The sequence below is a fragment of the Schistocerca nitens genome, chromosome 6 (assembly GCF_023898315.1).
Source record: "Schistocerca nitens isolate TAMUIC-IGC-003100 chromosome 6, iqSchNite1.1, whole genome shotgun sequence".
Taxonomy (NCBI): domain Eukaryota; kingdom Metazoa; phylum Arthropoda; class Insecta; order Orthoptera; family Acrididae; genus Schistocerca; species Schistocerca nitens.
In genome coordinates, this window is record NC_064619.1 from 151,140,296 (window position 1) to 151,212,384 (window position 72,089).

A 72,089-nucleotide genomic window follows, 5' to 3' on the forward strand; every position below is an offset into this window, starting at 1 on the left:
CCATTAAGATAAAATTCGTATCTCCTTTCGCACTATGGATATGTGGAGCATTTTCCTATAGTTGAATTGTGTTACGGTGTACTACTTTTAGTGCCAACAGATCATTTAATGTCACATTTTCCGGTAACCCCACAGTGTTGCTGAACGAGCTAGAATTGATATTCCTCTGAGTTAACCGAAAACTGCCACTAGAGATTTCCTTTTCACCAGCGTCCAAAGAGAGAGAGGGAGGGGGAAAGAGAGCTAAAGCAACAGTAAGCCGATCTTTGGCGGACTGGGTGGGAAATGGAGAAGGTGGCAGTCCGGAGAGATTGCGGGAAGAATTCGGCGAGTTGGGAAGTTGGTGGCACTGTGGAGAGGGGAGGGGGCGGAGGCGATGCGAGCGCGCCGCAAAGGCTCGCGCCGTGCCGCAGAAACTTGCCGGAGCAAATGAGCTCCAGCCGCGAGCAAGAAGTTGCGCCTCGCACTTTGTTGTGGTCCGCTTGACATTCCACGTGTGTAAACAGCGCCGGGGGCCGCATTCCGATCAGGGGGCCTTTGTGCCGGCCCTGCCCTGCCCCTGGCGCCGCCGCTACCCGGCGCGCTGCTAGCCGCGGGCAGCCCCACACTAATTCCGCTGTCGCAGACTGCCTCCTATCAAAGTGTTCCCACCCAACTTATTTTGTAGCACGTTCGCCGCCTCTGAGGTCTTTGCTCTTTGTCGATACAAGAGCTGGACGAGATAATCTCAACAATGTACTGTTAATCCTTGTTTCCTTTCTTACTCGTAACGAACAGAAATTCATTTTTGCTTTTTGTGGTAGTTGTGTCGTGGTGGAAATGTTCTGACATCGTATAATATTCATGGGAAAACTTGGTCTACTCAAGTTCTAGCGAGTTGGCGCAGTGGTAAGAAACTGGACTCGAATTCAACGATACGGCTGTTGAAAACCCCGACACGCCACTCATATTTAATTTTTTCGTATTTTCCTAAATCACTCACACTGAATTGACAAAAGGCGCCGGGCAGTGTGGCCGAGCGTTTCTAGGCGCTTCAGTCTGGAACCGCGCGACCTCTACGGTCGCAGGTTCGAATCCTGCCTCGGGCATGGATGTGTGTGATGTCCTTAGGTTAGTTAGGTTTAAGTAGTTCTAAGTTCTAGGGGACTGATGACCTCAGATGTTAAGTCCCATAGTGCTCAGAGCCATTAGAACCATTTTTTTGACAAAAGTCATGGGACAGCGAGATGCACATATACAGATGGCGGTAGTGCTGCGTACACAAGGTATAAGAGGTCAACGCATTGGCGGAGCTGTCATTTGTTCTCAGGTGATTCGTGTGAAAAATTTTCCGACGTGTGATGGCCGCTTGACGGGAATTAACAGACTGTGAATGCGGAATGGTAGTCGGAGCTAGACGCACGGAACATTTCATTTCGTAAATAGATAGGGAATTCAATATTCCGAGATCCACAGTGTCGAGAGTGTGCCGAGAACTTCTGGCATTATCTCTCACTACAGACAAAGCAGTGACCGACGACCTCCACTTAACGATCGAGAGCATTAGCGTTTCCGTAGAGTCTTCACTGTTAACAGACAAGCAACAGTGCATGAAATAACCGCAGAAATCAATGTGGGACGTACAACGAACGTATCCGTTGGGACAGTGCGGCGAAATCCGGCGTTAACGGGCTATGGCAGCAGACGACGGACGCTAGTGCCCTTGCTAACAGCACGACAGCGCCTGCAGCGCATCCCCTGAGCTCGTGACCATATAGGTTCGACCCTAGACGACTGAAAAACCGTGGCCTGGTCAGATGAGTCAGGATTTCAGTTGATAAGAGCTGATGGTAGAGTTCGAGTGTGGCGCAGACCCGACGAAACCACGAACCCAAGTTGTAAACGAGACACTGTGGAAGCAGGTGGTGACCCCATAATGGTGTGGGCCGTGTTTACATCCTCTGGTCCAACTAAACCGATCATTCACTGGAAATGGTTATGTTCGGCTACTTGGAATTTTTGTGGATGACAATGCAACATATCACCGGACCACAGTTTTCGCGATTGGTTTGAAGAACATTCTGGACAATTCGAGCGAATGTTTTGGCCGCCCAGATGGCTCAACATGAATCCCGTGCAACATTTATGGGATATAATCGAAAGGACAGTTCGTGCACAAAATCCTGCACCGGCAACACTTTTGCAATTCTCTAATGACAACATGGCTCAATATTTCTGGAGGGGGCTTCCAACGACTTGTTGTGTTCATTTCACGTCGAACTGTTGTATTACGCCGGGCAAAAGGAAGTTCGATACGATGTTAGGAAGTATCAGAAATGGTTCAAATAGCTCTTAGCACTATGGGACTTAACATCTGAGGTCATCAGTCCCCTAGAACTTAGAACTACTTAAACCTAACTAACCTAAGGACATCACACACATCCATGCCCGAGGCAGGATTCGAACCTACGACCGTAGCGGTCGCGCGGTTCCAGACTGAAGCGCCTAGAACCGCTTGGTCAACCCGGCCGGGTAGGAAGTATCGCTTGACTTTTGTCACCTCTGTGTAAGGCGGCCGAGTTCATCGCCATCATCCCTCAATCCGACTTTCTTCTCTCTCTCTCTCTCTCTCTCTCTCTCTCTCTCTCTCTCTCTCTCTCCCTCCCCATCCCCCTCTCTCTCTCTCCCTATCTCTCTAATGGCCTCATTGGCGAAACTATGTTAAACACTAATTTTTTTTCCTTCCATTCATCTGCTAAGTACAATTGTGGAAAGGAACTAAGATTACTTGTAGTGACAGAGAGCATTAAAGAATACAGCTGCTAACAATTCCTTCCATCCTTCAATATATGGATTGTAACTATCTTCTCATATACGCAACGTTATTCGCAGTACCATACATTCATAAAGATTTTAATGGAGACATAAAGGTGGAGTCTGTTTCAGTCCACTTATTAAAAAATCTCACCATGCTTTAGCTATACTTTATTCTCGCTATGCTACTCCTTTTTCCTTAGTCTTACTCCGTGTGTTCACGGGCTCGTCACGTTATTTCGGATTTGGCAGTGTTAGTGGTAGAGACTGATCGGAAGTCCTTATCGCCATCGTTTCTTCCCGGGACACAATTTGTGTGCCACATCTCTTTGTATCTAGTGTTATTCTGTGTGTAGATGTGAGAAAGTTTCCGAAATGTTTGCGAATCTTTTCCCTGAGGTGGGGCAAAGGAACTAGCCCGGTATTCGCCTAGTCTGACGTGGAAAACCGCCTAGAAACCACACCCAGGCATGCCGGCACACCAGCATGCGGGCGGGCATTCTCACTATCTTATTACAGAAAAAATTTAACACACATTATCGTATAATATTCTGAAATAGTTCAATACCGTCTGCCGTTAAATAAATATTTAAAAATGCTCATTCTCTTTGTGTACGTGCCCTAATCCGTCTTTTGTTTACTGTAAATCTGTTACACTGTTATTTATTTATTTATTTATTTATTTACACGTCAGGTTCCGTAGGACCAAATTGAGGAGCAAATCTCCGAGGTCATGAAACGTGTCAGTACATGAAATTACAACACAAAAGTAATAACAGACAAAAAATAAATGTTTGTGAACCTGAAAAAAGTTACTCCATAAGTTTAAGTAAACGCAATCAACAATACAATAAGAATCAGCTTAATTTTTCAAGGAACTCCTCGACAGAACAGAAGGAGTGACCCATGAGGAAACTCTTCTGTTTCCATTTGAAAGCGCGTGGATTACTGCTGAGATTTTTGAATTCGAGTGGTAGCTTGAAAATGGATGCAGCAATATACTGCAAACCCTTTTGCAGAAGAGTTAAGGTCCGATCCAAATGCAGGTTTGATTTCTGCCGAGTATCAACCGAATGAAAGTTGCTTATTCTTGGGAATAAGCTAATATTGTTAACAAGAAATGACAGTAAGAAATATATATATATATATATATATATATATATAGAGAGAGAGAGAGAGAGAGAGAGAGAGAGAGAGAGAGAGAGAGAGAGAGAGAGAGGCCAGTGTCGAAATATCCAGACTCGTGAACAGCGGTCGACGAGAAGTTCGTGAACTTACACCACCTATTGCCCGAACCGCCCATTTCTGAGCCAAAAATATCCTTTTAGAATGGGAAGAGTTACCCCAAAATATAGTACCATACGACGTAAGTGAATGAAAATAAACAAAGTAGACTAATTTTCGTGTCGAACGATCACTCATTTCTGATACCGTTCGAATAGTAAATGTGGCAGTAGTAAGTCTTTGAACAAGATCCTGAACGTGAGCTTTCCACAGCAGCTTACTATGTATCTGAACACCTTGGAATTTGAACTGTTCAGTTCCACTAATCATATGCCCGCTCTGTGGAATTAAAACGTCAGGTTTTGTTGAATTGTGTGTTAGAAATTGTAGAAACTGAGTCTTACTGTGATTTAGCGTTAATTTATTTTCTATAAGCCATGAACGTAGGTCATGAACTGCACTATTTGAAACCGAGCCACTGTTGCACACAACATCCTTTACTAGCAAGCTAGTGTCATCAGCAAACAGAAATATTTGAGTTACCCATTATACTAGAGGGCATATCATTTATATAAATAAGGAACAGGAGTGGCCCCAACACTGATCTCTGGGACACCCCCCCCCCCACTTGACAGTATCCCACTCAGGCCCCACATCACAGTATGCTAAAGTAAGAGGTGAACCAATTGTGAGCTACTTCCCGTATTCCATAGTGGTCCAGCTTCTGGAGCAATATTTTGTGTTCAATACAATCAAATGCCTTAGTTAAATCAAAAAATATGCCAAGCGTTCGAAACGTTTTGTGTAACCCATCCAGTACCTCACAGAGAAAAGAGAATATAGCATATTCAGTTGTTAAACGACTTCTAAAGCCGAACTCTACATTTGAAATCAAATCGTGTAATATGAAGTGATCAGTTATTCTTATATACACAGCTTTTTCAATAACTTTTGCAAACAATGATGGCATAGAAATAGGACTGAAATTAACTACATTATCCCTTTCCCCATTTTTATAAAGCGGCTTTACTACTGAGTACTTTAATCGCTCAGGAAACTGACCATTCCTGAAGAAAAAATTACAAATATGTCTCAATACTGGGCTAACATGTAGAGCACAGTACTGTAATATTCTGCTAGACACTCCATCATAACCAGGAGAGTCCTTAGTCTTCAGTGATTTAATTACTGACTCAATCTCTCTCTTGTCTGTATCACAGAGGAGAATTTCAGACATCAATCTCGGAAAGGCATTTGCCAAGGAAGTTATATCATTTCCTGTAGAAAATAAATTTTTATTTAATTCACCAGCAATCCTCAGAAAATGATTGTTAAATGCTGTACATATATCTGATTTATCAGTAACAGAAATATTTTTACTACGAACTGACTTTATATCGTCGACGTTGTGCTGCTGACGAGACGCTTCCTTCACAACTGACCATATGGTTTTAATTTTATCGTGTGAATTAGCTATTATATTTGCATACCACATACTCTTTGCCTTCCTAATAACATTTTTAAGCACCTTACAATACTGTTTGTAATGGGCTACTGTAGCTTGATTGTGACTACTTCTAACATTTTGATATAACTCCTGCTTAGTTCAACATGATATCCTTATGCCACTAGTCAGCCACCTGGGCTGTCTATTACTGCTAGTACCCTGTTTAACTCTCAAACAGCATGAGAAATGTGTTAAGGAAAGCATTGCATTTATCATCTATGTTATCGGCACTATAAACATCGTGCCAGACTTGTTCCTTGACAAGGTTTAAAAAAACTCTCTATTGCTGTTGGATTAACTTTCCTACATAGTTTGTAATTAAATATGACATAGCCATCACCCTTTTACTTAGAGACTACCCAACTAGAAATGAAGAATGAATAAAAATAGTCTATGGCTGTGCTACTGCACACTAGTTGGAAAAAACACCATCTGCATCAGATCATATGAATTTGGAAGATCTACCAACATCTTTTTTCTTTCACCATCATATACAAAATTAATATTGAAGTCACCGCATAGAACTACTTTGTGGTACATCCTACAAAGTGAATCAAGAGCCCTCTCTAGCTTGAGCAGAAATGCTCTGAAGTCGGAGTTAGGGGACCTATAAACAACAACAGTTAGAAGTTTAGTTTCACTAAATTCAACTGCCCCTGCAAAACATTCAAATATCTGTTCAGTGCAGTGTCGTGATACATCTATAGACTCAAATGGAATACTGTTTTTATGTACATAGCCACTCCCCCACCACGCAAGGAACTCCTTGAGAAACAGCCAGCTAACATGTAACCTGGTAAAGGAAGCCTCTGAATTGTCAAATTATTTAAGTGGTGCTCTGATGTACCACTAATTTCAGAGTCAACATTTATAAGCAGTTCACTAACTTTACCTCTAATACCTCTTATATTTTGATGAAATATGCTAATTCCTTCTCTACTTGGAAACATTACATCCTCAGTAGGCGAGCCCTTAGTTAGAGGGACTTCCTTTAAGCAGTTATGCCTATCAGCTGACTTCAGTCTAAAAAAGGTGCAGCTCTAACACTAACTACTACAGGACTTTTTTCCAGGAGTGATCCCACCACCACCCACTACACCGTCACCTATAAGCTTAGCCAGCCTCCCCTTCCCATACCTATTGAGGTGCAGGTCATGCCTAGGGAAACCCTATCCACTGATAGACCCAACTGGCACCACTGAGATGTGAGCCATGTCCTCTGCCATCAGCGGCCTCCCCAGCCCCATGTTAACGTGCCTAACAGCCGCATTAAGATGACGCCGATCTTGACGCTGAAACAGTTGCACGAAATGCACGTTAGTGACACCATTTTGAGTAGCTAACTTTACCAGGTCACCACGTACGTCATATTCCCCATCTCTATCGATACTATTCCCTGCTCCACCCACTATCATTACCTGATCCTCTTTCGTAAAATTCTTGCATAACTCCCCTATGCTGTTAGTCACTTGAGCCAGCCCTGCACTAGGCTTCACAATGCTGGTGACCTGGTACTCACTCCCCAACACTTTCTGCAACTGCTGGCCCACACCTCTACCGTGAGAACTACCTAGCAGCAGAACCTTCTTCTTTCTGCTAGAATTTGCAACTAACCTAGGCCTCGTAATTGCTGAGGACTGCTGCATGTTCCTTACATCTACATCTACACGATGCTCCTCTCCACTCAACTCTGACAGTTGGTCAAATCTATTGCATATACGCAAAGTAAAACTGTCTGAATACCCCCTCTTCCTAGCTGCCATCTTGCCAACTGCCAGTTCCCATTCCCCACCGCCCTTCACCCTCCTCAACCTATCTAGTTCCTCCTTGGCGCGTTGTTACAGCACCTGAAGGGCACAGATCGTACGCTCCTGCTCCTCTATCAGCTTATTTATAGTACAGATTCTGCATTCCGAGGAGAGGATCTCACTAAAATGACCACCGGCTTCGTCAGGGCATTCCCCCCAATGAAAATACTTTGAACAAATCCCACACCGTAACTCACTACTCGCAAACCTACGACAGAGCCCACACTTCTCACTCATGGTAAAATTTTACAGTTTTGAGAAAAACTATACGTCTACGTTACCTAAGTAAAGTTACACCATAGAACTATTTATAGAACTAACAATAATGGTCTCGAAATTCTCTACCTACTAATAAAGCAACTACTTGTATTAATACTACTACGCCACAGCTAATACCAATAGCAACAAAACTTCACAAAAACGGCCACTGGAATACTCAACGAAGGTAAAACACTGAATGAAAAATTTTGCTGAAATATTTCACTAGAAACAAGAAATGTCACACCATTGAGGCGTTATTTCGTTTTAAAATCTTTAACGAAAGATTTAAGTTCTGTGCAACAACTAGAGACACGATATCGAATAAAAAGTATCCATACTTTACTCTTGAGTAATGCTGCAAAAATATATAACATCTTAAGGCGTCGTTACTTATCTTTGATAAAACGATTAGAGAAATTACTCTTTATCGGCTCCAATTTCTCCATCTATGTTTTGAACAACTATCTATAACAGAGGGAGTTCATTTTCACACTTTTCAAACCATAATACATGCGTTAGCAATGTTTTATTGTAATTACCGACTGTAATTTTAAAAAAATTGGAACTTTAAATACGAAATTACAGAAGATGTTATTAGAAAAACAGCTAAATATTCCTCGATATAGTCGTTTCGTTGATACTCTGTTATGTGGCTAGGTTGGCAACATCTGCCTATCTTTCAAAATGAAGTCTTCGGGGAACAGTGATGTCGCTGGAGCCGCCAGGCACTCGTTGACTAGCTTATACTTTTTTTTAAGTCATCAATCTTGTGACTGGTTGCAGACAGTGATTTTTGACGTGCCGTGGTCTCGAGATAACGAGCGTCATCTTTATGACTGGTTTGATGCGACCCACCACAAATTTCTATCCTGTGGCAACCCTTGCATCTCGGAGTGGCACTTGCAACCTACGTCCTATATTATTTGCTGGGTGAATTCCATTCTCTCTCTTCCTCTACAGTTCTTAAACTCTACAGCTCCCTCAGGTAACATTGAAGTCATTTCCTGGTGTCTTTATAGATGTCCTACCATCCTGTTCCAGCTTATTGACAGTGTTTTCCGTATATTCCTTTCCTCTCCGATTCTGCTCAGAACCTCCTCATTCCTTACCTTACCAGTCCACTCAATTTTTAACATTCGTCTGCAACACCATACCGCAAGGCGTCGATTCTCTTCTATTCCTGTTTTCCCACAGTCCATGTTTCACTACCACACAGTGCGGGCTCCAAATGAACATTCTCAGAAATTTCTTCCTCATATTAAGGCCTGTGTTTGGTACTAGCAAACTCGTCATGGCCGGGAGTGCCTTTTTTCCAGTGCTAGTCTGCTTTTGATGTCCTCCTTGCTTGTCCGTCATGGGTTATTTTGCTATCTGAGTAGCAGAATTCCTTAAGTTCATCTGCTTCATGACCATCAAACCTGATGTTAAGTTTCTCGTTGTTCTCATTTCTGCTACTTCCCTGCTTGCGTCTTTCTTCGATTTAGTCTCAGTCCATATTCTCTACTCAGTAGACTGATCCATTCTGTTCAGCAAATCCTGTAATTCTTCTTCACTTTCACTCAGGATGTCATTAGCGAATATCAACATTAATATCCATGCACCTTCAATTTTATTCCCATTCTTGAACCTTTCGTTTATTTTCATCGTTCCTTCTTCAGTAATAGATTGGACAGTAGGAGCGAAAGACTACATCCCTGTCTTACACTTTTTTTAGTCCGAACAAATCGTTTATGGTTGTCCACTCTTATTAATCCCTCTTGGCTCTTGTACTTGTTGTACATTATCCGTCTCTCCCTGTAGCTAACCACTATTTTCTTCAGCATTTCGAACATCTTGCACCATTTTACATTGTCGAACGCGTTTTCCACGTCGACAAATCCTTTGGACATGTCTTGATATTTCTTTAATTTTGTTTCCATTATCAACCGCAACGTCAGGAGTGCCTCTCTCATGCCTTTACCTTTCCGAAAGCCAAACTGCTCGTCATCAAACACATCCTCAATTTTCTTTTCCATTTTTCTGTACATTACTCCTGTCAGCAACTTGGAAGTATGAGCTGTTGAGCTGACTGTGCGGTAATTCTCGCACTTGTCATCTCTTGCCGTCTTTGGAATTATGTGGATAACATTTTTCCGAAAATCAGATGGTATATGGCCAGACTCATACTTCCCACACACCAACGTGAATAGTCGTTTTGTTGCCATTTCCCTCAAAGATTTGATAAATTCTAATGGAATATTATTTATCTGTTCTGCATTATTTGATTTTAAGTCTTCCAAAACTCTTTTAAATTCTGATTCTAGTACTAGGTCCTCTATGTCTCCCCTATCGACTCCTGTTTCTTCTTCTATCACATCAGACAAGTCTTCCTCCTCACAAATGCCTTCGATGTACTCTTTCCGCCTATCCGCTCTCTCCTCTGCATTTAACTGTGGGGTTCCCATTCCACTCTTAATGTTGCCACCCTTGCTTTTAATTTCACCAAAGATTGTTTTGATTTTTCTATATGCTGAGTAAGTCCTTACGACAACCATTTCTTTTTCGATATCATCATATTTTTCAGGCAACCATTTCGTCTTGGCTTCTCTGCACTCCCTTTTCATTTCATTCCTAAGCGACGTATGTGTCTGTACTCCTGAATATCCCTGAACATTCTAGTACTTCCTTCTTCAACGATCAACCGAAGTAGTTCTTCTGTCACCCACTGTTTCGTCGCGGTTACCTTTTTTGTACCTATGTTCTTCTTTCCAACTTCTGTGACTCACCTTTTTAGAGATGACTTTCCACTTCAGCTGAACTCGATACTGAGCTATTCCTTATCGCAGTATCTATAGTATTAGAGGACTTTAAGTGTATCTCTTCATTCCTTAGTATTTCCATGACCAGTTTCTTTGCGGATTGCTTCTTCCTGACTCTTAAACTTCAGCCTGCTCTTCATCACTACAAAATTGTGGTTAAAATCTATATCTGATACTGGGTGTAATCCAGTATCTGATTTTGGAATTTCTGTCTGACCATGATGTAATCTAACTGAAATCTTGCTGTGCCTCGCGGCCTTATCCAAATATACCTCCTCCTCTTGTGATCCTTGAACAGAATATCCGCTATTACTAGCTGAAATTTATTGCAGAACTCAGTCTTCCCCATGACTATCGGATTTTCATCTCCCTTTACTTAGTGAATTGCCCATTCAGTATCCTCATACACTTTCTCTATTTCTTCCTTTTCAGCTTGCGACGTCGACTTGTGTACTTGCACTATCGTTGTCGGTGTTCGTTTGCTGCCGATTCTGATGAGAACAACCCTATTACTGAGCTTGTCACCGTAAACGCTCTCTGCCCTACCTTCCTATTCATAACGAATGCTACTCGCGTTATATCATTTTCTGCTGCTGTTGATATTACCTTATACTCACCTAAGCAGAAATCCTTGTCTTCTTTCCATTTCTGAGCCTTTGCATTTCCCTTTTCAGATTTTCTAGCCTTCCAACCGCTTTCAAACTTCTGATATAACACACGCCGACTCGTAGAACGTTATCCTTTCGTTTTTTATTCAGTTTTTTTCTTATGGTCACTTCCCCCTTAGCAGTCCCCTCCCGGAGATCCGAATGGGGGATTATTCCGGAATCTTTTGCCAGTAGTGAGATCATCATGATGCTTTTTCAATTACAGCCCACATGTCCTGTAGATACACATTACGTGTCTTTAACGCATTGGTTTCCTTTAACTTCTGCATCCTCATGCCGTTGATCATTGCTGATTCTTCTGCCTTTTAGGGGCAATTTCCCACCCGAAGGGCAAAAGTGTGTCCTGAACCTCTGTCCGTTCATCCGCCCTATTTGACAATGTCGTTGGAAGATTGATGGTAACTTCTTATGCCGAAAGTCTTCGGCAACCAAAGATGATGATTTTTATGTAAAAATTTAAACGGTGGCTGGGATAAAGGGCTTATTGTATATATTAGGCTAGCACAAGCTCTGAGATCCTGATCAAGTATTTTTATGAATCTTCGGTCACACATTACCTCCAGTTTGTCCAAATCTGCGTTCTTTTTGCTTGTGTAGCTCATGGTTCAAATGGTTCAAATGGCTCTAAGCACTATAGAACTTAACAGCTGAGGTCATCAGTCCCCTAAACTTAGAACTACTTAAACCTAACTAACCTAAGGACATCACACACATCCATGCCCGAGGCAGGATTCGAACCTGCGACCGTAGCGGTCGCTCGGTTCCAGACTGAAGCGCCGAGAACCGCTCGGCCACACCGGCTGCCGTATAGCTCATGTTTTACTGCTTCTATTACATTGCTGTGCTTACTGTCATTAGGTTTACTTTAACCATTTATCTGCGGTTTTGAGAACTTGACCGTTGGTATAATTTGGTGATATTCACATACTGCACAAACTGATAGCTCGTTATTGACTTGCTCAATTTGTGGAGCTCTTTCTTTTGAATAAATAATCCTATTTTTCTGTATTTGTAATCATTTGTTGGTCTGTGCACGTACATCACATCTACCGACTTCCGTCCCAAGTCGGGACGTAGTTTTTTTTTTCTGAGTGTACATGAATTCCATTGTCCTATCGCCGGCACAGACAAAGATGCTGCAGTCATTGACTTTCTTCTAGCTCCATTCAAATTATGTGTCTCTTACGGGCGTCTTTTATATTTATCCTCTTTCATAAAGTCATTCCCCACAGAATTCCGTCTCTGGTTCACGATTGCTCGGGTGACCGCCTAACCGTCTCTCTGCTGCCTCAGATAAACGTCAAGTCTGCTCCTGCAATCAATATGCTCTCTGTCTTGAGAAGGGAGAAGTGGTGGTTAGGTGTTTGGATGAGATAATCGAACTCTAAAAGCCGACAGTTGGTTTTGCGCCCCTAACGCAGTTTTTGTGGAGCCATCCTGTGGCGTCCCACGGAGGCCTAAGCTCCCTTTGCCGCCAAGTTAACGTCTTCGCTCTGGATATCTCAGACAGCTCGAATTTCGGCAAAGAACGATCCATCACCGCCACTGTCTACTCCTTCTTTCGTTTTTCGTACCGTAAAGACAGCCATTGTTTATTTTTTATTCACATCGATCTGCATGTTGCACGTTCGTTTTTTCTCCTAGAAGGTAGATATAAACTGTGGGCACTATTTTGTACCCAGTGTCGGTGTATACGATAACCAATGGCTTAAGATAATATCGGCCTCTTTAACTCTGACTCCGATTGATTTAGAATAGCTTTGTATTAGAGACATCGCTGAGCAGTACGTGTAAATTTATTAGTCGTAGTAACACCACCGTTTCTAATAAATTTTGAATTTATTGTTGACATCCGTCCATGTCACGTAGTTGCAAGTCTTCATATATTTTTTCTTCCTCAAGGAGCTCCTAGACAGGTGAACTCCTGGGACTAAGATTCTCAAGATTTATGTAAACAACCAATCAGACAAAAACATTAGAAAAATACCTGTTTCTGGAGCTATCGAGAGCCGTAACAAGGCATGCACTTCAAGAAACAAAGAGTTACGTTTGTCGTTTTTCTGGGCTGTTTCTTGATGACTGGTTTCTTCTAATCTAGTCTGTGGAGAAAGGCTACCAATTTTTCTGAGGCAAGCTAGACCTATATTTACATTTACACTCCACGAGCCACTTGTTGGTGTACGACGGATGGTAGTCTGTGTACCACAAGCCCTCCCCCCCCCCCCCCCTCCTACTCTCCGTCCCCCTCTCCTGTTACAGTCGCAAATGATATGCAGCAATAACGATTGTTGGCGAGCCCACGGTACGAGATTAAATATCTTCAATCCTACTTACATGGCCTTCGCACGAAATATACGTTGGAGGAAGCAATAAATTAGTTGACTCTTCTGGGAAGGTAGATCTTGGAATTTTCATTGTTAACCTCACAATGCTTCTCTTGTTAGTTTCGCCACTGTAGATAGGTGAGTGCTTGGTAAACGAACCTGTTTCTGTTTGGATCTTTTGCATTTCCGTTACCAATCCTTTCTGGGTTGGGTTGATTTGGGGAGGAGACCAAACTGCGATGTTATTGGTCTCATGGGATTAGGGAAGGAAGTCAGCCGTGTCCTTTGAAAGGAACCATCCCGGCATTTGTCTGAAGCGATTTAGGGAAATCAAGGAAAACCTAAATCAGGATGGCCGTACGCGGGATTGAACCGTTGTCCTCCCGAGTGCGAGTCCAGTGTGGTAACCACTGCGCCATCTCGCTCGGTCAATCCTTTCTGAAACAGGTCCCACCCAAAAAGCGATGTTGAAGTATCGATCGAACAAGGGTTTTGTAAACTACCGCATCCGCGAGTGGAACACACTGCATGCGGACCCTTCCAATGAATCTTTGTCTGGCATCTATGTTTCCTGCGATTCTTTTTATGTGGGTGTTTTGCTCTAAATCGCATACTGTCACGTATTTGTGGGACTCGAGAGCTTCCAGTGATTGGCCGTCAATCGTGTAACCATTCAGTAGTGGGTCTTTCCTCATATTTATGCGTTATCCGTTACATTTGTTCACGTTGGCCGTCAACTGCCAATCCCGGCACCAAGCTTCAATCCTTTGCAGGCTTTCCTGCCTTTCGCTACAGTTTTTTAACGTTTCGATTTCTCCGCATACAACAGCATCATCCTCAAACACCCGCATGAAGTTTTCGAGGTTATCTACTAGCTCATTTATATACGCTGTGAACAGTAATGGTCCTAGAACACTTTCTTGGTGTACTCCCGAAGCTATTTTTAAACATGAATATTTCTCTCCGTTAAGAATGGTTTACTGGGTTCTATTTGCAAATAACTCTTCAGTCCAATCACAAACATGGTCTAATATTCCATACGCATGTATTTTTTCCATTAGATGATAGTGAAGAATTGCACTGAACGTCTTCCGGAACACAAGTAACGCAACAGCCTGGGCGCCAGTACGTACTGCCTTTTTGCTCTCGTGGGCAGACGGAGCGAGCTGTGTCTCACATGTTCGTAGCTTCGTAATGTTCGATGATGCAACAGGTGTCTAGTGTCACCATGACGTACGTGTACAGTCGATGACGTGTCAGCTAACTGCATAGGACACGGAATTGCTGTGAAGAACATTGGAACGTTCTGGGCATCACACGCGGTAGTAGTTTTTAAACTAGTTGTGCATTGTACTAGGGGCTACCATACCTTTCTTGAGTAATCAGTTGTCTGACTTAGCGGCCTTTCCTGGCACCCATTGTAGGCTAATTGCAACATTCTAGTGATCCTTATTTGTATTTCAAGTATGTGAATGTGAGTATGCTCTCAGTGTAATAGGAAGCTGTAAAAAGTAGAAAGAACAAATATTGTTGTATTTTGTTGTGGTCTTCAGTCAGTAGACTGCCTTGATACAGCTCTCCGCCTGAGTCTACTATGTGCGAGCCTCTTCATGTCTGCATAACTGCTGAAGCCTACATCCATATGAACCTGATTACTGTGTTCAAATCTTGGCCCACTACACAATTTTCATTTGCACACTTCCCTCCAATACCAGACAGACGATATCTTGATGCCTTAGGATGTGTCGAGTCAACCAGTCCCTTCATTCAGCCAAAACTTTTATTTTGAATGTCAGTCGTTATCAGTGCATGAAATTGTAATTTACATAGAATCTACATCATCTCCTAGCAAACCAACATTAAAAGATGCTCGTATAACTAAAATTACAATGTTATTGTTGAGTCAGCTAAATACCTAGGGATTCCAATCACAGACAACTTTAATTGGAACTATCACATAGAAAATGTTGTGGGGAAGGCCAACTACAGATTGAGTTTTATTCGCAGAACACTTAGAAGAGGCAACAAATCTTTTAAAGAGACTGCCTACACTATACTTGTCCGTCCACTTCGACGCAGTAATGGATCCTTATCTGATAGGACTGGTTTGATACAATCCCCCACGAATTCCTTCGTCTTCTTCATCTCAGAGTAGCCTACCACTACTTGCCCGTTTCTTAGTCGACCCTGTTCCTAAAAAAGTTCCCATCCATCTTCTGATTAACTTGACGTCAGTTACTTTCTTTCCATAGTGAGACATGTGGAGAAAGTGTTGAATGAGACACAACTGTACAGAAAGTTCACGGGTTTCCTAGTAGACCTGTAACAAAGAACAGACGTTACCATCATAAATATAATTTATGTTTAATCTTGAAATCAGGGTAGACATTTTTGAACACCCTGTATGTTATTTAGGAGATAAAAACGAAGTGTCTTGCAGTTAAGTTCTCGAATGCGACGCACAGTGGGCAAAGCTGGCGAGTTGCGGATGGGCAAAGCTGGCGAGTTGCGGATACAGGTAGATTCATTCGAAACCTAATTAGCTCCGCGCAGCGCGGGGTATCCGCAGTGTGGTTTGTGCGGTGCCGCGGAGACGCCGCATCGGCAGGTGTGGGGGCGCGGGCCCGGGGCCAGGCGGCTGCCCCTGTAATTTCCCACAGGCGTTATCTGCGAGCGCGGCAGCCGCCGGACCATTGTCCCAGGCGCCGCTCACAAAAGCCGCCCAGCCTCCATTACCGACGCCGCTAATTGAGCCGTGGCTGCTTGCTGACGCCCAGACGTTGCAGACGACGCGTCCTACCTGTCGCCGCCAGACAGCGCGCGCCGCCGCCGCCCAGGGCGTATCTCCACTGGTGCTGCTCAGCTCAGGCTGTCTAATTAACGTGTGCGTCTGCTGTTGCTTCAAGGGAAAATGAACTGTGCAGGATACGCCCAAAACACCGTCTAGCTCGTTATTGTCCCGGTCGCTACAACCTCACGGATTGTGCTATCCTAGCAGGCAAATGCCGGTATATACGCTCTTTGGTCTTACCCGTGTCGCTCTCCACAATGTTAAACACGGTTGTACTATCTGTAGATCCATCCCTCATTGAACGTATACGTCCGGTACAATGTGCACTACCGACAACGTGTGAAAGTAACGTGAAACGCCTTCGGGGATCACGTGTATTACTTCTCAAGTCAACATCCCTTTTTCTCAACACTTGCTAATCGTACAGGGATGAACGAGGTATTTTTCTGCCGGCTTCTGACATTTGGCGCCAAAACTTATTATTTGTGGAAGATTTTAACAAAAGAGACTTTCAGCTACCATAGGCCAAAGGGTATCCTGGATGAACAGCTTCATATCTATTTTTTACAAAGCTAGCTTATTAATCGCAAATAAGATACTCTTATTTTCATATTATCTTATTACAAATAACGTTTTATTTGTTTTAGGGCACTAATTAACTGGACAATTTGTATACGGCATTGTCATAGATAATAACCGTGACCACTGCGGTAGTCCATCATCCCTGCCCGTCGCACAAACTGACTTTTCTGAACGAAACGACAACGTATTTATCATTGTCGCCTTGGATTGTGATTTACCTATTGCTGCTACGGCCAAACGCGCTTACACGAAGTACGAAGTGCAATTAAAATCTCAAAATACATTTAGAGGTTATTCTGACCTTAGTGACATGCCAAGCAAGAAGCGAAAACTACATTGTAGCTTATACAGATCGCATTTACTCACTTCTTTGTATGTCATATTCGTTCTTTTGACTAAATTTCTCTTCAAAAACAGACAAATGTAAATATTACGGTCGAAAGTTAGAAATTACAAGTAATAATACATGGAAATGAATATTCAAGGATGTATCATAAACTCATGATTATTATTTCACGTTGTTCGCTTCATTTTTAAAGATGTTTTCTCTTCCGTCCTACATCTGCTCTTATCGCGACAACTACACTTATTCCAAATATTGTCGTTATTTAAAACTATAAAAGTACGAAAGTTCCGCATGGGGTCCCCTGGTTCCTGTTTAATGTGTAATGAATAGAATTTCATGTTAGACCATTGTAGAGCACGTATTATTTTCTAGCCGTGTAATTTGCTGGCCGGCATGTTGTTTTGAGACTCAACTTAGGAGTAACTCTGGGATTTCCTACAATGCGGAGAGCACGCTGCTTATATCATGGACCAGCCACACATTATTTACGTTCGCTCCTGCCGATTGCTGAGGGCTGGGAAAAAGCAACTTACAAAACATATTTTCCGTGAGGTAACTTGCTCCCTGAGTCGTGATGCCTATCTAAAGTACCAGATTTCGGAATAGCGTCAAAATACTGCTCGTTACATGAATACATAGAAATTGAACAATATCCTCTGTTTTAGGCCATTAATGATTGTCTGCTGCAAGAAAACACACAAAAAATTAGGACAAACTATTGTTTGTAGTTTTTAAGTACATTACAAAAAACGATATCTTTGCCAAAAACAAAAAAAAGTTTTCTGAGAAAACATTCACGATGATCATGTCTGCCAAGTGACACAGAATGTTTCCACGAAGCTTTCATGCCGTTGTGTGTTTTATTGGCTGCATCGCACATAAGAATAGTATCGTTTTACCGGACGTAAATACTTAAATGAAGAATGTTTGAAATATTTACGGAAGACCGTGAAAATGTTATGAGATGCTTACAGCGAGTATAAATTAAACAAGAGATAAATTGAATTTAAAATTTATTGTGTTATGTTCAGGGTAGTCCTTGTATCTGTCACCGAATGAATATAAAGGAGATGTAATGTCGTCTTTTCGGTTTTGCCATCTTAACTAATTGGACAGATATGTTAAATATCAAACAACAAAATCCAAAATAATTACTTTATATATCTATGTTAACGTTTAAAATGTTTCTGAATATGCACAAGTGGCAACTGTTCGAAGAATGGAAAGAACTTAAGTACTCCAATGCAGATAGCAGATCGTTTTTCTGTATTTACGGTTAACGTAGCGTGTAAAGTTAACAAATTTGCATGGTATGTAAGATCTGTGTAATATGACCTCCTCCTGATTAGATTAACTTATTATTGAATTGCTTGTGAATTCCGTGAAACGTATGATTATGAACACTGTCTCCACTTCGGTGAGTAATGACTTATTTCGTACCCATATACGCCACCTACCTTTTAGAAACAGACCCAACACCACGATACAAAATATTCTTCCCGCGTCTTACTTTCAGCTCTTGGTATGTTATGATATGGGAAGAAGGTATTACCTGCAGATCTCCGCATGTTATGCGTACGTAAACGTTCGAAATCGCACTATTTGTTTTGCTGCAGCGCTTGTTACTCTGTTTCTACTAAAATCTACAGTGGGGGTTCCCAAACTTTTCCTCTGGTGGTAGAATTTTAGAATCCTGGTACTTTGATGGAACTCCTTGCTTATTTTGAAGGTTAAATCATAACTAATAATACGTAAACCATATTAGAATTTTTAAGAGAATTAGTATAGTCAAAATGTCGGGGAAAAAACCGGTACGTTATTGAGTTTTTCGCGGAGGACTTGCTTCCCGCGGAACACCAGTGTTCCGCGTAACACAGTTTGGGCAACCCGTGATCCACAGTGATTCAGTGTTCCTAACAGGGCTGACTTTTAGAACGGTTCTTCCAGCGCGTGTATTCACTGCATGGTAGAAACCGTCCAGTCGTTTTATATAGTTTCGAAGGGACAGCTTCAGCTTCGAGAAAGCTTCCAGCTCAAGTTTAAGTTTCTTATCGGTCACAGAAGAGAATGTTATTGCATTCAGGAAAATAGTGGAGGGATGCCGGCGTATCTTACGCATATAGACATAAAAAAGGAGCACCTGTTGTTTGTGAGTGAGTTATTTTGTAGTCTTCCGTAGTTCGCTCTACGCATTGGAGAATACCCATATAGTTATCGAATTATGAAGCGTACAACTGTCATCTTTTTGCTCTTGAGTTCGTGTTACGCCATTCGCTTCTAAGTCGTCGTCTATCGTTAACTCCCTTAAGGAATACCCGAAGACGATTGCTTCGCTGCAGCGACACTCTGCGACATCATCGCTCTATTAAAGAAAGAAGTGAATATAATGCTCATCTGCAGTACAGTGCTTAAATTCTTAGAAACGCCGAAGTCTTCCCTTTCGAATGGACCTTGCGTACTGAAAATCGCAATTGATATCCATGCAGGCACCTGTAACTTTGAGAACAACGAATATATATAATTTAAGTAACTTAAATAATTTGTAGTTACCTCAGTGGACGTAACACTACTTACTGCTTCCGAAGTATTTTTACGTTAAAGTGGTTAAGAGTCTTCCTTCACCGTCGCTGATGAATGAATCAGACTCTCGTGTTCTCAGTGTTACAAGGCTTAGCATTGCAGATCTCTCGAACTGCTCTTCCGTGTTCATGATACTAGGGAAGTGTGCCTGAATTACCCTTCGTGATGCTTGACGGTTCGTGTCCATCAGTACATCACGTATGCCTGGTCTGATTTATCTGTGGATCTTCCTTCGAATTTCCACTTCACAAACACATCATCAGCAGTCGACTTTGGCAACGAACGGCGGAACTGTCCCTGGCTGATCTGTTACTCCGGTGATACCTAGTAACTAGTCCGTGTTCGAAGTCAATGAGCTCTTTTGGCTGACCCATTCTGCTGCTACTGCTGCCCTACTGGCAACTCAACACTCTCCGGCTACTTTTACACGCCTCTCGTGACATCTGGTGATCAATCACGCATTACACTGGGGTGTCCGTGTACTTTTCATCACGTAGTGTACCTTTTCTGAATGCTTTTGCATCGACTCGTCTTCATCTCTGCCTGTGATCGACGGACATTTTGTTCAGCATATTTTCGTTCTTTGTATGCAGCATTTCTTAGTCGAAGATCAGCGAAGAGGTATGAGACACAGCTCCAAAATCGAATCTAGGGTGCCACGCGTACCAGACAAATCTGGTTGTGAGTTACCTATTTCACAGCCTCTCTCGATACTAGACTCGCTATTAAACAAACAAATGCGCTCGGCTGAGATGTTGTAGCGTCCTCTGCAGTAGCGTCGCACTTGTGCGTTTAGAAAATCAGCTTGTACCCTTGGTCCGTTGTTATTGCTGGCTCGGTTGAACGGTGTTCTCGGTGAGAGCAGATAGCCTGGGAACGCAGCCGCGGTGGCGCCCTGCGCTCTTCATTATCTCACCTAATTAAGCTACGTGCCTCCGCAGTGGCGTTAGTTTTAATATGCAGATTAGCCAGACGAACTACTTTGCGGTGCTGCCTCGTTTTCAGGAGCCGCGTACACCGCCCCCTGGGGCCACGTATCTCGCCTCCGTTATTTTGCCCATTGTTCTACGCATTTTTGTGCCGAGAGCAACGCTTTGGGTCTCCGTAATAAATCTGCTTTATGTGTTACTGGTACAAGACAGGCGCTAACTGGAGCGCTTGGCCACACGCTCTGTAATTGGCGATTGTTCTGCGGGTACGTGTTCGTCGCATTGTATTCTGGTATGGATACGGAATCGCGTTTCTACAGTTAAAAAAGGTCAGAGTTAACGACAATAACCGAGGCGTGTTCGCGCCATCCAGGCTTTTCCCCGCTGTTGAAGTTTCTCTCTCATTAATGCGAATGCTGCAGTGGAAAGAAGTGCGCATTAAAAGCAACTGGGCCCCTGTTTTCCCAGTGATAATATTTCTTTAGCGCTGCTTATTACCAACGGTTCGTCTCTCTCTCTCTCTCTCTCTCTCTCTCTCTTTCTCACACACACACACACACGCGCGCGCGCGCGCGCGCAAAGCACTTTCTTCTCATTTTATTTACTTTGTATTTCTTTACTTTGTTTCATAGATATTCGTGTTCCGAAAGGAAGTCTTCATTGTCAGAGACGGAAATGAAATAGATTTCTCAGGGATGGGAGGAGAAACAACGTAAAAAAAATGCGCAAATGAGATGCGTTGCAGACTACTTACCATCCCCTTAACGGCTAACAGTTCCCTGTATAATCCCCCTACGATTGTGCGCAGCAACTGATGATGTTAATCGGGTCACTAACATATAAGTTAATTTAATAGAAATCACTCTATACCTTTTCTTCCTAGTACAGAGCGATCAATCTTTAACGGAGGCCATATGTTGTTAGTGATAACTCTATCTTGAAACACGTTATAAATTTTCTGTATTGAAAAGCTGACTGTATGTGCAGTCGCGGAGTCCAGCTGAAAGGTCGCGATGGCACGTTCTCTCTCAGTAAACTGGCAAGAAAAAGGCTGCAGAATGTTTTCCACGTATTTCTCACTGTTAATTGTTTTTCGGATAAAGTAAAGCCTATTATTCTTCCACCGGTAGTAGTTCACCACACTCCTATTTGCTTTATCACGCAAGAGTGCCTGGTGTATTATGTCAGGCTTTTCAGAACTCGTATCTGTTTTTTGTGAATTAATGTATCCACTTAGGTATTCGGAAAGAAAGTAGGTTGAGGGTCACTTTCCCCGCCAAGCACTGTATTCAAAAGCCATTCACAAAACCGCAACCTTCTTGCAGGGTCACACGGTTTAAGTTCTTGCACTGCATGTATTTTATAGTCCTGTAAATTCAGTAAATGTTTAGCCGTTTGAACAGACCTATAGGAAATTCCCATTTGGTTAGGAACATTTCGAACTCACTTTCTGGGATTTTCCAGAGCATGCCCAACGTTTTCATGAGTTTCTTCTGTGAGTACCGCACGTCGTTGTATATGTTTCATGCCAAGAACACTCACCGTTTCTCGAAATTTATTTCTCAAGCGATGAATCGTGTTCTGATTACGAAGTTGAACGTTGGGGAATTCCTCTAGAAATAATCTCCTTACTGCTTGTGCTATGAATCATTCGTAAATGGAATAATTGTAATTCGCCATTTCACTTGACATACGAATACTTTCACTCAGTTAAGTTTATTGCGTCGTCTAACAAACACGTGCTACCTAAAAACAGTTCTATAGAAACAAAGGCCTCGCAGCGCAGGGAAATATACGAGTACTTCTTACCAGCCAGCAGGCGGGGCAAAAAATGCCCGCCAGGCTGTTGTGTTAACGATTGGTCACGCCGTATTTTCTACTGTGAGTTTTAAGAAAAAAAATATTTGTTTGCGTACTTCAGTGGTCGAGGTCGCCACCTATCAGTAAAAAGCAAATTGACGTCGTTTAGCCCGTGGCGTGGTACAAACGTTTCGATTTGACGCCAGTAGGGCGCTCACACTATCGCTGTCACTGCCAGCTTCCCAGTTTCCCTCATGACACTGAGTCGGTCCTGCACCAGACCTTCCCATCCTGGAGAAGTTTGAGAAGGTCTCTGCGAATCGAACCCCAGTTAGTGGCTTAAAAGCTCCAATCATTTGAAAAAGAATCACGTGAACTGTTCTTTATTTATAACTTTTATCACATATACTCCACCTGTTTACCTTTTCGATATTTGGTGCAGTACAGAAACGGCCATGATTCAGATTTACAGCAAAGTGCTGCAATTGAAAACAATCTACACAAATCCGGCTTGCTGAAAATTAGAATACCAGATGCCACCATCCTCCAGAGCTCCTTTTCAGCGTCGCAGTTGTCATGTAATTGTACATATTTTTGACAACGATGAATTTATATACGTATAACTGCAACAGTAACAGCGAGAATTAGTTCAGTATTGGACTGAGTAGTTAATAAATTTTTCATTTGTTGCTTCGGTAGGTCATTCATTGGAACTGCAGAAGACATATTTCTTCCGTATTGCTAACTAATCACGGGAACATTTTCAGCTTGGAAACTTAGTACACATTTACAGATATGTATAGGTGGCTCAAATCACGAAGGAGAAATTCCATCACTAAACTGACATTGGAAAGAAGAGAAAAGTCCTACATTATGTAATACTGCCGTGGAGTGAAAACGATCAATATTTTGTCTCATAAAATTGCAGCTTGGGACTGTCTTGATCGCAATGAGCTACGAAATTCATAGCCCTTTTAACGATATGAAACTCCACTCTGTACGTTTCCCGAGCTTCAGTACGGTAATCCATAGAACATTTATGTGACATAGTTTGCTACCTCAGAGAAAGTCAACAGCAAACCACCGCAGCTAGGTTGTTGCTTTACGTATAGTGTAATCTTATCGCATTCTAATCTCGCTCAGTGAACGAGCAAATAGACTTTTTGTTTCTTCCCTTGATGTTCTTTTGTTTCTGGTGGATGTGATTCGTTAGTAAAGGTTTTGACAAAGGAAAAATAAATAAACTGCACCAAAAAAGTTTTCGCCGCTACTACGACTTGCACACACACACACACACACACACACACACACACACACACACACACACACACACACACATATCAGAAACCTCAGTATCAATACTTTTGTAACTACAGAATATCACTACGAGGCTCTGAGCACTATGGGACTTAACAGCTATGGTCATCAGTCCCCTAGAACTTAGAACTACTTAAACCTAACTAACCTAAGGACATCACACAACACCCAGTCATCACGAGGCAGAGAAAATCCCTGACCCCGCCGGGAATCGAACCCGGGAACCCGGGCGTGGGAAGCGAGAACGCTACCGCACTACGAATAGCCACTTGAGCAGCGGAGGTAAAAGTAAATCCACTCGCTCTCCAATGGTGAATGGAACACTGTTTAGTATGTCATCATGCCTCGAAGGGATTTATGCCGAATAAATTAGTGAGAAGTGGCACTTATCCCCCATGGTAAACAAAACAGGTCAGAACACAGTTGCAGAAGCAGAGAAAAAACCTTTCAAATGTGGAAGAACAGAAAATTTTCAGTATTGGCAATGTTTTACTGAAGTTCGAAACTTGGGCGGCCTTCGGTGAGAGATCTTTTGAATAGCTTCGACAATAATTTCCAAAACGAAACTCTGTCTCGCGAAATGTGGTAGAAAATACAAAGATGTTGTCGTATACAGACTACACCAACGGCAAGACGCAATCAGTACCTTCATTGCGCGACAGCAGTGGTAATATTACTGATGACAGTGCCACTAAAGCAGAGTTGCTTAACTCCCTCATCAAGTAAGACGAAGTAAATTTTCCAAAATCGAATCAAGAACAATTGCCAAGATGAGTTACTCAGAAGTATATATCCTCGGTGTAGCGAAGCAGCTTAAATCGCTTAATAAAAGCAAGTCTTCTAGTCGAGATAATATACCAGTTAGGTTGCTGATACAATAGCCCCATACTTAGCAGACACATACTAGTATAACCGCTCGCTCGACGAAAGATCCGTATCAAAAGACTGCAAAGTTGCACAGGTCACACGAGTGCTCAAGTAAGGAGGGAGGAATAATCCGATGTATTACTGATCCATATAATTGACGTCGATGTACAATAAGGTTTTGGAAAATATACTATGTTAGAACATTTTGAAGTACCTTGAAGGAAACGACCTATTTACACAGTCAGCACAGTTTCAGAAACTACCGTTTTTGTGAAACAGAACTAGCTCCTTATTCACACGAAATAAGAGTGATGTTGACGAGAGATCTCAACTGATTCCATATTTGTAGGTTTACAGAAGGCTATTCATACCATTCCTTACAAGTGACTGCTAATCAAATTGTGTGCCTATGGAGTACCGCTTCAGTTACCCGACGGGATTCGTGATTTCCTGACAGTAAGGTCATACGTAGTACGTGGTAATCGATGGAAGATCATCGCGTAAACCAGAACTTATATCCGGCATTCCCCCAGGAAGCGTTAGAGGCCCTACGGTGTTCCTAATCTCTATACACGATTTAGAAGACAATCTGAGCAGCCCTCTTAGATTGTTTGCCGATGATGCTGTCATTTGGCGTATAGTTAAGTCGTCAGAAGATCAAAACCAATTGCAAAATGATTTAGACAAGGTATGTGTATAGTGCGAAAATTGGCAATTGTCTCTGGTTAAGGAAAAGTGTGAGATCATCCACGTTGAGTACGAAAAATAATCCGTTACATTTCGCTAACACGATAAAACACACAAATTTAAAGACTGTCAATTTAACTGATTACGGAGGAATTATAATTACGAACAACTCAAATAGGAACGATGATATAGTGTTACGGAGAAGACAAACCAAAGACTGTTATTGACAGAATACTCAGAAGATGCAGCAGGTCTACTAAGGAGACTTCCTACAGTATGCTTGTCCGTCCCCTGCTATAGTACTGCTGTGTGGTCCATACCAGATGAGATTGACAGACATCGAAAAAGGCCAAAGACGGTCAGATCGTTGTGTATTATCGCGAAACTGGGGAGAGCATGTCACGGACATAATAAGAGTTGGGGTGGTGATCATTTTAAAAAAAGGCGTTTTTCGTTGCGGTGAAATCTTTTCACAATGTTCCAATCCAAGTTAAATGTGAAAATACTTTATTGTTCGCCAACCTGTAAAAATCAGAGCTTGTTCGGAAAGAGTGAAGGTTTCGTTTTTTCCCGCGCTGTTAGATAGAGGAACGGTAGAGAACTAGCTCGAATGTGATTCGCAGAGCCCTCTGACAGGGGTGTAAGAGTGATTTGCAGAAAACCATGTAGATGCAGAAGGGTCATTTCAAGCATTGCTCGTACGCGTATTGTCAGCTAACGCCATACGGGGCTGTGAGCACGGAGTTGCCTGCCGAACTGACGTCCACCACAGCGACTTGATCCATTCGTTCAGCTGCTATCGTGAGGCACATTATGTTCAAGGTCTGCCACGTAGTAGTCGCTCGCGTTCAGCACCACCGCCATGTTCGAATTATTGATCGTAAATTATCCGGGGAGAATGTAGCAGAACTCCTCGCTGTGTTTTCGAAGGTAACTGGGACGGCCGTTTCGTCACAGGCAGTGGCACCGTCTCGGCGTTATCACTCAGATCCTAGGCGCTCTTTACGAACACTAGGACGAACCTCCCAGGGTCGCAGTGCGCGCAGAAGGTAAGCAAGGGAATACCTGTTATGTACCAGTGGCTTCGGAACCTCTTGACTGCTGAATGCAGGTTGACCTCCGCAGAGCAGTGTGGAACTGGCAGGTACCAATATACGTCTCAGCCATAAAGTCCCACTGGTTCTGCAGTTAGGGTGGTCAGTTCTGTATTGGTACATTAGCATGTACTCATGTCGGACATCTCTCATCACTTTGTGTGGTCTTTTGAGCGGTGCACAATATCGCGACATGATTATTCATCTTATTGTTGAGCTGTACAGTCAGTGTTTGGACGGTGGGGTCGTCTTCCAGGACGATGATGCGTCAACAATTCCCCTTGTGAGCATCAATGAAGCATGCTTAGGACCAGGTAACAATCACTTTGCGCCATCGTAGGAACCCTCCTTACACCCAGGGTAGCCTGAAAGTGGCCAGCGTTGACGTGTGGACAGCTCGCGAAGGAGGAGCCAGAAGTGTTACAGTGGATGGGGCGGAGCACCGCGGTATTTAAAGTCATCCGGCAACTGGCTTTGATTCTAAAGATGTGCACTTTCGAACAGTGTGCATTTATTTTGGTTGTACTTGATTATGCCAATTCCAAAGAGGGCAGGTGTTAACAAGTGTGAATATTACTTAATTATCAGTTTAATAAATCTTTTTTGAAAAATACTCACACAAATTATTTGCAGAAGAATGGAAAGAACTGGGAGAATCTGACTTGAAGTAAGATCAGTTTCGATTCCGGAGAAATGTCGAAATACCCTAGACAATTCTGACCTTGTGACCTATCTTGGAAGATTGGTTAAAGGTAGATAAACCTACGTTTATAGCATTTGTAGATTTAGGGAAAGTTTTTGATGATGTTGAATGGAATGCTTTCCCTGACATTCTGAAGGTAGCAGGGGTAAAATACAGGGAGCAGAAGACTATTTACAACTTGTACAGAAACCAGACGGCAGTTACGCGAGTCGCGGAGCACGGAAGAGAAGCAGTGGTTGAGAAGGGAGTGAGGCAGGGTTGTAGTCTATCGCCGATGTTATTCAGTGTGAAACTTTGAGCAAACAGCAAAGGAATCCAAAGAAGAGATCTGGAGAAGGAATGAAAGTAATGGAACAAGAAATAAAAACTGTGATGTTAGCTGATGAGATTGTAATTCTGCCACAGACACGAAATGACTTGCAAGAGCAATTGAATGGAATGGGCAGTGTGTTGAAAGGAGGATATAAGACGGACATCAACAGGAGGCAGACAAGGATAATGGAATATAGACGAATTAGGTCAGGCGATACTGAGGGAACAATATTGGGAAATGAGACACTAAAATAGTAGATGTGTTTTGCTATTTAGGTAGTAAAACACCTGATGGCGGCGGAAGTGAAGAGGATGTAAAATGTAGGCAATGACAAGAAAAGCGTTTCCGAAGAAGATAAATTTGTTAACATTGAATATAAAAGTAAGCGTTAGGAAGTCTTTTCAAAGATATTTGCCTGGAGTGTAGCCATGTATGGAAGCAAAAGGTTGACTGTAAGGAAGTTAAAACGAGAAAAGAACGCAAGCTTTTGAAATGTGGCGCTACAGAAGAATGCTGAAAACTAGATAGGTAGGTCACTTAACTAATGAGGAGATACTGAACGGAATTGGAAAAAAAGAAATGTATGGCACAACGTGACTAAAAGGACGGACCGAGGCATGAAAGATTCGTCGATTTCGTTATGGTAGCAGCGATGAGGAGGGGGATTGTAGAGGGAGACCAAGGGATGGATACAGGAAGCAGTTTCAAATGGATGTACACTGCACCAGTCACTCCGAGATGAAGAGACTCGCACAGGATAAATTAGCGTGGAATTTCTAGAGCGGTGGATACAACAACAAAGCAGTTTATGTGAAAAACATTTGGCTGGCTGAGTGAGTCACTGTACAGGCAAAAGGAAGGCGTGCGGATATCACGAGTGAGGGGGGTGGGGTCTACCTTGAATAGCATTGACGTAAGCGCTCCAAGTTAAGGCTGAAAACCAGCTTCGTTTTATTTGTCCGTTCGCGATTTAGCGTGTTGAGGAAGCACAGAGAACCCTCGTGTCGCTGGTGCTAGTTGGCCGTCGGGCAGAGGCGCGTAATATCGCGGGGAAGACGGCGCAGGGCGCGCTAAGCCCGGCTGGCCGCCTAATAACGCGGCGTGGTGTGGCGCTGGCGGGCCGGCACGCCGCTCATATCGAGCGCGAGTGGCCGGCCGTGCCCCAGCCAGGTGCTCACCTGCATCTCCTCCAGAAGGCGACTGCGTGGAAACTGCAGCACAGTGGATGCAGAATCTCTTCAAGATTTTAACTCACATTAAGGTGCTCAGTATGGGAACTATTTGTTACGCGGCGAACGTCGATGCGGGTGTACTGTCCATTGAAGTCGCTGATACTGATTGTCTGGTAAGGAGCGACGGCTGCCCGCTTGGAGCTGTGTTCGTTTGGTTGCCGTCTCCAGGCGCGAACTAATTCGATGCGACACTGCGGAGCTGGTAATTTGTGTGTATATTCTGACGCATCTGCTCTCTAGTGGAGGCACTCTGTAGTTACTCACTGATGCGTATTACGTATTGAAACTTGAAGAGATGCTGTATCCACTGATATGCGTCAATTTCCCGTATGACGTGCAGTTTTTGCATAGTGGTTTTCTGAAATACCGGAGGTACTTACGAAAAACACTGTACGATGGACCGAGCTGCTAATTTGCTGAAGTCACAAAAAATATAAACAATATGAACAGAAAGGGCTGCAGTCACGTGCAGCATAATCGTATTTAGATTGCACTCTAGAGGCCAGCACCACAAATTTTCAAAATTAAAGCAAAGTCTTTATTTTAATACTGTACGGGTTTCACTGTATAATGTGATTCGCTAAGCCAAACTACCACTTAAGCGGCCGTATTTTTATTTTCATAACAGATACGTATTTCCATTATATTTCGCAACCGTTAATTATTTAGGTAATTTACGTAAGACTAATTTTAATATAAATAAATAAAGTCCATTGTTGCACTGAGCTGTTGTTATTCAGGATTGTTAGTTGAATAAATACTGCCTCCGTCTCCGACTTCGACTCCAACAAACACTTATGGAGCCCCCGACTTTGACTCGGGTTCCGATAAAACCACTTCCACCGCAGCAGTTTAAGATGAATTACATAATTATACACAATTTTGCTATATGGTTTGTAATTTAATGAAATAGATGGGGTTGAAAAATGAAAAGAATTGAAATAATTAAGCTGTTCAACAAGTTTAGTTTCATGTCCAAAAAAAATTTCTTCAGTTTTAAAAAGAAAGTATTGTAACTACAGCAAACTCTCGATTATCCGGTTTGTGGATTATCCGTGCATAGTTCGACACTCTTATGAACAATAAAAAACGCAGCCTGCAATATTATCTAACAGTGAGACCGAATATTTCTATTTAAAACATGCTGTTAACTGACTCATGGCCGGCCGGGGTGGCCGAGCGGTTCTAGGCGCTACAGTCTGGAACCCCGCGACCGCTACGGTCGCAGGTTCGAATCCTGCCTCGGGCATGGATGTGTGTGATGTCCTTAGGTTAGTTAGGTTTAACTAGTTCTAAGTTCTAGGGGACTGATGACCTCAGACGTTAAGTCCCATAGTGCTCAGAGCCATTTCATTTCAACTGGCTCATGTTTTGCCGCCGCAAAACGGTACGAGCCCCAATGCCAGCATTGTTTATCAATCTATCCTCGCCGCAAATTCCCTAACTCTTTTCCATAGGAGCTATAGGTCGATTATTTCCAACCTATTGTTCTGGCCGCCCGGCGTAATCGCGCGGTCTGCGACTCCTTGCCACGGTTCGTGCGGCTCTCCCCGTCTGAGGTTCGAGTCCTCCCTCGGGCATGGGTGTATGTGTTGTCCTTAGCGTAAGTTAGTTTAAGTTCGATTAAGTAATGTGACCGATGACCTCAGCAGTTTGGTCCCATAGGAACTTACCACTACTATTGTCTCTGGCGAGTAACACGTAACCAGGGCGGTGGGCTATCGAATGTGAAATGTCGCATGTTTTGTGGATATAGTAAATAGACGTTTCTGGTGAAAACATGCCTATTTTCAGGTAGCCCTGTATTCGGTTGTCCGTGCAGTCTAGGGTCCACATTAACCTTTATCATTGGAAATTTAATGTAGAAGCAGACACCTTTGTTAGGAAAATGCAAGATATCAAAAGAAATTTTCTTATTTTACTTATATGTAGAATATAATAATTCCAATACCAAAGAAAGCAGGTGTTGACAGATGTGAAAATTACCGAACTATCAGTTTAATAAGTCACAGCTGCAAAATACTAACGCGAATCCTTTACAGACGAATGGAAAAACTGGTAGAAGCGGACCTCGGGGAAGATCAGTTTGGATTCCGTAGAAATGTTGGAACACGTGAGGCAATCCTAACCTTACGACTTATCTTGGAAGAAAGATTAAGAAAAGGCAAACCTACGTTTCTAGCATTTGTAGACTTAGAGAAAGCTTTTGACAACGTTAACTGGAATACTCTCTTTCAAATTCTGAAGGTGGCAGGGGTAAAATACAAGGAGCGAAAGGCTATTTACAATTTGTACAGAAACCAGATGGCAGTTATAAGAGTCGAGGGGCATGAAAGGGAAGCAGTGGTTGGGAAAGGAGTGAGACAGGGTTGTAGCCTCTCCCCGATGTTATTCAATCTGTATATTGAGCAAGCAGTAAAGGAAACAAAAGAAAAATTCGGAGTAGGTATTAAAATTCATGGAGAAGAAGTAAAAACTTTGAGGTTCGCCGATGACATTGTAATTCTGTCAGAGACAGCAAAGGACTTGGAAGAGCAGTTGAACGGAATGGACAGTGTCTTGAAAGGAGGATATAAGATGAACATCAACAAAAACAAAACGAGGATAATGGAATGTAGTCAAATGAAATCGGGTGATGCTGAGGGGATTAGATTAGGAAATGAGACACTTAAAGTAGTAAAGGAGTTTTGCTATTTAGGGAGTAAAATAACTGATGATGGTCGAAATAGAGAGGATATAAAATGTAGACTATACATCGAGTATAGATTTAAGTGTCAGGAAGTCATTTCTGAAAGTATTTGTATGGAGTGTAGCCATGTATGGAAGTGAAACATGGACGATAACAAGTTTGGACAAGAAGAGAATAGAAGCTTTCGAAATGTGGTGCTACAGAAGAATGCTGAAGATAAGATGGGTAGATCACGTAACTAATGAGGAGGTATTGAATAGGATTGGGGAGAAGAGAAGTTTGTGGCACAACTTGACTAGAAGAAGGGATCGGTTGGTAGGACATGTTTTGAGGCATCAAGGGATCACAAATTTAGCATTGGAGGGCAGCGTGGAGGGTAAAAATCGTAGAGGGAGACCAAGAGATGAATACACTAAGCAGATTCAGAAGGATGTAGGTTGCAGTAGGTACTGGGAGATGAAGAAGCTTGCACAGGATAGAGTAGCGTGGAGAGCTGCATCAAACCAGTCTAAGGACTGAAGACCACAACAACAACAACAACAACAACTTATATGTAATCCAAGTATAAAATGTTTCCTGAAAAATCTAAAATGATGTTTGAAATGTCACTGGTTTGCGCATACACTCCATACTAACGAAGCTACTTGTAATACAATTTCAAACTGCCAGACTCAAGTTAAACAGTCTTTTAAAAATTTTGGCTATTTTGCCAAGTGAAACAACAAGGGAATGGCTAGGGGCCAATAAGCATTTGACTCGAGTGAGCACGATGTATGATAGGTGAATGTTGATTTAATTCGTATCTGCTCCACTGAAAAATTCAGTGGAATGAAAGTATACAAAATAATTGCATGAATGCCATTTACCATTATACTCATCTATTTCATGTTCGAGTTTCCTCCAGTCTAACTATTCTGCCGCTGTGTAAAGATTTGAAATTTCCTTATAAAGAATTTCTTGACTAGCTTTCTCTTAAGTATTTGTGTAGTCTTTACTGAAGTAATTCCAATCACACTTTTCTTAGGCTTAGTTACGAACACTTTTCATATTCAGCGTCCTCTGTTAGAGGCTCCATTTATCGTCATTTACAGTGGACGTGCTTAAGGCTAACCGCAGTTGGCACTCAAAACCTTGAGGAACAAACGCAAATTATTAACAGACTTAACTCGCAGTGTAATAATAAGAAATACATTGTCAGCATATGCATTCTTAACCATTTTAGACGTGATTGTGAAGAATGGACTTCGGGAAAATACGAAAAGGAAAAAAAAAAATTAGTATCGGTGGGGATGTGAAAATCGATCAAATATGAAGAACTATCCTGGACTGAAACCAAACGGAATGCTCTATTACCGATAAGAAACAACGTATAGCGATCGTAACTGTACAAAATGAAAAGAAACTAAGTTAACTGAGCTTCATTTTGAAGATGGGGTAAATCTTGAGAGACCCATATATTTATATCGCGAAGAGCAATTAGTGAAATGAACTGATTCAGTTGCAAACAAACTGTACAGATGGCGGGAGACAGAGGGAGATGGCTGCACCGACAAAGCGCTCCCTTTAGCGAGTGGTGACACCAATTGATAAATGTTGTGCACCTGCAGTGTGCCTCATATACTTGATTAGATTGTCCTCCGAAAGCACCGTTTCCCGACTAGCCGCTGGTCACTTGTACAGCAGCAATAACCCGGTCATGTTCTGTCAGTTTCTTTCGGCAGAGACGACAGTCGACGCTTCCAGTAGTATCTGTCTGAGCGAAACGCTGTCTTCACCCACCGCGTTGAAAGCCTCTAGGTACCGAAAAAACAGATGCGGTTGGGAACAGTTGGCGAGCACGATAAGCACTCTTAATGTAAGCTTAGCGCAATTTCCCGCTGTGGTTCGTCATTCATGGTGTGTTACGTACACCGTTTGCACAGCATTCAGATATCATAGTCGAACAGTACAGTTTACAAGCAGTTAAGAAAAGGAATGTTTGATCCACGGCACCGCCTCACCGCCCCTCCTGTCAAAGATGAATACGTGCAAGGAGGATAAATATATACCAATAACCTCAGTAACAGTAAAATGTATGGTACAAATTACTAAAGAAAAATTCGCGTATCGAATCTGGCGACCTGTCGAGGTGAAACTTTTTTTTTACTAATAATTTGCCGAAAGTGAGGAATTTGACATTGTACACGTGATTGCAAATATTTGTCAGAGAAAATTTTATCTATTTTTGAGACCTATATTATTTTTAAGAAATTAATAGATTGGTCTATTCTTAAGCTGTCTTTTTGTTATTGAGTGGAACCTATTATTCGAAGAAAATAATAATAGACCATCATATTGCGGAACTGCAGCGATCGCAACTGCCCACTGCATATGTTCTTTGTTAGTTATCCCAAAACGTTATCACAAATGATATTATCGACTCGAAATATTTCGTAATATTGATTAATTGTCTCGAGTGAGACTTTCAACGCTACGAAAATGGTAACGTTTTTTAACCCAAGAGTTTCATAAATAGCAAGTGGAATTCCTGAGCTCAACAGAAAGCATGCAATTCAGAAAAGCTTTTGCGCTCAATAAATGCATCCAAACTGCAGTTTCCAGCCTATGAGCGTTTCACACAATAAAGGAAGATTTAGCGTCTGTGCTGTGACATCAGCTTCGCAATCATGACCGAGCTTGCAACTCAAACGAAATAAGGCAGTCCCCACCAGCTGTATCCCCTCGTCGGAAAGGTCTGCTGGTTGTGGTCGTTGAAATTAATTAACAATGAGAGCTCAGTACAGGTAGTGGAGCCGACGTTGTTGTCGCCACCCAACATCTGGTCACTCGTCTTTGAGATTTTGGATAATCCGTATATGCGAATGTCGTCTCCAGTGAAAGAAATAATGGAGAGTAGAAACGCTAGTCTAAACCAAAGAAGCCAACACTGTTGACAGGTACGGTCAGTCAGTGCCTCGCAAAGCGGAGAAGTTAGTCGTCATAAACCACGGCTATAGTATTTAGATTTACATCTGGAAGTGATGCCTGTAGTCGTACTATCCATGTTTTGACTTCATAAGCGAAATGCACAGTGTACTGGTGAAAGCGAACGCTTATTGCCTATTAAAGAAGTACGAAACTGACCCTCGTTGCGCTCTCAAGTAGAGGAGAAGCATTACGTGGAGCGGTGATCCGTGTCCTAGTACACGATAGAGGGGAGAGGTTTGAGATCAGTCTGCAATTTGCGAGCGGTGAGGAGCAAATGTAGGAAGACAAATTCCCAGTGAAGGCAGGTGGATGACTTGGATCAGCGCCAAACACTGCCGCAAGACACCTACGAGAGTCGCGGATTTTGGGAATCGACAGGATGCTTGCAGCAGGAGACTCATGGAATTCAGAGGTCTGACTAACATTATTTACTAGCGGTCACACTAACTACTTCATTGAAGGCTAATTCTGAACATTAGGAAATGGAGGCAGTCGGTTGCAAAACAGAAGTCAGTGTCTGAATCCACGGGGGTGAGAGCTAGCAGAAGTAGCGAACACTGGCAGCATGTTAAGTTCAAACTTGAAAGCAGCACCCCAAGTGAGAAAAACAGACATGTCGGTGCTTACCGAGGCTGACCACGCACGACAACGACACGCCCCAACGACCTGAGAACTCTCTCTGAATGTAAAAACACGAGTTTTTAAAGAATAGTGGTGGTACATTATTTCTCCCTTCCTATAGTCTACGCACCAATCCACCAGCACTTAACAGGCTTCGGCCAATCGCTCTGCACCTACAGGGCCCATTGGCCAACCACATTTAGATTCCTCCCCTTCTTCTACTTCGTAGATGGGAATGCTTCTGGACTTCACAGAACAAACTCGAAACTTATTATCAACAGCTTTCGGCTGCCACTTCTATTACGGCCAGGCCCGCATCTCGTGGTCGTGCGGTAGCGTTCTCGCTTCCCACGCCCGGGTTCCCGGGTTCGATTCCCGGCGGGGTCAGGGATTTTCTCTGCCTCGTGATGGCTGGGTGTTGTGTGATGTCCTTAGGTTAGTTAGGTTTAAGTAGTTCTAAGTTCTAGGGGACTGATGACCATAGATGTTAAGTCCCATAGTGCTCAGAGCCATTTGAACCATTTTTTTATTACGGCCAGGAACAACAGTGTTTTACGTCACTTGGTCCCGCCCTCAGTCCTTTTGCGAGTGAGGAGTGCTGTAGCAGCTCTCTAACCTGTGTGAACCCACTGACGTTGCAGTTCTCAGGAGGAACTATCAAAGTTGCTGTCTCTGCTAAGACGTGCCTTTTCGCGGCCATCTTCTACTGTGGCGTCTTGCAACAGAGTCTACACTGTGGATGGAGTTAGCAGTTAATTGTCTGAACTGAAACTTATCACCTGGGACAGCTGCCAAGAGCGTACGCCGAGAGCTACGCATTTAAATGGCCACCACTGTACTTCGTCTGCGCGTGCTGAAGGATATTCAGGCTTATATTACACTGATTCACACTTTACTTACTTGTTTAACACTTGTAACTGGCGTCATACGTTTTCGTACGACAAGTAACATTGTTAGAGTCCACTGCGTAACAGCAACGTGCTGGAATTACTCGGTAACTATGCCCATCCGGAACCGTGTTGACATAGCCTTTTCCTCATCTCGTTATATGAAGAATCCATTCCTGAAGTTTTGCCGCCGAGTTTTGAAGCAGCGTGTAAATAAACGGAGGAATATTCACTGCTAACCAATCCCTCTTTGTACTGTATTGGTATATAATAATCTTCATATCCAGCGGTCGTGCAGGTAGCGGCAATGCCACGAGTCCTCGGTTATACTTGCGGACCCATGTACTCGTCCGCAGCTCGTGGTCTAGTGGCTGGCGTTGCTGCCTCTCGATCACGTGGTGCCGGGTTCGATTCCCGGCCAGGTTGGGGGATTTTCTCTGCCCGGAGACTGGGTGTTTGTGTTGTCCTCATCATTCGTAACAGTGGCTAGATCGGACTGTAAAAAAAATTGGATGTCAGAAAACTGGGATTTCGTACGGGCGCTGACGACCGCGCAGTCGAGGGCCCCAAAAACCAAACATCATCATCATCACCACCCATGTGCTCGCTTTCCTCTCTACGCCTGTATAGTCCACTTGTGACCGACGACAGACTCAAATTAAGAGTTTTCGGTTAAATGAGCTGAGGCAGAAACTGGCGAGTCGAGACCGCGAGTGAACGGAGACTGCGAAGTCGGAGATGACGTTAGAGTACTCGTGGCGAGTATAAAGCGAGTATGTAGAGCTCATTTTTGATCTCTGATGTCTACAGAAGTTAACGGCCATGTCCCTGGAGCGATAACGAAAACCAGCTTTGTAAGTACAACTACCTGAAAGTACACAATATTGGTAACTTATTTTAATATAACTCTAAAACGTCCGTTTCCCGGCATGAAGCATCTATACTCGTATATCCCCAGTGATACTGGAAACTTAATCCACTTCGAGAAATATCACCAATTATTGTCGTTGTCTGATGACATGATACGAATGTTGTGATCTTATATTTTGTCCATGGTAATTGCCACACCGGCCGGCGAGACCGGACTCCTCCACTCTGTAGCGCAGTGCGGAGCGGCTGCCTCTTTGGCGTGCTTGTCCAGCAGGGCGTGCAAAAGTAGGACGATAAGATTGAGCTGCTGGCAGAAGGAAGACTCGTCTGAAGAGTGCTCGGATAGCTCAGTCGGCACGAGCGGTGCCTGCGAAAGGCATCCGTCCTGTTCCTCCACACAGACTCGCTGTCTGCCACGTATTTTATTCTAACGCCGAGTGGAAGATTCGGTCGAGATACTTGAGATCTGTCATAAGAAGTATTTGAGGAGACGAACTCTGCTCCCGCGTGACAGCGAGCAGCTTTGCGGTTATTCTCGCCTGTGCTTCGTAACGAGCACCCGTACGCTGCGAAAATAACTGAGGCGGCGAGTTGTAATGGGCAGACTGCGCCTCTAACGAGGCCGCGCCCCCGCCTCCTCCTCCCCTCACCCCCTGCCGCTCCCACCTCCGCAGTAATTGTGTTACCCGGGCGCGCGGGCCGCCTGCCTCTGATCGGCAGCCACCAGGTGCACTGCCTCCATAATGGAACGCTACTGCCCCCTTTGATTGGCTCCGGTCAATTGACTCGCTTGGTTTCGCCGCGGAGGACACCGCAGTGCGCTGTGAACACACATCCGCGAAGTCCTTGGGCGTCTCCGCGGCGCATTACCAGTCTCTGAAAATGCTAGTTATGTTCTATCCTCTTCCGTCTCCAATGTTTCTTTAATAAGTTTGACACTAAGACCCACCCCAACGATATTACATCTTTATTATAAAAGAGCTGTGCGACGATTCAGTTAAATTCCTATAAGAAGCTGGAAAATGAATTTAAATCGTGTCATTGTTTATAACACTTCTGTCATAATTTTCAGAGGCAGCTACACGCACTTAATTATTGACAGCAAACTAATGTCATCATTGTATCTGACAGAAAAGATGAAATCAATTTCTATTTTATGCTCCTGTTAAACATTTTGGTTTGAAGGAATGGACAGTTTCTTGGATGAGAACTGGTGAAGTGCGAGCGGATTCTTCACCACCTTCGAAGACTGTTTGTTTCTGGGGCCAGGATCTGAAACGTGGTCGCAAAAATACTCAAAATGAAGCGTGCTTCTGTCAGCAAATTTGGGTCACAACACAAGAACTCACTGAAAAACTTAAGGTAATGGCAACGAAAGAATGTAGCTACACGAGATACTTGATACTGTAGATGTCCCCTCCGTACGAGAACATTGCTCGTACATCAAACGCTATAAATTAGACTTGTCTTCAGAGAACGTGCTAATATTTAAACTGAGTCTGTTGAAATTCGTGCATCGAGTAGTTGCCAGGGAGAAGCGTAGAAGCATATTCACATTACAGCCCACTCAGCGAAGACTAAACAAGGTCGATCAGAGGTAAAATCGTGTAGTCGTACATTTTTCCTCAGTGCTAGGAGGAAGTGGCCTGGACAACATACTAACCATCCTGACCGTTGGATGGAGGGGTGCTGCGCCTGAAGGTAACTTTTTTGTATTTTTCTTAAATAATTCATAAACTGCTGCTGGTGGTGAAAACGTGTCCCAGTAAAAAATTAAACCACATTAAATTTCCTACAAAAAACCAATTGAAATTTTCCTCCAGAAGTAATACTCTCGGCGTTGCAGCGAATGGAGAAGTAGGAGATAGTTTAATGAAGTAACGATATAAAATTAATGTTTACTTTCAAATGCCGTGGGTTAGCAACAAATATTAAATGTGTGTGAAACGTCTAAGTGCGACAGAGCCGTATTAAGGGATAAATTGTGTTCCGGGGAGGGCGAAGGTGTATCAGAGTGGAGGGTGGCGGATGTGTGGAGTAGAAGCGCGAGCGAAGATAGGTCGCCGGATTGTGTCGATGGACTTCCCTCCTTCACAGGTCTGCAGGTGAGGAACGAGAAGGTGATTCCGCACTCTCTCTTCCTCACGGCATCACAAGAAGCAACGACACGGTACGTCAAGAAGCTGTACTCACTTTTCCGCAGTTCGCCTACGACTCACTGCCGACACAGTGTGCAGACACGCCCGTGGGGTGGTTGTTTTCCACAAAATGCGATAACACGCCAAGGAACACAGAACAAGTTTCTAATAAAACTAACGCGAGAAACGCGCATGTACAGGACTTACGTAAATCTTTGCACAATGTTCTGCACTGCTAGAGAAAAAATCGATTGTTAGTTCTTCCGGGAAAGGCAACATCCTTCATTACGAGTGCTGCTCGGTTTTCAATCTACGGACGCAACTATACCTCCCCAGCATATTCCGTCCAATTCTCGTATGGAAGAAGACAAAATAGCTTCACTGACTTACGTTTGTATAGTGGAGTTATTTTCAGTTTATTGAGCGCGTAATAATTTGCAGTTGTGAAGTGAGCTATTATGTACAAATGCTCAACTGCTGGCGCTCTCAAGTCTCTGCCACGCTGAAGAGTCTGTCCTAAATGTAACTCGCTGTCAACACGTATTCGACAGTGTCGATGGAATGCTTTTCACAGCAAGAGGGGTGTCAAGTGCATCAAACCAGCCGCAGGTCTCCCAGCATTTGGAAAGAACCAGGGGCTTAAATTGCATCGCCCCACAGCAGAAGTAGGTTAGGTCGTCTGGGTGTTAACAGACCTACAGATATTTTAAGTCAAGCAGTGCATTACAGTAGGTCACTGTTCTAGACTTGAGAACGATCACTCCTATTCCATCAGCCATATTCACACCCATCTCGGAAGATATACTGTGGATGTCTTGTAAGTTACTCCACTCTACAAGTCCCAGCTATTTCTGCATGGAAACGATTTATGCAGTTTACCAAAACACAATTAATGGCGATGGAAATGCAGTAACTTTCTGGTCATTCATCAGTTCACCACCTAGTGACTGCAACACAATTACACGGGTTTACAATACGCTGTCAACTATGGAAAGCAGCAAGCTGTCATATTTACCAGGCCAATTGCCTTCCCACCAACACTACGTAAGTCACTGTCAACACCACACTTACAAATTAAAAACTTCTCTGTCATCGTCCATGGGAAAGTATTTTACAAAAAAGCTCAGTTAACACCTGCAAAAAGTACCAATTTAATAAACTGAAAATAATTCCACTGTATAAACTCGACGTCAGTGAAGTTATATTGTCTTTTTAAGTAAGAGAACTGGACGGCAAATGCTGCGGAGCTATTAGTGAGCCCGTAGACTGAAAATCCAGAAGAACAGTACAGCTACCGTACAGGATGGCTAAGAAGTGATTTTTCCTGTAGCAGTGTAGAACTGTGTGCAGAGATTTACGTAGTTTCTGAACATATGTGTTTCTCTCGAAAGTATTATTAGTAACTCCTTTTGTATATCTTGTAGTGTTAACGCACTTTGTGGAAAATAAGCATCCCCTGGGCGTGTCTACGCACTGTGTCGACAGTGATTCGTAACGTGAGGTTCGGAAAGGTCAGTACACTTTGTGACATACCGTGTAGTCCCTTCTTGTGTAGCAGTGGGGTAGAGAGTGTACGAAATCACCTTTTCGCTCTTCAGTTTGCAGACCTGTGAAAGAGGGAAGTCCATCGACACAATCTGGCGACCTACCTTCCCTCGCGCATCTACCCACACTTCCGCCACCCTCCACCCTGTTACACCCCAGAACATAATTTATCCCGTAATACGGTTCTATCGCACTTACGCGCGGCACACACGTTTAATATTTGCTCTTAACCGACGATATTTAAAAGGAAACATTAATTTTGTATCGTTAAAACACTTTTTAACTATCTACTACTTTTCCATTCGCTGGAACGCCGAAACTATTAGTCCTAAAGAAAATATGAATAGGTCATTTTTTGTAGGAACTTTAATGTAGTTTAATATTGTATTGGGAAACGTTTTCGGCAGGAGCAGAGGCTTTCGAATTATTCAAGAAAAACACAAAAAGTGACCTTTAAATGCCCACACCATCTCACCCCAACGCTCGCTCCCCAACTGTCAGGATTTTTAGTATGCTGTTCATGACAGTCCCTCCTGTCACTGTACAAAAATTCACGAGTACACGACTTTTTTCGACAGGACTATTAGAAATGATGCAGTTGTGACGGCGTCGCAAAAGGATTCCCAAAATGAAGCCTATTATGTTCTCTTATACGATCATCTCAAACACGATTTGGCTGAAAAACGACAAAAATTGGTGCTTAAAGAAGTGCTTTTATGTCAGGAGGACGCTTCAGTGACGCTACAGTTACTGTGTCGAAAGTGCACCAGTGTCAATTCGAACCGCTTGTTCATCTAAATTTGCTGCACGCTGTGTGTGACAAAAAGCCACCATTTGCATGCATACAGAATTATATACATCGTGCCTTGTTCTGGAATGCCCATCCCAGTAGGTTTACCACCACTTCACAAAGTTTATCACTGAAAACTGATTTGCAGCTGACAGGTAACGGAAATAAGTATTGGTGACCGAGATTGACTTCGATTCGCCATGCAGAAATACGGTACGGCACTGAAACGTAATTCTACGCTGACCGAAGGAGGTCTCATTCACACAGATGTCGTCATTCACCATCAGTTTTCTGCAATTTTAGCAGGTCCTTTGCGTTTCCAGTTTGCGGTCCATCAATTCTGTCTCAGCGCTGCTGTTCAGCAGATATCACAGGATCTGAAATCTCTTCCTCCCTCACCTCTTCTGTCCTTCTACATATCCCTCTAAGATGGTTTTATAAGCCCCTCCTAGTTCCTTAATATGTGTCCAACCCATTTTCTTTTCCATCTTTTTATTACAGTCAGTAATTGTCTCTGCTGTCCCAGTATTCCCACTGCTTCCTTATGTTAACTTCGTCGTTAAACAGTGGTAAATCAGACAGAGGGAGACAAATAACAGCACTGTATCTGGCAAGGCTAACTTTCTCGTCAGTATCTTTATTGTACCTCTAGAGAGAGGACGGTTATTAGAGTCTCCCTAGAAACACAGGTTTCAAAAACGCTCGGCTCTTTGACTGCAGTTGTGGACGTCGTAGGAACGAAGTCTTGAGAAGAACTCCAGTCAAAATCATAAGGACAGTTGGAGAGCTCAGAGGAATGAAAATGAAAGGCGACTGACAGTTACCCGGGCTTCGTCGGTCCAGGTCCGAGAGCAGTCGCTGGCATAGTCACTGTCGCCGCACGACGTCCCCAGTACTGCAGTTGCATCTCTGCCTTCATTGGGTTAATTACGTGGGTCTTACCTATAATTTTAAAATGAAGACCACTCGTGATACACAGCACTTTTCCACGTAAAAATGCCTAAATTCCCAACATCGAGTATTCCTTTGTGCCAAAAGTTCAGTATGCTTCCGCTATTGAATGGAGCGACCGTGGCCTATTTTTCGATTGAACATTTATCCAAAATTTTCAAAAGTGTCCTGCCTTCGTCATTGTCACTGAGAGCGTTGGATATGGCACCGTACATGCTTCGCGGATTCCTTGCGTAAGCTCTCCCTCTCTGGCGCTTTCGATACAAATAACCTGATTTTGTCGCACAGCTTAAGTTCTGTGGCCAGTACAACGGTCACCCAGAAGGGTGGGAGTTACGCTCAGAGTAGTGTGAAATGCGTAATCACATCTCCTGTCGGAAATATCGAATGGCGCGATCCACATAATCCACTTCAATTTGAGGGTTTGAAGATTTCCTCCTATGTAACTGTTGCTACAGTTTTGTCGAGGAAGAGAAAACCATTTAAATGTCACATGGGCATTCTACTCAAAACATTTTTCTTCCATAAATGATGTGTCCTTTCAATTATCACGCGGGGAATTTAGAATTTTAAGAATTTCCTCTCTCACTCCTTGAAACTTTATGACAGGGAATACTCGGAGAATCCTAAAGAAGTTTCCCTAATTGTTGGCTGTTTATCACTGCATTCTTATGGCAAAACATCTTTCAGTTTCTGAAATAGTGAGGAATGAAATTGTGAGTCTTACAATTATTTCGCATCGCAATACGAGTGACTTATGTGCTATACAGATTTATGTGAAAATTCTGTAGTGTTTAATAAAAAAAAAGTAAAATAAGAAGAGAAGTAAAGAAAAAGAAAAAAAGGTTGAAAATGTGGGAAGAAATCGTGAATAAAAAGGGGATTTTAAAATCGTAAATGACCGTGAAAAAAGGGAAAGAATGAAAAGCAAATCGGACTTCGTATTACAGAAATGCTATTGTTGGGGTGGTCCTTGTGGCGTTTTTGAGCAAACGTTAAACCAATTTCCACTACAAAAAGTATTGAAAAAGAACAGAGAATAACAAAATGTAACTGACAGGGGGAAATGACGTAGATAAAGAGTTCATCCTATACCAGGTTAACTTGTCTTCTTTCGTGCGGCGTCCAGGTCTTCAAAAATCTCCTTCAATTCTGCGTGAAAAGTCTGCTCCGAAATCTTGAAATCGTCCAGGAATCACTAATTTATACCAATTAAAATCATCTTGATACTGTATGCAATTTAATTTACTTTGCTACTTCCATCCACCGAATTTCTTAATAACTTCCACAATGTCTACACATTACAATCAGATCAAGATTAGCCATTAAGTTTTTACGTCAGCATCCGATCACGCCTGCCTTAAGCTAACGCTATCAAGAGACAATTGAAACGGAATAAAAAAAACAAAAAAAGTTAACAATTTTAGTAGTTTCTCTGCCGTCGAGCGCTCATACCGCTGCGACGAGATATTTTTTATCTGAGGGAACGAGTGTAGCGCGGCGAAATTCAAAGTCCCGCTACAATTCGTTCAGCGACTTTGTGGAAGATGGAAGTTGTCGATGCTCAACACCACCAGTACATTTTCCAAATAACCTGTAAGCACTTGCTTCGCACATTTCTAACTCATGGATCGAATTGCAGTTTATTCTGTAGTGGTAAAATTGAGGTGGTTTGAAGATCTCTGCCGTCCGCTGTGGCCGAGCGGTTCTAGGCGCTTCAGTCCGGAATCGCGTTGCTGCTATGGTCGCAGGTTCGAATCCTGCCTCGGCATGGATGTGTGTGATGTCCTTAGCTTAGTTAGATTTAAGTAGTTGTTAGTCTATGGGACTGATGACCTCAGATGTTAAGTCCCATAGTGCTTAGAGCCATTTGAACCATTTTGTTTGAAGATCTCTATCGACTATATAAATACACGATATAACGTGGAGTATTTTCTGTTTTTGCTCCGTCTATTTACTGTTGTTGTTGTTGTTGTGGTCTTCAGTCCTGAGACTGGTTTGATGCATCTCTCCATGCTACTCTATCCTGTGCAAGCTTCTTCATCTCCCAGTACCTACTGCAACCTACATCCTTTTGAATCTGCTTAGTGTATTCATCTCTTGGTCTCCCCCTACGATTTTTTCCCTCCACGCTGCCCTCCAATACTAAACTGGTGATCCCTTGATGCCTCAGAACATGTCCTACCAACCGATCCCTTCTACTGGTCAAGTTGTGCCACAAACTCCTCTTCTCCCCAATCCTATTCAGTACCTCCTCATTAGTTATGTGATCTACCCATCTAATCTTCTGCATTCTTCTGTAGCACCACATTTCGAAAGCTTCTATTCTCTTCTTGTCCAAACTATTTACCGTCCATGTTTCACTTTCATACATGGCTACACTCCATACAAATACTTTCAGAAATGACTTCCTGACACTTAAATCTATACTCGATGTTAACAAATTTCTCTTCTTCAGAAACACTTTCCTTGCCATTGCCAGTCTACATTTTATATCCTCTCTACTTCGACCATCATCAGTTATTTTGCTCCCCAAATAGGAAAACTCCTTTACTACTTTAAGTGTCTCATTTCCTAATCTAATACCCTCAACATCACCCGACTTAATTCGACCTCATTCCATTATCCTCGTTTTGCTTTTGTTGATGTTCATCTTATATCCTCCCTTCAAGACACCATCCATTCCATTCAACTGCTCTTCCAAGTCCTTTGCTGTCTCTGACAGAATTACAATGTCATCGGCGAACCTCAAGGTTTTTATTTCTTCTCCATGGATTTTAATACCTACTCCAAAATTTTCTTTTGTTTCCTTTACTGCTTGCTCAATATACAGACTGAATAACATCGGGGAGAGGCTACAAACCTGTCTCACTCCCTTCCCAACGACTGCTTCCCTTTCATGTCCCTCGACTCTTATAACTGCCATCTGGTTTCTGTACAAATTGTAAATAGCCTTTCGCTCCCTGTATTTTACCCCTGCCACCTTTAGAATTTGAAAGAGAGTATTCCAGTCAACATTGTCAAAAGCTTTCTCTAAGTCTACAAATGCTAGAAACGTAGGTTTGCCTTTCCTTAATCTTTCTTCTAAGATAAGTCGTAAGGTCAGTATTGCCTCACGTGTTCCAGTATTTCTACGGAATCCAAACTGATCTTCCCCGAGGTCGGCTTCTACTAGTTTTTCCATTCGTCTGTAAAGAATTCTTGTTAGTATTTTGCAGCTGTGGCTTATTAAACTGATTGTTCGGTAATTCTCAAATCTGTCAACACCGGCTTTCTTTGGGATTGGAATGATTATATTCTCTTGAAGTCTGAGGGTATTTCGCCTGTCTCATACATCTTGCTCACCAGATGGTAGAGTTTTGTCAGGACTGGCTCTCCCAAGGCCGTCAGTAGTTCCAATGGAATGTTGTCTACTCCGGGGGCCTTGTTTCGACTCAGGTCTTTCAGTGCTCTGTCAAACTCTTCACGCAGCATCGTATCTCCCATTTCATCTTGCTCTACATCCTCTTCCATTTCCATAATATTGTCCTCAATTACATCGCCCTTGTACAGACCCTATATATACTCCTTCCACCTTTCTGCTTTCCCTTCTTTGCTTAGAACTGGGTTTCCATCTGAGCTCTTGATGTTCATACAAGTGGTTCTCTTATCTCCAAAGGTCTCTTTAATTTTCCTGTAGGCAGTATCTATCTTACCCCTAGTGAGATAAGCCTCTACATCCTTACATTTGTCCTGTAGCCATCCCTGCTTAGCCATTTTGCACTTCCTGTCGACCTTATTTTTGAGACGTTCGTATTCCTTTTTGCTTGCTTCATTTACTGCATTTTTATATTTTCTCCTTTCATCAATTAAATTCAGTATTTCTTCTGTTACCCAAGGATTTCTATTAGCCCTCGTCTTTTTACCTACTTGATCCTCTGCTGCCTTCACTACTTCATCCCTCAAAGCTACCCATTCTTCTTCTACTGTATTTCTTTCCCCCATTCCTGTCAATTGTTCCCTTATGCTGTCCCTGAAACTCTGTACAATCTCTGGTTCTTTCACTTTATCCAGGTTCAAATGGCTCTGAGCACTATGGGACTCAACTGCTGTGGTCATAAGTCCCCTAGAACTTAGAACTACTTAAACCTAACTAACCTAAGGACAGCACACAACACCCAGCCATCACGAGGCAGAGAAAATCCCTGACCCCGCCGGGAATCGAACCCGGGAACCCGGGCGTGGGAAGCGAGAACGCTTTATCCAGGTCCCATCTCCTTAAATTCCCACCTTTTTGCAGTTTCTTCAGTTTTAATCTACAGGTCATAACCAATAGATTGTGGTCAGAGTCCACATCTGCCCCTGGAAATGTCTTACAATTTAAAACCTGGTTCCTAAATCTCTGTCTTACCATTATATAATCTATCTGATACCTTTTAGTATCTCCAGGGTTCTTCCATGTATACAACCTTCTATCATGATTCTTAAACCAAGTGTTAGCTATGATTAAGTTGTGCTCTGTGCAAAATTCTACCAGGCGGCTTCCTCTTTCATTTATTAGCCCCAATCCATATTCACCTACTACGTTTCCTTCTCTCCCTTTTCCTACACTCGAATTCCGGTCACCCGTGACTATTAAATTTTCGTCTCCCTTCACTATCTGAATAATTTCTTTTATTTCATCATACATTTCTTCAATTTCTTCGTCATCTGCAGAGCTAGTTGGCATATAAACTTGTACTACTGTAGTAGGTGTGGGCTTCGTATCTATCTTGGCCACAATAATGCGTTCACTAAGCTGTTTGTAGTAGCTTACCCGCGTTCCTATTTTCCTATTCATTATTAAACCTACGCCTGCATTACCCCTATTTGACTTTGTGTTTATAACCGTGTAGTCACCTGACCAGAGGTCTTGTTCTTTCTGCCACCGAACTTCACTAATTCCCACTATATCTAACTTTAACCTATCCATTTCCCTTTTCAAATTTTCTAACCTACCTGCCCGATTAAGGGACCTGACATTCCACGCTCCGATCCGTAGAACGCCAGTTTTCTTTCTCCTCGTAACGACATCCTCTTGAGTAGTCCCCGCCCGGAGATCCGAATGGGGGACTATTTTACCTCGGGAATATTTTACCCAAGAGGACGCCATCATCATTTAATCATACAGTAAAGCTGCATGCCCTCGGGAAAAATTACGGCCGTAGTGTCCCCTTGCTTTCAGCCGTTCGCAGTACCAGCACAGCAAGGCCGTTTTGGTTAATGTTACAAGGCCAGATCAGTCAATCATCCAGACTGTTGCCCTTGCAACTACTGAAAAGGCTGCTGCCCCTCTTCAGGAACCACACGTTTGTCTGGCCTCTCAACAGATACCCCTCCGTTGTGGTTGTACCTACGGTACGGCTGTCTGTATCGCTGAGGCACGCAAGCCTCCCCACCAACGGCAAGGTCCATGGTTCATGGGGGGGGGGGGGGGGTCTATTTACTATCGGACGTAAATATAAGCGCCTGGCAGACACTTGCGGACACATGTCTGCTAACGGCTGTATTAATTTCTAATGTCACGTTAGCCAACGTGACTCGTCCAGTGCCTCAGAAAATTGTTGCTAAACGTCTGTGATCTCGATAATATGTGGTTCACTAAGGCAGGGAGAACAGATTCAGTACGTTATTCGTAGTATGCACGTGACAGCGCGTCTGTAGTACTGTGAAAACGTCTGCATAACTTCGGAAAAGATATGGCCCATATATCTTTGATCCAACAGTGACACTCCGGACAATCTTCCTCAGTTCACAGAGACGTTATTCCAAACAGCCTAGTGATCTTCGTTCAGCACAAATGACATTAATTACTTTCAGTTCTATGTACAGGCAAACATTAGAATTATGTGCACATTTGATGATGTCTTTCCTCTGTAATTATTACATGATTCTGGCGTGTTTTCTTGCTCATTTACAAGAAAGTTTCAAGGGTTGCACCAGTTTATACACGAAGTGAATGGGAAGGCGAAAGTTGTGTTGCTGGTATTGCCTCTGATATGATGCACAACCTGGGGGACAGCCTGCAAACGGACATGGAATTAATTTCCTGTAATTACGCGTGGGTGAATTCTGAGACTTTGATCCAACACGTACGGAATTTCTCTCGCACAACTGTGAGTCCGTTCTCCTTTACCAGTGACCTCACTGGTATGGTAAGATTAACCTTTACAGGCAAAACGTCCGCTTTCTTCCGAATAGTGCGGTGGTTCGCATTAAATCTCAAACACGATCAGTCTCTCTGCCGCGTTCATTAGTTTGCACCTAACTGAAATGAGGAATCGACGTGCTTTAACTACGTCACTTGCTCATCGACATCGAGCAGTGAAAATGGGACATAGAAATGGTGTAAGTATGTTTTACATTCTTGTATCACGAGAATAGTATATTCTACCTGTTCAAGATTACCGTGTTGCTGTCGAATTAATGATCTTTCTAATCGTTAAATAACGTTTGCTGATGAATCCCCCATTCATAAATACAGTCGTGTTTCTAAATCTCGTCTAGTCTCAAGTGCGATCAATGAAGCAAAAACTAAAACTAACCCCCGTTCGAACAGGCGTCGAAAGGTCCGAAGGTACTGAACGACCGCCACGTCATCATCGGCCTGTGGCGTAATTGATTGTGGATATGGAGGAGCATGTCGTCAGCTCACCGCCCTCCCGGCCGTTGTGAGCTTTCGTGACCAGAGCCACTATTTTTCAGTCGAGTAGCTCCTCAATTGCCCTCAAAAGGGCAGAGTGCGCCATGCTTACCAACAGCGCTCGGCATACGCGGGCGGTGACTTTTCCAAGTACTTTCCAAACCCAGCAGCGCGTAACTTTGGTAATCTGACGGAAACCAGTGTTGCGCCGCAACAAGGCCGTTGGCGATCAATGAAGTTGGTCCGTACAAATTAGTCGAAGATACCTAGTAATTACAGTGTGTAATTGTTAACAGTACATTAATGAGGAACGTGAATAACCGAAGACAGTTTTAGAATTATAAGCGGCACATCATCAGATGACAAAGTTTAATTGTAGGTTCTGCCTTACTAAGCAGAATTCGCTAATGCGGTGTGCGGCTTATCGAATCCTGTTGGACGAAGCGGTGTTGTCAGCAGTGTTTAGGCGGCACAATGGCAGTTCCTGTTCTGCGCAGGTGTCGTACACTAAATTGCAGGCCTCTGGACAGAACAGTACTGAAGGCAGAAGAGACAGCTGACTGTCTTCTTAAGTGAGTAATAACAGACCGTGCCAGGATGAGGGCGCGAACCTGGTTTTCCTGCTTTTCAAGAGCTTCTTTAGGCCTTCCAAACACGACTCCTGGTCCGACACAAATTCTCTGTCACTCAAGTTTACTTCGTTTAGGGATTAAATAACAACATGGAAGCACCGTGAGAAATGCATATTTGAACATAATTGCAGATGCTAGTGATGCCTGCAGGTTGCTGTGTTGTACTTGACCACGAACGGCACCAGTGCATTGTTAACATCACATTGCAGTTGTCAGTCGTGGTCACAACACTGTTCTGTGTAGTGCGTTGTGGTGGAGTTAAGTGAATTCCATTGTTCGTGCTCGTAACTTGTGTGCAGAGGTAGCCATTGTATTTGGTGTTTCAAGACGCATCGTATCGAAGATTTACACCGCATACAGGGAAAGCTGCAAAACATCATTCACTAAGCCACAGCGTGGACGAAAGTGTGTGTTGAGTGATGGCGACAGACGGTCATTGAAGAGATTTGTGACGAAATGTAAGAGGATGACGAGTGCTAAAATCACTGAAGAGGACTGTGACGAAATGTAAGAGGATGACGGTTGCAGAAGTCACCGTGGATCTGAGAGTCCCACACACGATCCGTTTCCGCACCAAAACAACATGAAGGGAGCTCCAGGGGCAGCTGGAATTCCAAAACCTCTCATGAGTGATGCAAACGGCCTTGATTCGGTAAGTATTTGGGCTGCCATAGCATGGGATTCCATGGGCTCCGTGCTTACTTTTCAAGGTCGCATTACTGCAAAGGATTATGTAACGATTTTGGCTGCTCGGGTCCTTCCCATGTTACAGTGCTTAATCTCCAGTGGTGGGGCTGAGTTCCAAGACGACAGGACCCCTATCCACACAGCTCGCATCGTCCAGGGCTGGTTTTGCCCGCACACCGGACGAATTGTCGCATCTCCCATGGTCAGCACAGTCATCAGATCTTCGTATTATTGAGCTTCTGTGATCTGCTTTGGACATAAAGGTGTGTGATCGCTGTCCACCTATCCTCAATTACAAATCCATGAAGATACTCACGACATCCAAGGAAACCGACTCCGGTCAAGGCATCCTCCACTAAAGACCGCACAGGCTCTGCACCAAACCAACTTTAAAATAAATGACCGATGGAAAGAGGAATGGGAGAGCAGAACAGCAGTAAACTGCCACAGTTTGCCATGCATCTTTAGTAAACCAAAAGGATTTGATTGCCCTCGCAAAGTTTGGTCAACTCTTAATCGCATCAGAACCAACTGTGGGAGATGGGCCGACTCCTTACGCAGATGGGGTAAACTTCCTTCGGCCGCTTGCGACAGTGGCGCTGAGAGACAGACGGTCAAACACATCGTGCAGGAATGCCCACTAAGGGCATATGAGGGTGACCCACAGGATTTCCTAATGGGGACCCAAGAGGCAATCGACTGTATACTATCTAAGCTGGACGTCTGCTTGTGATTGCTCTTCTGTGAGTGTAAATTTACAATTGGTGGTGTCCTTATATACAAACTGTTATTTATTGTTCTGTTTACACATATGTGATTTTTTTTTAAAATCGTGTTGTTTCTGTAATTTTTACTGTGATGTTATGAGCCATACGCTAAATAAATAAATCGTAACTGGGTCTTGCCGCTATTTCGCAGGAAAAATGGTATAAGAACACCTTGAAAACCGCACAGCACCTGTAGTTGACCATATGAGGCATGGCAATGAGTTGTGTTTTTGATGTTTCCATATTTTTGTCGACGCGATGTATATGCCGGACACTTGCATAAATGGCATCGCTGCAGAGAAACGGAGGCGGTAATCCTTAGCTGATTACGGAACCTGGGCCATGCGTAGTGAGTTGAAGCTTCGGATGCGTGTTAACGCGGTTGATGCGATAAGTAAAAGTTTTCTCGTGAATCTCCGATTCCGTGTTTGTGGGTCAACTGTTGACTGCGAAGCGCTGACGGGGTGGGGACAATGATCTCGGTGAGAGGAGTAGGCTATGGGCATGCAACCAACTGCGCATTTGTTCCCCTCGCTTGCTGATCAACACAAACGCAATTCCACATTTCGCGTGCGCTCATTATAGTCGTAGAGTTAGTTAAACTTGGTGAATCTACAATGAATCTCTTCTCTCCCTCCCTCTCTCTCTCTCTCTCTCTCTCTCTCTCTCTCTTTCACACACACACACACACACACACACACACACACACACACACATACACGCGCGCGCGCGCGCGCACACTGCTTCGCACCTATTGATAGTATAACGAGCATAAAATGCGTTCCATTCTGCAGCTGTGTTTCCTTTGAAGTAATCTTTAGCGCAGAAGCGGTAATAACCTCCATAGGCGAATGCTGTTTCGAACGCGCGAAGTCTGTTGAAACGGAATAGCGCCTAATTACTGTTTCCCCGCCGTAGATGGTCGTATAGCCCGGCGTTTACCTCCTCAAGCTCCTGTATGTGTGTGTGTGCACGAGAGAGAGAGAGAGAGTAGGCGACAAATAATTGCGGCCTATCTGCATTCAGCGGCGGTGTTGCTGATTGCAGCCGCAGTGCGATCCTAATGGTAATACATGATCCACAGGTATCTGGGTTATTTAGCAGTTTTAATTTGGTATTCTAATCTGCTTCGACCCGCCGTGCCCTGCCGTGCCGCAGGCCAATATCTCGCCAGGCCAGGCAGCGGCGCGGGCGAGGTCGCGAACAACAGCTACCTTCCTCCGCTCCCTCGCCGTTCGCTACACTTGCCAGTCTAGTTTCTTATCTTGCACGCGCTTATTTGACTTGCTGTTTGCTGTTTCAACGCTCGAAGTAAGGTTTATAAATATTTTCGTACCCCTGTTACTTCAGGTAACAGGCATCTACACAATTAATTGTTAACTTGCCGTTGGCACAACCAAAATGCATGCGTACTTTCAGTTTCAGATAAGGTGTTTCTTCTCTCTAACACTGAAATAAATATTTAGGAAACGTTACTCTTCCTGCGAATTTAGTAACATATTTTATTTACCAGAGAGTTACAGCATCGAATCAAAATTTTCTTAATAGTGTTAGAAAAGTAAGTGGTAGCAAGCGGGGACAGAGCCTCTCGGTCGTTTCCAGGCCCCCGGTTAACATACAATACAATACAAGGGGTAGAAAATTAGAAAATTTTATCAAAACTCGTTAACATTGGTACAGGCAAAATCAGAGGTTGAAGCAGTATCTCGCAAGTGGATCAGGTCGTCGACACATTGGGTCTTGACTAAAGATATGCATTCAGCAGAAAGGAGTCTGTGACAGAAAACCAAAGGAAGCTAGACAAGCATATTCGTTAGCCTGTAAGACTAGGTGGAAGAAACTTTATCTCTTACACAAGAGCACATAGTGACGAACCTACACAGCAGTTAACAGCCTGTTAAGTAAATAAAGCAGAATAAAGGGGGGACATGCTGTCGTAACCTCACGCTAGCTCCCTTGAAATATTCCAGCTTTCCAGATCTCGTCATGAGTTGGTCTGTGGGACTGATGGCATTACAGTAAAAGCACCCGATTCCATGATTACGGTAACGAACCTGTGTTCAAGGTGTTCCAGCACAGACTGTGAACTAGCTGAAACTGTACTCGGGATGATGGTCCTCACTTGAAGAGCTTCACACTGGTCACTACCTACCGTCTACTGATGGAGAAACAGGTTGTCTTCCGACAACACAACAGTGCAGAGTGCTGCCAGCACAGAACTTCAACGTGGAAGCCAGCAACACAGCCTCTTGAGGTCACGTTCCTGTTCGACACGCAGACACTTCCCGGTTGCTGAAACCTGCCAGGCTGGTTGGGAGATCAACCTACCACACGACTGCCGACTCCACGTACGTTGTCGACGGGTCATCAAGGGTCATCGTAGAATTCGGAGTGGAACCGAGGACACCAGCAGCCAGCGCGAGATCACTCGATGCTAGACAACGGCCGCCCCTGCTCGCCGGGAACCCGCCGGTCGTTGACATCCCTCTTGCGCGTGCAACCGCCGAGGTGACTGTACAGACGACAGCTAGAATGCAACACGCAGTTGAATGAGCAACAGCCGAGTCTGGTGAGAAACGACGACGACTTGTAAACATTGTGAATAAATGATTAAACTCTAATAATGTTTTGCTAGCGTCGTAGATGCTCGACAGGTTCCCAACAGTTATTCTGACTTCACGCACAGGTGTCACCACTCGGCTCACCTGTAATATTTTTTCTGTCGTGTTCCTAATGTACTTAAATAAGCTGTGTGCAAATCAATTTGTTCAAATTTCTATCTATTCTAGTTATCTATTCAAAGTTTTATGGGTCGATGCAACATGCTCTACGTAATTGGCTGTGTTCTGAACGATGTTCTAATGCTGGAAGGATGTTCTGGTGGTGAAGCGTTCAAACGAATGCCTGTGTTCCTGAGTGTACAACTCAGTACGCCATCTTAGTGACCTGCTGACGAGATGTACAGTTGATGATGTCATTAGAGCAACAAACTGCTACCATGCACTGTCTGCATTTCATTCTCGTTTAGATTGTAGCATCTATCCTTACACTGCTATAACGAAGGCAGGTCGGAATGTGCAAAGAAATGAGGTTCGGACTTTCACGTATCCAGAAGTGACATAAGCATGGAATAAACATCCTAAAAGTACGTGGAAATGTTGCTGAGAATGGTTAGGACACACAGTCTCCCGATTTTGTGGGGATATGAAAAAAAAGTTGTGTTTATGCCACAGAACGCACAACAACAGGTGATCTCAAACAGCACGTTGAGGAGCCGGCCGGAGTGGCCGAGCGGTTCTAGGCGCTTCAGTATGGAACTGCGTGACCGCTACGGTCGCAGGTTCGAATCCTGCCTTGGGCATGGATGTGTGTGATGTCCTTAGGGTAGTTAGGTTTAAGTATTTCTAAGTTCTAGGGGTCTGATGACCTTAGCTGTTAAGGCCCATAGTGCTCCGAACCATTTTTGAGCACGTTGAGGAAGCTTGTCGCTCCGTGACACCGTGTCCTTAGGCGACGAAACGACGTAGTTCACTGGTTGAGGCTCCTGACTCGCATTCGGGAGTACACCGTTCAGATAACCGTCCAGCCATCTAGATTTATGTTTTCGGTGGTTTCCGTAAATTAGAGCGCAAATTCCGGTATGGTTCCTTTAACTCTCTGAAGACCAGCCACTTAGAGGAATGTCGGGCCAAAATGAAAATGAAATGATTGTATGGCATTGATGGCCGGGAGACCCCACCTGGGGTAGTTCGACCGCCGAGTTGTAAGTCTTTTCAGGTGACGCCACACTGGGCGACTTATGCGTCTATGATGATGAAATGATGATGAGGACAGCACAATACCCGCTTCCCTAGCGGAGAAAATCTCCGACGTGGCTGAGAATCGAACCCACGCCCGTTGCATGGCTCTCAGATGCACTGACTACTCAGATAAGTAGGCTGACTCGAGACTAGAAGACCGGCCATTTATGCCGTTATTTAAAGCGCTACTGGCACCTGTGTAATTGACATATCTTCAAGAATCACACATACTAAAAAAGGACCAAGCTTCAAAATTTCTTTTTCCTATTTACTTTAAAACAATGATGACAGAAAGTGTAATTGTCCTTAAACTTCCAAAATTTATTGCTCACTCAACAGACGTGACGTATTTCTAGCAGAATTACAGCACACTGCGAAATCTAACGAGTACATGCGCGAAATTACGTCAGGGCTATCGCGGATTGCATCATCCATTCGCTACAGCAGATGTTACTTTCGCTAGTGATTATTTCGAAATAATTTTAGAAATTGTTAACAGAAAGCACCAGCTCTCAAGGGACAGGTACCGGCACGTCCGTATATTGTTGTCATACAAAATGAGTCCAGTTTTCGAGCGGTAGGTCGATCGTGTATTGAGAACACAGCGATGTGGCCCTAGCTATGCTCGTGCTTGGTCTCCAACGTTTTAAGAAGGACGTGGTCTATTTCCTGTCCCTTCCTTCCCCAATACGAGCTTGTGCTCCGATTATAATGATCTTGTCGTAGGTAGCATGTTAAACCTTAATATGTTTTCTCCTTCCAAACGCGTTTTCAGTTTTGTCTTTTTTATAAGTCTTTTATTAATATTAGCAACATAGATACAGACAACAACAAAATAATTTTTAAGGAGCATTATGGGCCTTGAATATATGACAAAACAAAGAAACGTCGAAAGAGAAACTGCAGGATAAAAAGGTTTTTCGACAGTGACTCGCAGAGTCGAGAGAGAGGGAAAAAGATCGTTTTAGTGCATTGTTCTTGGGAGGAGACTTAGTGCCTTAGTTAGATTGCATGGGGCTCCAGACAACATAAATGATGCCAGCTGTACCTGCGATAGCACGTGGAACATAAATTGCCTTCTGATCATGTAAATGCAGTGCCGCTATTCATTCGATGGAGCTCTTTCGTTGTTGTGTCCATGATACCAAAAACAGTTTCCAAAAAAAAGAAAAGAAAACAGTGTCATGAATGGGAACAAGATGGAATTTTGGCTGGTACTGAAAGACTAACAAGGCGAAGACAAAAATGAAAATGGGCTGAAACGAAGCTGATGCAGGAGGAATCGGAGAACATGTTCGCCTCAACACGCGGCCATAAGTAACCAGAATAATTACATGTAAAATGGCGCGATGCATTACGCAAAAAATTTTAGGAGACTTAACACATCTTGCACTCACTATTGTTGGACAATGTTATACAGACACATGAATTCATTGAGTCACATATTAAATGACTGCTCAAGGCACAGTTTTAGAACATGTTGTCAGTGCCAGAAATATTTAATTTCGGAGTTATGTGTTTGTTTCTTTGTTATAAAACGTTGATAGCAGGTGTTTCATTAACCTGTTGATATCAAATTAAGGAGACTGGTTACTGGCGTATCAATATGTTATAGTACACGTTTTATTCTTAACAAGTGTTTGGAGAAACACCTTGTACTTGACACAGCTTACTTTCGTCTCCGGCCGGCCGCGGTGGCCGTGCGGTTCTGGCGCTGCAGTCCGGAACCGCGGGACTGCTACGGTCGCAGGTTCGAATCCTGCCTCGGGCATGGGTGTGTGTGATGTCCTTAGGTTAGTTAGGTTTAAGTAGTTCTAAGTTCTAGGGGACTTATGACCTAAGATGTTGAGTCCCATAGTGCTCAGAGCCATTTTTTTTACTTTCGTCTCCAAGATTTGTATAAACTTTGAATAATATATAGTCATTTTCTTGTTGTTACTACGATTCTTCGTGAAACGTACAAAAATAATTTAGTTATTGAACTGATGCAGGAGCTAATGTTCTAGCGGTTTAGTGCAGGTAATACGCGAAACCTATTGTAACATCCTTCATTGTGATTTTCAGTGAATAATTTTGTCTATGTTCGGTAGTGTCTAGTCATTTTAAACATTCCTTTGCGGACAACATCTGAACGTAGGACACATATGCCATCTGACGGTTATACGTATGCATTTGTTGTGAGTCTTGATTTATGTGCAATCTTAGGACTAAATGTGTATCACCAGACTACTGAACAAAACAAACCAAATACTTACCGAAAAATTACGAAGCCCGCTCTACAAGTTGTACGAGATACCCTTCCACATGTAAAACCACTGTGTTGTCGGAAATAATCCAATAGAATGGTCTGGCTAATTTCGCGCTGCTTTGACGACAGTTATCGCGAAACATGTAAGTAATCTCTCTTGCAGAATTTGGAACAAGAATAACATTAAAAATGGCTCTAAGCACTATGAGACTCAACATCTAAGGTCATCAGTCCCCTAGACTTAGAACTACTTAAACCTAACTAACCTAAGGACATCATATGCCCGAGGCAGGATTGGAACCCGAGACCATAGCAGCAGCGCGGTTCCGGACGAAGCGCCTAGAACCGCTCGGCCACAGCGGCCGGCAATAACATTAATTTTCGCCGTAAAAAGATTGCTGCTTGATTTTTCCACATTTTGCACGTCGTGTGCATAGATAGGACGACGGGAACGAAAGCACAAAAGATGGCATTTGTTTTTAATATCTTTTTTGTATTACGCAGCTTACGGTTGCAGAGACACGCAGCTGTTTTTGCAACAAAATTTCTTGTTTATCCGTAAACTACAGGCATCGATTCCAGTGTTTTTCATCGAGAGAGAGAGAGAGAGAGAGAGAGAGAGAGAGAGAGAGAGAGAGCGATACGCCGCTACTCCATTTTTCGTTTCGTTTGCGTCGTGTAATGAACTACTCATATTTTCGCTCGGAACCACAGCTTATTTACTTAAAGTCGTTGAGCTCAGCATTCCGGGAGAGATTGTTAATGCAAGCACGACCCCCCAGAAGCAGTGAAGGATCGGGAAAAGGGCTGGAAGAGAAGGGGAGTAGTAAGCCGTTGCTTTTTACTGGAACGTCGCGGTAACCCTCGGCGAGATAGGAGTGCTCGCCGTTATTCGCGCAAGTGCCGAGTAACAAGTTCGCTGGAGTAACAGAGGGAGCCGCCCCTTCTTCAGACCTCGAGATCAACAAACAATTTATTCAAAGGAAAGTTCCCAGCAAAAACACTGGTATGTTGAAAGTTCTCGCTAATTGTTCGACGAAGTATTCACAACCTTTGGGAGCAAAGAGTTGTGTTCTTCGCTTTTCCTCTTCCTCCTCTTTGAATTATTGTAACAACAAAGTTATACCATTAAGTATGTAATTCTTCTGCACAGACTTTGTGCCGAGAGGAAGCACACTTCTGTCCAGCGTTTCGTCAGTTCATCTTGCCTGTAAGAGCGGAGCCCGGATTTTGTACATTCAACGGGATGCTTAAGAGATTCCATGTCTCACTTTCTCATCCCGATTGTTTGTGGTTACTCTTTGTGTTCATTGTTTTGTCTCTTTCAGAAATAACAATTGTGTAGAACGTAATTCAGTTGTTACCGTGACTGAAGTCACTACTTTCTCGTCACATTTCGGTATACAGCTGCGTTTTAAATACAGCTACTGAACAGTTGCGATAAATATGTGCTTTACACAGTTGGAGTCCAGATACGAATCTCAGTATTTAAGCCATACAAAAATGCATTCGAATATTAAAGAGAGACAGTAAATACAGAGAGAGACGCGTTTCGCGACTATTTTACTATCCTGTGTCTAATGATACTCAAATTTGTTACGCATAAAAATTTCCCCCACGTTATTAATTACTTAACGATACAGTCATCTTCTTTGTCATTAAATATGAAGTGTTGTCGTTGTGGCTTCGTGCAGTTCACTGTTTTTATGAGTAACTACCGCATAGTTCGTTGAAGATGAAACACAAATTCTTAATGTTCGCGATAGGAAACCGTAACATATTTGCGGGAAACTTTTCCAACAATATTGTAGCGTACAGAGTATATTGAAGAAACAATCATTGCTGGATCAAAGCAGGCACTTCTTCATTTCATAATATTTTCACTTTGGCCGGCCGTTGTGACCGAGCGGTTCTAGGCGCCACTACTGCGGTCGCAAGATCGAATCCTGCCTCGGGCATGGATGTGTGTGCTGTCCTTAGGTTAGTTAGGTTTAAGTAGTTCTAAGTCTAGGGGACTGATGACCCTAGATGTTAAGTCCCACAGTGCTAAGAGCCATTTTTTTTTTTTTTACTTTGACCTTGTCTTCATTATTTTCTTTCCAAGTTCATTCGTTCAGAATTACAATTTCTAAGAATATACACAGTATTTTGTATCAGTTTCTGCAATTTGTTATTCCAGTGAAGGAAATGAGCCTTTAAGTTAACATTTTTAACATTAATTTGCTCGAATGTAGACAAGGCTTTGACTGGAATACGTAGGTTTTTGTGACTCTTTCCCTCATCTCTATATTTTCGCTGGTTTCTATGCTGCGAACCGTATGGTCCGCTTTCTTTCTTGAGGGGCTTCACGTGAAGAGTCATTAACTGCCCTGCAGTTCTTTGCGCTGATTAAAAGAATCGGTACCAGGTACACCTGATTCAATGAAATATCGACAGCTCCTTTTTGCATCTTTTCGACTCACGGGATTAAAACACTAAAGAGTTGGACTGTAACTTCACTAGTTCCTACTAAGCTGCAGACGTGGCAAACGAGGTTCTTACCAGGTCGAAAGGAAAAAGTTGCACTTTATGTATTCCTTTTTACAAATAAATGAAAGGTACTCATTGGAGATAGCAGTTTACGTCCCAACACCCTCTCAACCTTATGACGAAGCTGAAGGTCTTTAGAGAAGTTACAAAAACTGTTCAATAAAAGAAATTCGCACTGTAGGTTAGGAATGCGCGGCTTCTGCACTACAGTGGCGCAAAGCTGGAAATGTGGTCTTCAGTGGCGGAACTTCGGATAAAAGAACAGGAGCAGAAGACACATGCTTTCGAAATTTTTTGAGAAGAAACTACTTTGTGTATATAGAACAACTGAAAACAAGTGGAGGGATTTAAAGAAATAAAAAGAAGGCTAAAAATAACATGCAGTCCATTTTAAAAACTGAATAGTGTACTCAGAAGTAAATTTGCAATATGTTTTAAACGAAAAAATCTATGCTTAGTATATTCTGTCACTACTAATCGACGGAAATTAAAAATAGACATTAATTCGCAAACTTCAAAAATTGAGGGTTCTCCAACGAACAGTGAAAGATGCATGTTGAGGAAAACATGAAGGGCAAAGAGAGAAACAGAGGCTACCAGACGGGAATTGACGTGGTAGCGACTGTGATGAAACTGAAATGGGGATGGCGTGGCCATATAGCGAAACGAAATGATGGGAGGTGGATTAAAGCGATTTAGCTTTGGATTGGTCGTGATAAGAAAAATACGTAGAGAACGACTTCGTGGAAGACGGATCGACGTCATAAAGAACAAGTAGAACAGACATAACTGCAAAAAAATGAAGAACGTAATAAGTAGAGTAGTTTGGGAGAGACCTGTATCCACCAGTGCGTGTTGAATGGGTGCTGCTGGTAATGATAGTGAAATATCCTACCTCATATTCAACAGGAAAAACTAAAAGTTTGATCACTCTCCGAACTGTTCGTGCCTTCCTACCTCATAGCCAGTAAGAAAAACTAGAAGCTTAATTACTTTCCGAATTTGCCCTTGTCACTTTCCACCTTGCCTCTCGCGGTGTAATAACTTTTCGGAAACAAGCACTACTCTAAAATGAACTACATGCCTCTGGTCCACTCCACGTCAGCATCACAAGACCGTTGCAGTTGTAACGTCCTTCGTAGGTTTTTCGTCTTTTTTACCTGTACAAGTGTATCTCAGTATTATGTGATCGATTGCGTATGATCACCATCTGGTAGAGCGGAGAAACTTTCCCGGATATGCTTCGCAGATAGGAGAGCTTGTTAATCCTGCACAAAAGATGCTCCCCGTATACTACATCCCGAACCTAACTGCCTCTTATGAAGGAGACAACGGAAGTTGACTGATACTTGAGATCCTTTGTGTGATTAAGTTGAAAGGTTCCTTGATCTCGTTTGCTCTAACGTAATGTCCCAAAAGTAAAATAAAATAAACAATGAATTAGTAGAGCATAGAATTTTGAGACGCCCTGCGTAGAGCACTATCACTAGAAATACAAACTCACTTAAATATACTGTGTCCAATTTTATCCAGATGAAAGCCACACATCTACACTGAGGTGACAAAAGTCATGGGATAGCGATATGCGCCTGTACAGATGGCAGCAGTATCGTGTACACAAGGTATAAAAGGGCAGTGCATTGGCGGAGCTGTCATTTGTACTCAGGTGATTCGCGTGAAAAGGTTTCTGACATGATTATGGCCGCACGACAGGAATTAACAGACTTTGAATACAGAATGATAGTTGGAGCTAGACGCATTGGACATTCCATTTCGGAAATCGTTAGGGAATTCCATATTCCGAGATCCACAGCGTCAAGAGTGTGCCTAGAATACAAAATTTTTGGCATTACCTCTCACTACGGACAACGCAGTGGCCGACGGCCTTCACTTACGATGGAGAGCAGCGGCGTTTGCGTAGGGTTGTCACAGTGCTAATAGGCAATCCACACTGCTTGAAATAGCCGCAGAAATCAATGTGGGACGTACTACGAACGTATCCGTGCGGCGAAACGGCTGTGGAAATAGACGATCGACGCGAGTGCTATTGCTAACAGCGCAACATCGCCTGGAGCGGCTCTGTTGGGCTCTCGTGCACATATCGGCTGCACCCTAGACTACTGGAAACCCATGGCCTAGTCAGATGAGTCCCGATTTCAGTTGATAAGAACTGATGGTAGGGTTAGAGTGTCGCGCTGACCCCACGAAGCCATTGACCCAAGTTCCCAATAAGGCTCTGAGCAAGATGTCGGTGGCTCCATAATGATTTAGGCTGTGTTTAATGGAATGAAGTCGATCCTCTGGTCCAACTGAACCGATCATTGACCGAAGATGGTTATGTTCGGCTACTTGGAGACCATTTACAGCCATTTATGGACTTCATATTCCTATGACAATACGCCCCATCACCAGGACAGAATTGTTGACGATTGGTTTGAAGAACGTTCTGGACAATTCGAGCGAATCATTTGACCACCCAGATAATTCGACATGAATCCCATTAATAGGACGTAGTCGAGAGGTCAGTTCGTGCACAAAATCCTGCTCCGCCAAACTTTCGCAGTTGTGGGTGGCTATCATCATCACAGATGCAGCATGGCTCAGTATCTTTACAGGGGACTTCCACGACCTGTTGAGTCCATACCACTTCGAGATGCTGCACTACGCCGGGTAAAAGGAGGTCCGACACGATATTAGCAGGTATCCCTTGATTTTTGTCACCTCAGTTTATTGTTTGTCCAGTTTGGATGCTGTCATTGTTTAAACATTACTTCCCCATTTTTGGAGTCTGTTTTAGGATAAACTTAATCAGTAATTTAATAACTTCTAGTGTTAGCTACTTTCGACGTTCCTATCGCCACTGCTTGTTCGGCGCACATAGAATCGCTGAGCGCGGTCGGTGGGATACAGCGTGTAGCGTAGTGGAGTTGGAAGAGTCCATTGGGGAGGACTCTTAATGTTCACCTTGCGGCATCTTCTTTGGATCCGATAGCAACGGAAATTTAGTCCTCCTCCAGATTCGCCCTTTCTTTGCAAACGATGTCGGCCGCGATCTACACCTTTATGTCGCCTACATTGTAGCCGTTCTCACTAGCTCTGTTGTTTTAGCTCGTCCATCGCTACTCTATTGGCACAGGTTTTTGGGGGGGGGGGGGGGGGGGGGCGTGGTCATTCCAAGTCCAAGTCGGAAAAATTATCGTTAAATTTGCTGCAAAAGACATGTAGTATTGTGAAACACTACCAAGTGTTTCCTCAAGAACATGATGGAAAAACAACGAAGAAACAAAAAGCTCGTTCACAGTCGGTAATGAGCATGGTCAAAATTGTTCACTGAAGATAAAAACAGGTAAATCACTCAGAATAGTAAGCCCCTTGGTACTTTTGTCTCTCGCAATAATGAAGAATGTCTCAGAAGATCGAAATTCATCCAAATAAAGGTCTTGTTGACGAATCAAACCTGTTCCTTTCTGCTTTCATTTAATCAATCCCGTGTTTTGTCGGTACCGTTACGTGTTCCAGTTGTAACCTACAGTCGTCTTGCAACACAAGAAGACTCTTTACCCTGAGGCATAAGCGTTCCCATACTACTGTTCTTTCATAAACCGAATTTTAGAAGTTTGAAATAAGTTACAAAAATACTTGGCGAAGTGATGAGGAACTGTAATGAAACTTACTTGAATTATTGTAAAATCTTTTTTTTTCTTGTATCTATATCCAACCTTTAAGAAAAATTTAAAAAGTCAGCTAAAATCAGCATAGTGACAAATGCTGCTGGTGTTTAGCTTCGTACAGCATCATCTAGAACCTAAGCGTTTTGATATTTGTGCCAAGTATGGAGGTATTCCGCTGAAATTAACCTTCGTTTGTATGTTTTGAAGACTGTTAAAGCACACTGATATCCAAAATTAAAGCAGCAATCTGCTATTTCCCCGTCCTGTGTCTAATTCACGATATAATCACACAAACTGTCAACAGATGTCGTTACGATCGTGTTCTGCACGGAAGATGGTATTCCGATCAACGGACAACCTCGCCAGCAATGACGTCATGGCGCCTATCAAGCGGGTTTGTATTTACGGGGTAGTTCCACATCCACAGTCGCTGTGTACACAGTCACAGCCGGTGCAGTATGGCACAGAGAAGACGCCTACAGTCACTCTGCTGTGGAGGACCATGGAAGAATGGAAGCAGGACAGTCGCAACCTAACATGGCCCGATGGCTTAATGTGAATCGCGGATGTGGCGATGGTATATAGAGACCGAAACCTTTTCCGAAGACCAGAGCAGGGCCGACCCCGTTTGACAACAGAAATAGTGGACCGTTACTTGGCTCTAACGGGACGACGGTAGCGCCTTAGTGCTGCACTGGCATCTGACCTCGCAGCATCCGCTGGACGTGTTGTATCGAGGCAGACGGTGTAGAGAAGGCTTCAGCAGAATGGCCTCTATCGTTGCAGACCTGCTGTGTGTTTGTCTCTGGCGTGTGTTCACAGAAGGGAACGACTAGAGGGGAACCATCAACATGCCAGCTGCATGGTCGAACGGTGGGCTAATGTCCTTTGCACAGATCAATCCCGATTTAGTCTGGAGAGTGATTCTGGACGGATTCGCATCTGCAGTGCACGTAGAAACTTTCGGGACCCAAACTTTGTGGAAAGAGAGCGGTAACGATAATGCTCGGCTCGTAGAATACGGGTAGTTGAGTTTTTTTTTTTTTTGGGAAACTGAAGATGTTGCACGCATAGCGTGGCCTGCTCGCTCTCATCATTTGAATCCCATAAAGCATATCTAGGAAGCACATGGAGACCGGTCAGCATCCACCAACCACTGTCCAAAACTTGTGAGCAGCTCTGCGGGAAGAGTGGACGTTATTGCCTCTACATGAGATTGATGACATCATTCACAGCATGCCCCGTCGTTGTCAGGCCTGCATTGGTGCCAGAGGTGGTCACACCCCATGCTGAGCACATTAACAAGTTGTCAGAATGTGTGTGCAAACCCGTGAAGTTGGAGAAAAACGAAGAACATTTTTGTCTACCGTTATGCGTGTTGCAGTTGATTACGTTCTGTATTCTTTACATTGTTTCTACTTTACTGTCACCTGTTTATACTGTTTTGTGGTAAAATAAACGCAGCCTCAAGACTTCCGTTTGTTGCTTTAATTTTGGACTCCAGTGTACAAATTAAGTGTTCTGAAATAGTGAAGTGAAGCTCTCATCGATCGGAAGTATGGTTTGAACACGACACTGCTTTACTTCGGATGCGCCTGGTGAAGCTGGTACGCCGATGCCTTTCCCCGATCTTTGAACTGACGCAGCTACCCAGTTATTGGGGGGCTCACACTTTAACGCGGAGTCCAAACTACATTGCAACTCGGCATCTTTCCCATCAGCAAACACAACTGTAGGTGAGAGGAGCGATAGGTTACAGATAAAACCCCGAGGACTGACTGAGGATCCATCCTGCGACCTTTTGATCGAAAGTGTGTGTATTTAACTCGGAGTCACATGTGTGATACGAAGACGATGTAATTACAATCAGAGAGCACTATTAAGTTTGTCATTTGCTGGCAATCTTTCTTTTTAAGTAAATATGTTGATGGATTTCCATTTTGACTTCATGCTTATAATTTTTAATATATTATGCGTAAGTTATTTTGTTATTTGTTTTAATAATTTGGAAATAGCTGTATGTATTTACGTAACTAAAAGTTGTTACGTGCGGCAGGAGCCCTGAGCGATCGCAAGCTTAAGTTATGAATTTTAGTATTTTCCATTACGATCATTGCTTGGTTTTTCTCGTATTTTTTGGCGCGCGATGAGCGGAAGGAAGTTGCGGCAGGAGAAACTGTGCCATTGTTACTCCATTAGGGCGGCCCTGATCTATGTGGGAGGCATTATGTTCAGGTCCCGATAGCCAGGCTTCTAACGGCGCTCGCCGCTCTGAAATATCTTTATGGGCTCATAAATAGTTTTAAAAGGACGGGCTGTACATTTTCCTTTGCATTCATGAGAATCCTCAGCCGTGGCCGCCTCGAAACTGTTTTGCCCCTTCTCGAAACATTAACGCGAATTTTTATGGCCGTATACTTCTATAATGTGTAGTCGCTGTCATCTGCGGCAGATTAAGGCTTTTAAATATGGCTTTTTGATCCCATTTAAAATCTGTTTGAGTGCTCTGGCTTTACAGAGGTAAGAAGACGTGCACCGTTACCTTCCTTTTTTATATTTTGTGGTCGCACCGCAACAAAAACCTCTTACCTCTGTAAGAAAATCCTTCACTTTCACAAACGGTCACAGCGATGTTCCGTTAAGGCATCTTTTCTTAATATAAAAGAAAAGTGTCGATAGTTTTTAACGGTTTTCTATAAAAGGAAAACTTATATCTGCACTTTGCTTCTTTCAGTGGGATGAGCAGAAAACAAAGGAGACTAAGGCATTCCTAATTAATGCCGTATAACTTACGCTTCTTTAATAGACAGAGCAGTGTGTTTCCATGTAATCGATTGTTGTCTTGCGGAAAAGATTAATATACGGCTTTATCACCTAAAGCTTAAGTTGTGCAGACTTCCGAAACAGCACAACAACAGTATCCATAATAAAATTAAGATTTTATTTTTACAGGATATTTATTAGATGGTGCCGATCGAACAACGCACTGATGTCTCCCATTAATAACATGCTGACCAGTATTCTAAATGCTAACAGAATATGGTTCTGAAAGGATGTCGTCTGTTTCATTAATACAAACGAATGCTATTATATTCGTGCTTTCCTCAGCTTGAGCACCATTGCTTAAACTTAACGAGAGTAACATCTGGAGTGACTTACGTCTAGCCTCTAATTTTTTTTCAGATTAACAGTTGTCTGTCGTTTTGTGAATATCGTATTAAACACAGTTGTGTTTTGCAAATTTGGACTATTTTCACAAATATTTTTAGTTACATGTTATCTAAGTCTTATATCTAGAACAGACATACTTATAAATTTGTGAAGCAGGAAATACTATTTTAAAAACGAGTTCCCCAGTTGGAATAAGGGTTAGTTATGGGTATGAATTCTTGTAGCCGTATTTGCAGATTTTATATCTTGCTTCAATAGTAACAGAACTATTGCCGTATTATTGGCGCAAACAAACGTCTCTGGCGCAAGAGAGAGAAAGGTAGGATTTTACAATAGCTCATTGTACATAAACTTTCTCTCTTCATATTCCCTACGAAATAATTTTCCTCTTATCTTCGAAAGCATAAACATCATTTGTGATGGTTAAAACTGAAATAACAAACATCCAGATAGCGGATGATACTTGTAGTTAATAAAGGGATGCCACCCGGATATACATAGTCTGTTCTGATAGCAGCTGTTAATACATCGTAATGATTCTATTGTTTATTACGAAGCTCGATGCAGCTCATAGTTCGTAACGTAATTGTTCCGTACCTATTTTCCTTCTTACATGTTTCAGAAGCGTCCTAATATACTTGGGAACTGGGTTGTGAAAACGGGTGAAAATATAAATCTGTTCATTTGTGCTATTCTCATATCATGTAATGTACTATCTTTCCCCCTAAACTACGTAGAAAATAACGTAAAGAGAAACTGAAACATCATTTGTCATAATCGTCCAACAGGGTGTCATGGCGCATATGACACTTTCGCGTTCTTTAATGTAGAGTGATCAGTGGTAGTTAGCATTGCACAAATGCATATAACAGACCCACAAAATAGTCGTTCGGTGTGTTACAACAGCACTTACGATGCATACTGCGCCAGTAGAATTCGTAACACTGCTTTGTCTCCAAACATGCGGATTTCCGATACAAGGCTGACCATGTAACCTGGCAGTGGCCGCAACTACAACCGAGCGAGACCTTGGGACTGGCCTTGACCATGGGTGAGATGCGGGGTAACAAGCCCCGCCTCCCTCTCACTCTACTCTGGTTCTCTGTGCTTCTGCGAGAGCACAAGTAACACATGGCCAAGAGATCGCCGATATTTTTTGGTGTCGTGGCAGTCGTTCTCGAATCCCACGATGCACCAGGATTTCTCTCTTCACTCATTTCAGAACAAGAAAAGAAAACTACGAGCAATGAACAACAAGGAAAGTGGAGTGAATAAAACATTGCACAACGGTTACCGAGCAGTTCCTTTCTTACGTTGGCGGTGTTCTTAAGCCCGACCTCGAGCGGAGTCTTTCGCAGCCATAGTTCAAAATACACAGTACCTAAAACTTCCCCGTTAAAGTGTCCTCATACTAATCGAGAAGTCTAAACAAGTAGTTATGCAACACAATTAGAAAACAAGGACCAGATGTAACGTGCGAACCACGGATGAAGAACAGCAGGCGGATTCCATACTCCTAGATTTCCGTAAAGCACTTGACACGGTGCCACATTACCGACTGTTAACGAAGGTACAAGCATACGGAATACGTTCCAAGATAAGTGAGTGGCTCCAAGACTTCTTAGATAACAGAACCTAGTATGTTTTCCTCGGCGGCGAGTGTTCATCAGAGATAAGGGTATCGTCAGGAGCGTTAGGACTCGTACGGAGGCATGTAGAGAGTCGTTCTTCCATCGCTCTATTTGACAGTGGAACAGGAAAGGAAATGACTAGTAGCGGTGCAGGGTACCCTCGGCCACGCCCACCATACGATGCGTGCGGAGTAGGGCCTATGTATGTACATTTAGAAGATCTCATAAATACACAGAATAACATTTGGTATCCAAGTAAGGTCCATGCTACATGTGTCTTTCAAACGTATAAGGAAAGAAGATTGAGTTTAAAGTCCCGTCGACATAGAGGTCATTAGAGACGAGCACAAGTCGCATTGTGTCAGGGATGGGGAAGGAAATCGGCCGTGCCCATTCAAAGAAGCCATCCCGGCATTCGCCCATAGAGTTTTAGGGAAATCACGGAAAACGTAAATCAGGATGGCAGGACTCGGGTTTCAACCGCGTATTTAAGCACTCAACATTCACTTGATTGGGACGGAAAGCCTTAGAATGTAGTCACCTGGGCTATGTAGAATTCCGCCGGCCGTGTATAGAAAGTATACAAAAAGGACGAGCTGCGGCTCACCTCTATAGAAAGGAGGGTGGGTGTTTAAAGCAACAAAAGGAGATTAGAGTTTAACGTTCGATCGGATACTAGGACCTCGGAAACGACGAGGAAAATGCTCGTACTGGGGAAAGCCAACGTCCTTTTCAGGGTAATCATGTCGGAACTTGCCTTAAGTTATTTAAGGAAACAGTGGTGAACCTGAATCAGGATAGCCGGAGTGGAATTCGAAACGTCGTCTTCCTGAATGCGATTCTAGTGTCTTGCATTGCGGAATCTCGCTTGGTTTTGAAGTCGAGTCGACGACGCGGTCATTATGAGAGGGAGAACAATTTTGGTTTGGAGAAGGATGTCGGACGCTTGCTTAACCAACCCGGTACTTAGCAATTTAGGGAAATCACAGAAATCGAAATCTAGATGTTCCGATACGGGTTTGAACCGTAGCGTTCTGTAATGTGAGGCAAGTGTGTTAATGAGTAGGTCACCTCGCTCGGTACCATTTTACAAAATAGACACTTCACGCGCTAGACAGTTCTTGCATTTCACGTTTCAGTTTGCGCGTTAGGAAACGTTGAATTACACCTACATAAGTGGCATATAAGCGACGTCAGTGCCGTGAGAACAGTGGCAGCTTGAAGTAACAACTGTAAACTGCAAATTAGCATTAGACCAGCCAGTTGTGAGCAGACAGTGTTACGTAGTGCCTGTGCGGTTAGAGTGTCGACGTTGGTGGGTGACAAATCTCAATGGAGCAACACGTCTAAATTAAGTGTCCAAGACATTCTCCAGAATGTTTTGAAGAAGAGGAAAAAGTGTGCGAAGTTTGTGCCGCACATCTTGACTCCGGAAAGAAAATAACAATGCATTGACGTGTGTAGCAACTTGATAGAAATGCAAAATGATGAAAAATCAGAACGGATAACTAGATTTCATGTTGTCAGTACGAACCTACCGCAAAACAAGAAATGCAAAAGGGGTCTCTTAAGGTTCGCCAAGACCGAAGAAGATGTGAACGTGACTCACAAGTTCAAGGAAATCCCAAAGAAGGGCATTTCCGACAGTTTGAGATGCGTAGTAATCAAATGGGAGGAGACAATGTAAAACACCTGAAGCGTTAAAACCACCGTCTAAACTTTCTCTGCTTTTTATTAATCCTGTCTCGAAACTTGTTGGACTGATTTTCTGTCATTCTCAATTCGCATATTGCATCTTTTTTTTCGTCACTCCTAGGTGAGATGCTGGACCGCACCAGGAGTGTGGTCACACGGACGTCCGTGACTACAGGGTCTCTAAAGTTACCTAACAAAGTTTCGCGGGAAACACGTCGTCTTTCTTTCAGAGATTGCGTTTTAAGCTAACTAAGCATGGCTGTTACGCTTTAGTGCGGGCTTTGTCAACTTGCTACGATCCTAGCGCGTATCTTAATTTGTCATACTTGTATTGCCATCGCTAGGCTGTTTGATAAGGACTCCCTTGCGTGTGCGATTTCCTTTACAGGTGCGCTGTACTTCCCCAGGCGCTTTCCAACAAACCAAAGTTTCATTGTGCATTGCCTAACACTATTTTTTCGCGTACGTCTCATTTCGTATCGCTTCATAGGGTTAGTCGCGAAGTGCTTGTAGGGCAGGACGTTACAAAATATACACACCACTAACTTCGTAATCGGTAACTATCGGTTTCTTTCCTCTTCGTTAGAGTCGCATCTATTCACATTTAATGAGAACTGCGATTCACTGTAGGAAATATTAATTTTTAAATAGTTTCTCTGCATTTGCCTACGCTCGTCCTGCGAGGATACTTAGCTGTCGACAGCAGAATCGTCAGCGAACAATACGGTGTTGTTGCTGATGCTATCAGGAAAAAAAAAAAAAAATCATTCGCGTACATAGAGAACACTAGAGTTCCCGTTACGTTTCCTTGGCACGTCCGCGAAGTGACTTTCGTTTGTGTTGAACATTTGTCGTCCAGATGCCATTGTGGGTTCTGTCAATCAGACTTTGTTCGAGTAATTCTCATATCAGGGGCAGGTACACCGCCTGATCGTGTCTCGGTTTGTAGTGGACCGTGTGGTATAGTGTCGATCACTTTCCGAAAATCTAATAAGACGGAATCTATCCGTTCACCCGCATCTACTTTTTCCGAGATGTCGTGCGAGAAAAAAGGAAGTGTGTCACGCGAGTTGGCTTCCCCGCAAATGCAACAGAAAGCAAACGTTAGCGAGCACTTCCGTCACTCGACAGCGCGGAGGTCCAGAGACACCTCAGAAAGCGCCACTCGATTGCTGCGGGGCGTCGTAGGCCGAGTGGTGTGCGTGTGCGTGTGTGTGTGTGTGTGTGTGTGTGTGTGTGTGTGTGTCACTCGCGAGAAGACTCGTTGTAGTCGGATTCGGGGCCGGTGTCCGGCGGCGCACACCCAAGAAGCGACAGTAATGGGGCGATGGGGCGGGGGATGTGGCCAGCGCCGCTGCAGGGTTGTTACATTTTATGTGAACGAACGGCGGCGCGCGGCTCCGGGCAATTACGCGAGCTGGCCCGCTGGCCGCGCGCCCTTATCGTCCGGCGCAGATAACGAAACCCCAGGGCGCGCCTGCCCCCAGCCCCCAGCCCACACTCTGCGCACACAGTCCCCACACCACCGGCTCTACTGACTGCCACCCCTCACCTGCAAAAGCGTCTCAGAAGCACCTACTGATTGGCCGTTTTATCTTTGGTTGTTTTCTTTGCACACACATGCTAACTGTGCGACATCTTTACATATGTACAGAAAAAAAGACCTTACAGCTTGAACTGGTTCTCTGTTAAGGGTACCGACGTGTAAAATAGTTGAATAATCGGAAGTATGTAAAAGGTAAAAAAATAATTAAAAAACGGAGACATATTCTCCAATTAAGAGAGTGTGTATCCGTCAAAATAATAAGCGAGCCGGACAAACAGCTTGACACCTAGCAAATATCACGCTAGTAGGTGCAACGCCGCCTCTAACCGATTGTTTCTAGTTGCCTTGGCCTCTACGCTTGAAAATGACCGCAATTCTGCAAGCGAAGAGAATCGGCGAGTTTGTCCCGCCATATCTAGCTGAAGCCACTCACTGAAGATTAACTCCTGTACAGCTACCAAATTGTGGGGTTTTGATTTCTACGTTTCAGGCGCTTTTCCATTGTACCATACTTTTTCTACGCGTTTGCCAGTGGGTTGATTCAGGGGGTAATCGAGCTTGCAGAACAACTTCTGGGCTGTCGGTTCCCTCTATGCCTCGCATTGTGTGAAAAGAGGCAGAGTCACGCCGCTCGGACCACAATACATGCTCCAGTTAGCTACTGTCCACCTTGTGTGGTCCATTGAAGACATGTACGTCTATGTGTCGCTGTCAGCAATGGCCTTTTGCGAGGTACATAACTCCAGATGTTCATTTATGCAATTCCCTACGCAGTAGAGTTTAATTTAAACTTGATAACCTCGCGTGTAGAGCATAATCCAATTTTAAATGTGAATAGTTATCTGAGGATGAACCTGCCGGTTCGAAACCCATAACGGTGTTATATATTCCTAATAAGTAGCATTATTAACAGTGACTGATTACTATCTTTACTTCCTTGTAAGAATTAACCTGCATTTTCACACAGCT